General features: G+C 33.3%; 9 protein-coding genes across 16 annotated transcripts; 5 read left to right on the plus strand and 4 right to left on the minus strand.

Moving 5' to 3' along the window:
* Window positions 1-1,102: 1,102 nt before the first annotated feature.
* On the minus strand, window positions 1,103-1,775 carry LOC11429060 (uncharacterized). The gene has a single exon (XM_003601489.3). The coding sequence runs from the start codon at window positions 1,757-1,759 to the stop codon at window positions 1,211-1,213; it is 549 nt and encodes a 182-aa protein (XP_003601537.3). The 5' UTR covers window positions 1,760-1,775; the 3' UTR covers window positions 1,103-1,210.
* A 3,249-nt stretch (window positions 1,776-5,024) lies between these two features.
* On the minus strand, window positions 5,025-12,085 carry LOC11438940 (transcriptional adapter ADA2a). Of its 3 annotated transcripts, none has more exons than XM_003601490.4 (13): window positions 11,822-12,085; window positions 11,667-11,725; window positions 11,409-11,590; window positions 10,979-11,044; window positions 10,746-10,871; window positions 10,586-10,658; window positions 9,230-9,290; window positions 9,095-9,153; window positions 8,923-9,000; window positions 7,081-7,303; window positions 6,544-6,754; window positions 5,630-5,935; window positions 5,025-5,397 (listed from the first exon to the last, which is right to left on the minus strand). In XM_003601490.4, the coding sequence occupies exons 1-13, from the start codon at window positions 11,878-11,880 to the stop codon at window positions 5,203-5,205; spliced, it is 1,698 nt and encodes a 565-aa protein (XP_003601538.1). In that variant the 5' UTR covers window positions 11,881-12,085; the 3' UTR covers window positions 5,025-5,202. The 3 variants fall into 3 exon arrangements, with proteins under 3 accessions (XP_003601538.1, XP_024635700.1, XP_024635702.1); XM_024779932.2 differs by having other exon boundaries at window positions 7,081-7,306; XM_024779934.2 differs by lacking the exon at window positions 11,667-11,725 and having other exon boundaries at window positions 7,081-7,306.
* Window positions 12,086-16,349: 4,264 nt separating this feature from the next.
* LOC11438942 (uncharacterized) lies at window positions 16,350-19,603 on the plus strand. The gene is made up of 2 exons (XM_003601492.4): window positions 16,350-16,597; window positions 17,136-19,603. Exon 2 carries the CDS (start codon window positions 17,207-17,209, stop codon window positions 19,253-19,255), a length of 2,049 nt encoding a protein of 682 aa, XP_003601540.1. The 5' UTR covers window positions 16,350-16,597; window positions 17,136-17,206; the 3' UTR covers window positions 19,256-19,603.
* A 3,231-nt stretch (window positions 19,604-22,834) lies between these two features.
* On the minus strand, window positions 22,835-25,222 carry LOC11438504 (GDSL esterase/lipase At2g04570). Its single transcript, XM_003601494.3, has 3 exons — window positions 24,703-25,222; window positions 23,482-23,971; window positions 22,835-23,163 (listed from the first exon to the last, which is right to left on the minus strand). Exons 1-3 carry the CDS (start codon window positions 25,099-25,101, stop codon window positions 22,967-22,969), a joined length of 1,086 nt encoding a protein of 361 aa, XP_003601542.1. The 5' UTR covers window positions 25,102-25,222; the 3' UTR covers window positions 22,835-22,966.
* Window positions 25,223-27,886: 2,664 nt separating this feature from the next.
* On the plus strand, window positions 27,887-34,170 carry LOC11439462 (uncharacterized). 2 transcript variants are annotated; one of them, XM_024779542.2, is made up of 13 exons: window positions 27,887-28,045; window positions 28,882-29,131; window positions 30,447-30,656; window positions 30,942-31,022; window positions 31,115-31,201; window positions 31,296-31,391; window positions 31,532-31,585; window positions 31,679-32,072; window positions 32,160-32,258; window positions 32,723-32,993; window positions 33,163-33,211; window positions 33,323-33,362; window positions 33,711-34,170. In XM_024779542.2, the coding sequence occupies exons 1-13, from the start codon at window positions 27,924-27,926 to the stop codon at window positions 33,860-33,862; spliced, it is 1,905 nt and encodes a 634-aa protein (XP_024635310.1). In that variant the 5' UTR covers window positions 27,887-27,923; the 3' UTR covers window positions 33,863-34,170. The 2 variants fall into 2 exon arrangements, with proteins under 2 accessions (XP_024635310.1, XP_003601543.2); XM_003601495.4 differs by having other exon boundaries at window positions 32,765-32,993.
* Window positions 34,171-35,627: 1,457 nt separating this feature from the next.
* On the plus strand, window positions 35,628-39,927 carry LOC11429061 (uncharacterized). 2 transcript variants are annotated; one of them, XM_013605735.3, is made up of 12 exons: window positions 35,628-35,920; window positions 36,015-36,151; window positions 36,901-36,979; window positions 37,108-37,178; window positions 37,290-37,391; window positions 37,511-37,600; window positions 38,348-38,422; window positions 38,533-38,565; window positions 38,687-38,767; window positions 38,969-39,037; window positions 39,304-39,348; window positions 39,439-39,927. In XM_013605735.3, the coding sequence occupies exons 1-12, from the start codon at window positions 35,866-35,868 to the stop codon at window positions 39,607-39,609; spliced, it is 1,008 nt and encodes a 335-aa protein (XP_013461189.1). In that variant the 5' UTR covers window positions 35,628-35,865; the 3' UTR covers window positions 39,610-39,927. The 2 variants fall into 2 exon arrangements, with proteins under 2 accessions (XP_013461189.1, XP_003601544.1); XM_003601496.4 differs by having other exon boundaries at window positions 35,796-35,920; window positions 38,993-39,037; window positions 39,439-39,832.
* A 483-nt stretch (window positions 39,928-40,410) lies between these two features.
* On the plus strand, window positions 40,411-45,875 carry LOC11435664 (BTB/POZ domain-containing protein At2g04740). Of its 2 annotated transcripts, none has more exons than XM_013605736.3 (5): window positions 40,411-40,939; window positions 42,932-43,691; window positions 44,249-44,285; window positions 44,366-44,499; window positions 45,194-45,875. In XM_013605736.3, exons 1-5 carry the CDS (start codon window positions 40,507-40,509, stop codon window positions 45,600-45,602), a joined length of 1,773 nt encoding a protein of 590 aa, XP_013461190.1. In that variant the 5' UTR covers window positions 40,411-40,506; the 3' UTR covers window positions 45,603-45,875. The 2 variants fall into 2 exon arrangements, with proteins under 2 accessions (XP_013461190.1, XP_003601546.2); XM_003601498.4 differs by having other exon boundaries at window positions 40,412-40,939; window positions 42,950-43,691.
* An 11,419-nt stretch (window positions 45,876-57,294) lies between these two features.
* On the plus strand, window positions 57,295-59,110 carry LOC11442468 (F-box/FBD/LRR-repeat protein At4g00160). 2 transcript variants are annotated; one of them, XM_024778101.2, is made up of 4 exons: window positions 57,299-57,899; window positions 58,215-58,318; window positions 58,406-58,561; window positions 58,673-59,110. In XM_024778101.2, the coding sequence occupies exons 1-4, from the start codon at window positions 57,536-57,538 to the stop codon at window positions 58,946-58,948; spliced, it is 900 nt and encodes a 299-aa protein (XP_024633869.1). In that variant the 5' UTR covers window positions 57,299-57,535; the 3' UTR covers window positions 58,949-59,110. The 2 variants fall into 2 exon arrangements, with proteins under 2 accessions (XP_024633868.1, XP_024633869.1); XM_024778100.2 differs by having other exon boundaries at window positions 57,295-58,318.
* Window positions 59,111-64,427: 5,317 nt separating this feature from the next.
* Window positions 64,428-66,333, minus strand: LOC11442210 (sugar transporter ERD6-like 7). Of its 2 annotated transcripts, none has more exons than XM_039831566.1 (5): window positions 66,063-66,333; window positions 65,910-65,972; window positions 65,719-65,778; window positions 65,582-65,635; window positions 64,428-64,782 (listed from the first exon to the last, which is right to left on the minus strand). In XM_039831566.1, the coding sequence occupies exons 1-5, from the start codon at window positions 66,159-66,161 to the stop codon at window positions 64,768-64,770; spliced, it is 291 nt and encodes a 96-aa protein (XP_039687500.1). In that variant the 5' UTR covers window positions 66,162-66,333; the 3' UTR covers window positions 64,428-64,767. The 2 variants fall into 2 exon arrangements, with proteins under 2 accessions (XP_039687500.1, XP_024634115.1); XM_024778347.2 differs by having other exon boundaries at window positions 64,428-65,460.
* Window positions 66,334-69,384: the final 3,051 nt, after the last annotated feature.

Genomic DNA, 69,384 nt, shown 5'->3' on the forward strand with positions numbered 1-69,384 from the left:
TGTTTTATCATATCATTTTATTTTAATAACTTTATCAAAGTAGTTCATTTGGGATTGGCCTAATGATTAGTTTGAGATTTTGGAATGTGCTCTTCTCAAAGTGTCAGGTTCGATTTCCTCTAGTGTCAATTTCGGTGGATAAATCCATACAGAGTTTAAAAAAAAAAACTTTTTTAGGGTGTTGCAAATAATATTTAGTAGTTTTAGAAGACCAACTTAATTAGGATGTCAAGTTTCTCATGTGATGTTTTTGCATTTTAATTTATGTTTTTAAAAAAAGATTGGATTGTTGTAGTCAAGAATCATTAATTTAATTAATTTTTTGCAATTGTGAAATGGAATTTGATTAATTTATTTTTTCTCTATTTATTTATTATATAGTAACACCTACTCGTCACAGTATTGGACAATGAGGCGCAGAAAAAATACTTATATGGTCACAATAATATGTGCACAACATTTGAACACACACGCCAAAATATATGTATATTTCCTCCGTTTCATAATGAATGATCCAATTTGATTATGTACATTATTCACACAACGTATTTTAATCGTATTTTCTACTAATATATAAAAATAAATTGTAGTATATAAATTGTTGTCAGATTTGTCACGATGACTATTTTTAAAATATCAATTTTTATAATTTTTGGTGATAAATATTTAAAGATATTAAAGATCAAAATTATGCATTAACATACGTAAAACAATGAACTAACTTACTTATTGTGGGACAAAGAGAGTATCAATATAATTAATTATTTAAAAAATACATATTATTTAATTCTTTTATCTTTTATCTTTTTACAAATACGTGAATGTGCTCAAATATTATGTCAAATAATTATGATCAGCCATACTTCCTATGAGGTGCAGGACTCTAGGTCTGGGTTGCCTCATAATGGCTTCTTTATTTATTATCAGCAAAAAATGCACGATTAATAGTTTAGAGTAATTTATACTAGTATAGGTTCCAAAGTCATTTCCCCTTTAATAAGTATCCAAAGTTTGTGAGTAACATTATATATAAAAAAAGAAATATTAAAATAAATTGTGAGTGACATTAACTTCATATACTTCACAACATTAACAGCAACACCATTTTTACATTCCAAATCCACCAAATATATAAAGCAGGTGGATGAAAAAACTTGATACAACAAACATTAAACTTTTGAAAAAGGTACCAATTATACTTGTATGATGATTATGTTTCATTTTCAAACCTTGAGCACTTGATTGAACCAATGGATAAGTCAATCTCTATTAAATTCTCTTCCTCATACATTTCATTATATTCTGCCAACAATTCCATCAAATTTTTCTGCTGCTGTAAACTGCACTTATTGTACTTGAACTCTTGTTTCTGTTGATCCATAAAGTGTCCACTTGGAAGTGCAATTTCTATGAGATTTTCCTCATCAGAAATTGACCCATCTAACTCAGAATATGAGTCATAAATATCAACAACACCAATATCACTAGCTTGATGTTCTTCTTTTCTTTCCATTGCTTCAATCATAGATTCATTCATGAGCATTGTAGTTGTTGCAAAATTTTCATCAACTTGCACTAGTTTGTATTTCCATATGTAGAGAAGAGTAGACAAAAGAATTGCCATAGATGAGAAGAAGAGTGAGAAAAACCCTAATCCAACAAGTTTGTAAGTTGAAAAAAACATCAAGAGAGCAAAGGGAGAAGCAATCCATAACCATGAGGATACAATCCTCAATAAGCAAAAGTAGCAAGAGAGCATTTGGTATGTTACTTTGCTTTCCCACCCCATCAATTTCAAAAAGCATATACCAAGAAAAAAGTGTTGTCAAAAGAAAAAAAGCAAATTAAAATAATACCAAAATTATGAAGAAGACTTTTTACTTACTACTCTTTTAGTTTATTTTTCTATGTTACTTTTAAAAAAAAAATGTTCTTAACTATTGCTTTGTGAAAAATATTCTTAACTATTTATTGGAGGGAGAGAAATATATAAAATAAGATATTAAATAGTTGAATATATTACAAAAAAAAAAATGATTTTATCAAAAATAACAATATTTTTTATATGCATAAATGAATTTAAAACAAGTGTTAAAAAATCAAAAACAATATTATTTATAGGTTAGTTAGATAGGAAGAAGAAACATTTGGCAGCATGTACTTTAAAACATGAAATATTGGCATGTCAGTTTAAGGTAAATCAAGGAGACAAGTGATTTTAGAATAGAAAGAGAAATACAATGAGGTAATTGGTTATAATAGTGCTTTGATTTGGATTTTATAAAGGTTTTCAAGAACAAGAATATTCTTTGATACTTTTAAGTGTTGAAGTGAATATTCTGTTGATATCTGTGTGAAAATAACAACCTTAATGTACTACTAGTAGTAACTATTAAATTAACAACATGCTATATATAGAATCCTTCAAAAAAGAAAAACAGTTTCCAAGTCATTAAGATAATAAAAAAAGTGGATTTGTTTCTTGTAATGGCAATTTGGTAGCATATGGTGTGTAAGTAAGTGATTGACGTGAAAAACTCTTCAAAAACCCTGGCTTCCCAGCATTTTAATTTGAAATAAGAGAAGCCATGTGCCAGCATATGAGATCAACACATGGCACTTGTACTATATTAATTTAATTAATTTATACCTAGGATCATTAGCTGTTTAACTGGATCTTGAAAATTACAATGTTTGATCATGTTCTCTTTTTAGGTTATATCCCAATGTTAATGTTAATTTGTTCTTTCTATTAAAGGAACCTGTCTGTCAAAGAGGGCACCAAGAGAACAACGTTCTGCACAAAATAACCAAAATTGTTTGCATGCTTGAATCTGCCACTAAATTAAAAGACTCTTGTATTGTATTGATGTATTCACTTCTACTGTAAATATAAAATAGAAGATATTGAATTGAGGGTGATGTAAGTAATACTAATTAGATTGTACCGTTAGAAAAAAGAATAATTATATTAATGTTGTGTTGAAAATTAAAACGAGTAAGTCATTTTAAAACTATTTTTTTTGTAAATTGATCGGTTATTTTGGAATAGAGAAAGTAAAAGACTACATGAATGTAAACACGCGAAAATTTATTTGTAATGAGATAAAATATTTTCAGAGAGAACTAGCATGATAAGCTTTGTACCATTAGCTAATAGTTAACTATATTATAAGATTAAATTAATACTTTTTTTTTAAATAATCTAAAGATAAAATTCACACATATTAAGTGTTGAGAAGTGAAGAATATTGAATTCAAACTCAAGTGCATTCATATCAAATTACACATGTGTTTAGAATTAAGCTGTACAGTTTTTCAAACTCCATTTTAAGAAGAAAAAAAAAAAACATTCATAGCTTCTTGTAGGATAATTTTATACATGTTTTTTTCTTAACAAGGAACTATACATTTTTATATGACATTGTCTTGTGAGTTTAATTTATATAAATCATCAATGTAAAAAGAAAATTACACATGCATCTAATGATGGGATACCACATTATCTAATAAGTTAAAAACACATGACTTATAATGTTTCATTAATTGATGTGACAACGCATCCTTAGATGATGTGTACGATATTTAAACTTTTATTTTATTTTATCTAGATACCATGACATTATCTCATGTGTAATATATTTCTTTCATGCTTGCTCGATGCACCAATGTTTATCGGAGGCACATTTTTTATAGTGTAATTTAATCTATATAAGGTGAATGATTGATTTTATTTTTTTTTGGTGGTCGGGATTTGAACTCCAGATCTTGTATATTTTATGCATTGTCCATACCAATTAAGCTATGCTCACGAGGATAAGGGGAATGATTGATAAATTATCAGTTTCTTTTTTTGGTTACAAAATTATCAATTTCTTTTACTTTAGCATTAAGATAACCCACCCATTGAATACATAAGTAAGCTTTACATATCGCATTGAGTCAGAGTCCAAATACTACCAACCCTGACTGAACTTTATCCCAGTTCATGTCCCGCTATATTTTAGAAAGAATAATGATTACATAAAATGTCTTGTAATTTGAACACTCGTGAATATTGTGCTGCCTTTGTATTGAATAACTAATATCAATTGCCTAGAAAATTAAATAGTTTCTATGGATGATCAACACCCTCAAAGTAATGATGGGTGTGCTTAAGCCTTTCAATATGGTGCAACAACTTTGCCCAAAGTAGACAGTTTTCATGATGGCAGACATATGGAACCCATTTCATCATAGATTTGACAATATTATATTACCAATAAGGTTGTTAAATTTAAAGGTTATAAAACAAAAGGTGATTTTCAAGACACAATATCAATTATAATAGTGCTATCTGACTGATACCTAACCATAAGGAATATCGTTCTAGTGTTTGTTATGGCGGGTGTCACTATGAAGCCATGATTAAAAATAATAATGAGTTATAGAAGTCAATAAATAAATAAATAAATAAATAAATATAAGGGATGATTTGCTTAAGCAGTTGTTATTAATTTGAATAATCGCATTTGGTTTTACTTTGAAATATTTGATTTGATTTTCCTTTTGAACTTCTTCTTTTCTTCTCAGAAGCATCAGAGTATGTTCTCTCCTTCCAATTCTTTACTCTTGCAAAATACGTGAACAAGGTGAAAGAGGTGATGGAGGATTATGAGTTTGAAATAAATCATTAGATTAAGTGCTCTATTAAGCATGCTACGCCGGAGTTAATCTTGTGTGGTCACAAGAGCTTAGGCACCCCATTTGAACACCGAAAAATATTATGAAGAAATAATTAATTTATATTTTTAAAATCATTAAATGGTGTATATTTTGTGTCCGAATGTTGTCTAAACTTTTGCGACTACACAATTACTCACAACACCGTGTATGTCATGGTATGTTCTAAACACTACCGTAATTCCTATGTATGTACAAAAGTGTGGACTAAGAATAAATCACAAAAGGACCAAAAATGATCCATCGAATGAATGCAATAAAAATAAATCAATATCGCAGAAAAGAAGTGACAATAGGATGAATGATGTGTACACAACTCAGGCATATTAAAATAAGTTATTTCAGTTCTTATTTTCTGGTAGGTGTGCATTAACTATATTTGTCTTCTAATTATTTCTGTATGGGGCAAAAAGCTAAAGAGATATAAAATCATACAAAAATGACCTTATAAATTATAACCATTACAGAATATAAAGCATATCATTTTTCTTGAACAACTCCTTTTTCCACAAGCATGTCATAAATTCTATCAATCTTGCTTGGAGAGAACTTGAACAGTGGATATGCATCAGATTTCTTGGTTACTCTGCCATTTGAAATTTCTAATTGCATAATCCGCGTAATGTTGAGGTAGTGTGGCGGCAACATTCTGATATCGTTACAAAGCTTTATTTCCTGCATGTTAATCAATGTCAACCAATCAAATAGAACGCTCACCACAGCCCAAATAAACTGAAGGCAGGCCATTGCAAAAAATCCCACCATTGTCAGGTGTAGGGAAGGGAGGGTCAGAGGTACATAGCCTCGTTCCAAAATAAAATTAAAAGGCCAATCAAAGCTAATAAAGAAATAGCAACATTAAAAGACAAATGAAGTGCTAAAAAACCAAGGGAGAAAAATCTCTTACAGATTCAGAGAGCAACTCAGCCCCATCAAAATCACTGATATCCCATTCTTCTAGTGTCCTTGCGATATCTTGTATGGCAGCTGGCGCATCCTTGATACCAGGAAATGATTCTGTAGTGCCCTTATGGATACTGCGCGGGCTACTACCAAGCTCTACTTTGGAAACATTTGGTCTCTGTGAAGTCTTGCCACCTGTTCCAATCTGACCACTTTCTTTACAGTCACCTTGTTCGGCTTCTTTTGTCCTCTTTTGTTCAATAAATTGATATGCTTCAGCAGCAGTTACACAGCCAGCAATTCTGGCTTCCTGCAAGATATTGCAAATGGAAATGGAGTCATATCAGCACACTTTGACAGATGAGTCATGTGACTATAATTGATATGATGCGAAAATTCAAGTTGCAGCTCCAACTATGGGTCATGTGCAGAAAGCATCTCTTGCTTTGAAACTCACCAGCATATCCCCCTCCTAAACTAATCAAAACTTGTAGACTAGTGGCACATTAACCCCCTACCATCACCACTCGGTGGTGCGATTGATAAAACGAAAACTGGATCACACAGCAGGCATAATCCAAACCAAGCTCGAGGGTCCTCTATTTTGACGAATCAAATTATGAGTGAACTGTGTGACCAGAGGGGGGTTGTAGTAACTCAACCTTTTTCTATGGGAAGTTCTATGGGGCACAGTGAGATCGAACAAAATCGCAGTCAAACGCAACATACTACTTTTCAGTTGAGGTAGGATGCAAAATCTGTAGTAGCAGGAGTTGGTGAAAAGAAGGAACAGGAACTCTGTTTCAAGTTCAGGCAGCATTATATCCCCAGTCACCCTTTATAAACTAGAGGAAATAACTGCAATATATGCAGATAAAGCATGTTGACTGCAGCAGAATGCATAGTAGAATGTAATACCTTTAACTCTTGTATTCTTTTGGCAAGTCGGTGTTCTTTAATAATGGTTTTTAGCAACTCCTCGTGCTCTTCTTTTGAGTGAAATCGCGTGAAGACCTTGTACTGTTCGCATATTTGAAGCTCTTCAGGTGAGAGATATTTCTCAAAAGGATTGGGACAAAGTAAATTTCTTTCAAGTATAAAATCTTTTCTGCGCTTTCGTTCATCTAACCTGTCAAGAAATTTTCATACTTGCATATCAGATATGGAGGAAAACAAAAGAAAAATTGAATCCAAATATACCCTAAAAGATACAGGATTGTGGCAATACAAGGATATGTGTGTTGCTTACAATTCAAAGAAATGCTACAGTGACAGATGTCGTGTTAACTCAGAATCAGGTAATCCGAGGGAAAAGCTTAAAACTAGTTTAGATGCAAACAATCTAGAAATTTACATAATTTCTTCCAGGACCATTTTTAGATGGTTAATTTTGTTTTCATTTGTTGGGAAGAACAATAAACCTTTTCATTTGACAATAATATAAAGTATCCATACCTTTTTGAGTAAATACGGAGCACTTGCAGTTTCATTTCACGTTCAGCTTCAGTATCAGTGTCCAAAAATTCCATTTCTGCCAAAACTTGCTCAGCATCATTGTCATATTCAATATCAAAGTCACCTCTCTTAGAATTGTACCCACTCAACACTTTCATAGAAGGCCTATATTCCCCAGATAATTTAGGTTTCTTTTCACCGATGCTCCGACCTGCTTGAGATTCTACTAACAAAAAAATAAAGCAATTGAATGTATTAGTACAAGAAATGTGTGTTCTCTAATTTACCGGTTTAGTAAGCATGTGACGATATAGACTAGATATTCAAAAGTATGAAACATTAAAATATTATATGACATTAAAACCTGAACTATTTGTGTTAAGAGCCAAGTGTGTATTACTGTTAGCAGATGCCAAATTAAAAATAAATAAAAAATAAAAAAAATTCAGGAAGACTCAAGAACACAGAGGAGTGAAGGAGACTGGGACCCGATTTGGTTAATAATAATAACTACATTGAATTGGAGTTGGAGGTCCCTCCCCGGGTTTGAACCCGGGACCTCCAACTCCAAATATCTTTCATACCGACTTCTGGGAGTCTCCCAATAAATGGAATATATCTGAAGAAGTGTTCACAAGCGAGAGACATCTCTCATCTTATAACCGGATTTTATGAAATTTTTAGGCTCAATTCAAATATAAAGATGGCATCAACGATTAACCTAGACCTATTCGACTACTCATTATCGGGTCACTCGGCTTACGTGACAGACGTTCAATCATATGAGCTTGAATGGTCTGAAAAAATGTTTGCAAGTAGAAGACGTATCTCACCTTACAAGCCGAATTTGTGAGTTGAAATAGGCCCAACCCAAATTCAAATATGGATACAACGTTGAAGGGTCAGGACATTGCTGCAAACCCAATAATTCAAGGAAAAAACAATAATAATTCAAGAAGAAGAAAAAAAAAACGAAATCAACTGCTATTTTGTTTAAGAAAAGATCCAACAGGGACGTGTGTCCATGGGATGTGTTAGGAATAGAAACCGGATATAATAAATAGCTGAGATCCTCAAAATAAACATATAACAGGAGTAGGGTTGATTAGCTTTTTAACAAGTTGGGTATGATTAACATCTTGAGGACAGTGTATAAAACTGTATTATGAATATGTTTAATGTCTGAGTAATTATGTCCTTTGCACTACTTTGTATTGCATTGTACTTGTTTAAAACCATATACATTCCTTGTTGTATGTTGTGCTTAGGGTAAGAGGAAATATATTCCACAATTATTGCATCACTATAGTTAAGGAAATCTCTAAAGACTGTAGGATCGGCTTTGTAAAAGATCTCAAATCTCAATAGAAACAGTATTAAGCCTTCAAGCCCGAGGCTGTGTTTGTAATAAGGTTTTGTTATCCCATAGTTTGTCCAGGATTAAATTCCAAAAGCAATCATAGTAAACCTTTTATCACTTATAAAAAAATAGTAAACCCTTTATCAGGTATGTTAAAGACTTTCCAAAAATTAATTTGATTAATGAAAGATCAGTGGCATCAAACTGGTTCTCTGATGATGATTTTTGTGTCATTGATAGATTCCCATTTGTACTACTACGATAAAAATATTATCCCTCACAGACAAATTTAATGAAATAATATTTGAAGATCAAAATTAACGTCTGAAATTCTCGAGAGACAACAAAAATTTAGATGTTCAAAATTCCCAAACTACCCAATTTTTATATTACTGTCAAAAGCAGCAAACTCATCAATAGAAATTCCTACTTCTGCAACAAAATAAGGGTCGGTAACTTTCATTCGATACTCAGAAACATACCTTCCACCTTAACTCCATCATTATTCTGGCTCACATTGGAAGCCTTCTTGATTGAACTTGAAAGAGCTTTATCGTGTGCTGAATTCATATCACCCATATAAATTATACCCATTAACATAGAATGTCATTACGAAATGGTAAAGAAAGATTTTTCTCAAGCTATAGATTGTACCTGAGGTTAGCCTAGACATTGTTTGATTAGTGGTTTCTGCCTTCTTAGATTCTTCAGAGCTGAGATGTTGCAACAAAGGATTAGCAGTCATAAACGAACAAATTTAAATAATCAGAGTAAATTAGTAAGGTTTACTTTATTCCATCAGAAAAGAGAGGTTCTTCTTTCAGAGTCAGCTCTGCATTTGGAGGAAATTCTGCATCAAAAACGGAACATGGAACAAAAGCTTGTGTTATAAATATAACATCCATGAAACTTGACATTGCAAAATGCAAACAACAAATCGGGGAGTACAGTATCATGCACCCTAACACTTAAAAACAAGACAGGCATAGATTATAGATGATCCAAAGAGAAGTGACCAGTAAAACAAGCACAAGTTAGAAATTTTTCCTCAGATTTTACAAACGCAGTCAATCCACAAGATATTTTTTTTTAGAATTAGGCAAAGAGAATGATAACATAAATGACTGCATAGACACAACATGTTGAAGTATTAAACTTATTATGTTCTAAAAGAAATTCATTTGTAAGTAAAAATAATGTATTCTAGATAGGCTTGCTCATCAGGAATCTATAGTGGCGTGTGGAAGATGCACATTGCGTTCATTATCATCAATTAAACAATCAACTTATAAGTTTCTCCCATTAATAACCAAACTTTCCAAAAACTGGGTCCAGACAGATACTGTCAGTGAAACTGCATTGGAGAATAACCAACCTCTACTTTTTCAAAAAAAAAAAAAAAAAAAAGAACAACAACAACCAACCTTGATCTTCCAACATGCAAGACATATATCTCTTTTGTAATTATTGTGGTAAGAAAACAAATTCACCTTGTGAAAGACATCGGAATACAGTGGCTCAAGTTGTTGGATATTTATATGCTAATTGGGCAGTTTCATCTATTAATATGAGATCTACTTACGAGTATAGCATAATCATTAAAGATAGCTTCGTATCTTGGAAAACTAAGAAAAAAAAGGTACAAAAGGTTTTAGCAAGTCACATGCTAACGAAAAAAATCAAGCCTTGGCATTGGCCATTGTGAGCTCAATTGTCTCAAAAAGTTGCAAAGTTACAGAGGACTCACAGATGTAAAACCAAGCTACCTTACACATTGCCTAGAATTTAAAGTTCTGTGCGAAAACTATACTCTTGAGAATTGAGATGGATTTCCATTTCATCAAAGAGAAGGTATTATCCAGAGACATAACCACCAAAATGTCAACTCAAATGACCAGGCTAGGTAGAAGATGTATTCACTAAGTCTTGGAGGGATTGGCATATAAGCTACTCGTGTAAGAAGTTTGGTAGACATGATCTATATACTCCCCCTTGGTTACACTCACATAGCTATAGTTTCTTTTCCTTCGCTACACAACCACTCGGTTACATAGCATGTCTTTAGGTTCATCGAATAAAACAAAGTAACCAATTCAAGCATGCAAAATCTACACAAACTGTAATTTAGATCATTAAGAAGCAAACCTTTCTTGACTTGATTTCCCTTTGCCATGGCAAGGAGTTCCTCTTTGTTCTTTCCCGAAAAATGAGACAAATCCTATGTGCACATACAAACAATTACACCATGCATTCAAACACAGGTCGCATCTATGCTATCAATAACAGAGTTGTCGAATAGACTTACAGGTACAGGAAAACATGGTGAATTCACATATACAGTATTATAGTGGTCAATACACTGAGATTTGCTTTTCGTTCCAATGTTGTCTGCAACATCATTCCAATTCCCAAATCCATACATGTCGAGGGCCTAAAATGAAACAAGCTTGTTATGATAAACAATTTTGATAATAAGAAATATAGTAGATATACAAACAACATTTAACGTGTAGCAGGTAAGAAGAAAGAAGATAATACCTCAAGAAGTAACATCTCTTCCTCTGCACTCCAATCTGGACATATAAGCGGAAAAGATAGATTATCCTGTGAAAAGAAATATATTTTAAAACTTAAAGTAATACACTGATTCATTATTCATCCATGCTGGAAGCTTCAATCATAATGATATTTTATTGCCTTCAGCTTTAAAAGATACACAAATCAAGAAAGAGTTGAGAACTTTCATTCAGTGTTTATCTCATTATGGTAGCCATAAAAGGAAGAAAGTTTGCCCTATGCACAGAACAGAGTTCTGAAAAGCGCCCTTCATGAGAGAAGTGATATATAAGCATAGATGATTAAAGCAAATGGAACATGTCTGCAACAGCTTATTCCAAAAATGAGATACTGCACAATATTTATAGACTACTACTAAAGCAATTACTTTGGCTCAAAGAAGGGTTCATACCATAACCCGATACGGATGATTGCTTTTATGAGGAGTTAACTCAACACCAACAGAAAAGCACTCAATGCAGAGATCAAAATCTTGACACACGGCACATTTGATGCGAATCTTCCCAGAAATATCTTTGTTGCAGTAATTACAGTGATATAGTGATACTTTGCCATCAGTAGTTATTCCCATGCCTGCCACATAATAATAATACAGAAGAAGATGTTAACATGAAAAACAACAAGTATTATTTATGTTAATGAAAATCACCTGCTGCAGATGAAGTTTCTAAATTGTCAGCATTTAAGGCAACCTTTTTTCTCTTGGATCTAAAAAAAAAAAAACATTACAACATATGTATAAGATTGAATTGCATGGTTTACAATAATTCTTAATCCTAATTGGAAAGAAAGAAAGAAAGAAACCTGTTGTCGTCAGCAGCAATGGGAGAGGAGCGTGACGCAGCTCGGCAGCACCGACCCATTTCGTTGCTTTCCACTCTCCAAACTCACCAACAACTTTCAACTCGGTTGGAACCGTTACTTACTATATAAATATTCAACAAATTTCATACTTGTACAATACAATTTCTTTATATCTGCAAAGACTCTGTTTGGTTCGGTTCAACCCAAGGGAGGGAAGTAAGTAAATGGATTTCAATGGAGGAGGAGGAGGAGGAGGAGGAGGGGAAGGAAGGAAGTATTTTAATTACGGCTTTTTCATTTATATTAATTTAAAAATAATAAACAATTTTCAAAATTTCAAAATTAATTTTTTAAATGACCACTTTAGGAAAAACAAAAAACTTAAATGACATTTAGATGTATTTGACCAATTAAATAACATGCAAGTTTGGTTATTTTGATGGTTAACAAACTTTTATAATATTTAATCCAAAATTATATTATTGAACAACCATAGTGAATAAGTATGTTTGGTCATATTTCATTATGCCGAAATTTATTTTTGCACCATAACCATACATTCTAAATAGGTGGCATTTAGAATGGTAATGGGAAAGAGTTTTCCACCATGGGACAATGTATTTAAAACCCTTTGATCAAATGAAGAGCACATTTTTATTATAGATACTCGGTATCAGATCCAACCACTCATCTTCTCATCTCCCTCTTTCACCCATTTTCACTAAACCGCTAAACAACCCAAAAACAAAATTGACATTATCATTAATATCTCTAAATATTACCCAAAACAAGTAAATAACTCATACTAATATTAAAACTATAGATTAGAATTACAAAACAAAAACTGAAAGTGAAGATTAAAGTGGGTCAGAAAATGGTGAATTTCAAATGTGTCACCGACGAGATTCCGGGGAGAATTTTTCTGACAATCACAGCCAACGAAGGCTCCTGTGGTCACCTCCGCGGTTAGTTCTACAAGAAAATCGAATGGATCTAAGTTGCAAGGGACTGAACAAAGCCGCCAGAAAAAGGTCGCCGGAAATGGAGGTACCGGTCATGGATGGTAAACATTCTTGTGCTAATTAGTCATTGGAAAATCCACTCTTAGTTAAAATGTTTCATTTTTATACAGGATTCTATAATTCATTATTGTTGATTTATTGTCGAACAGTTCATGTTAAAATTAGAAGAATGTTAGCTTGAGTTTGATTAGTGAAGATTTTGAAGTTTGCTGGTGGTGGTAGAGAAGGAGAGAGAAAGACCAATGAGGTGGTGGAAGCAAGCAAGAAGATGGTGGATAGTTAGATATTAGGTGGCATTTAGAATGGTAATGGGAAAGAGTTTTCCACCATGGGACAATGTATTTAAAACCCTTTGATCAAATGAAGAGCACATTTTTATTATAGACACTCGGTATCAGATCCAACCACTCATCTTCTCATCTCCCTCTTTCACCCATAGATAAGGTGGCATTTTACATGGGAAAGGTTAATCTTTTCCCACCATGGGAAAGTTGGATTCAATGATTAAATTAAGTGAAGAACATATTCTTAACATGTTTTCTCAACACTAGATTTTTCTTCACACTATCTTCCAACAATTTAAAAATACTGAAAATTAATTTTCAGAAATTAAAAAAATCGAAAAAAAATTCAGATAATTTTTTTTTAAATTCTGTAATTCATTTATTGAATGTTAGAATTTTTTTTTTGAAAAAATGAAAAAAAAAAATTCCAGAATTTTATTTCAAAATATTTTCAAAAACCTTATTATCCAGAATTTTATTTTCTTAGAAAAATAAAAAACTTTAATCTCAAAATATTTTTTTTAGGATTTTTATTTTATTTTTCAGAATATCTTATTTTATTATGAAATTAAAAATTATATTTTTTTTAGAAAAATAAAAACTTATCTTAGTTTCCAAAATTTTATTTTTATTGAAATAATTTTATTTTTTCAAAAAAAAAATTATAACATTCAATAAATGAATTACAGAATTTAAAAAAAAAAAATTTATATTTTTTTAATTTTTGAAAATTAATTTTCAGAATTTTTAAATTGTTGGAAGATAGTGTGAAGAAAAATCTAGTGTTGAGAGAACATGTTAAAAATATGTTCTTCACTTAATCTAATCATTGAATCCAACTTTCCTATGATGGGAAAAGGTTAACATTTCCCATGTGAATACACACCTCTAAATAACCCTTCAAAATTTTCATGTCCACCTGTCTAATTTATTTGAAGGTGAAATATATGAAGGCCCAAACTAAAACAATAGTGTCAACTCTAACCATCTTTTCTTTCTTACCAATTCATTCATGGTGGCATTTCACATGGGAAAGGTTAATCCTTTCCCGGGAAAGTTGGATTCAATGATTAGATTAAGTGAAGAACATATTCTTAACATGCTCTCTCAACACTAGATTTTTCTTCACACTATCTTCCAATAATTTAAAAATTCTGAAATTTAATTTTCAGAAATTAAAAAAATCGAAAAAAATTCATATAATTTTTTTTTAAATTCTGTAATTCATTTATTGAATGAATGTTAGAATTTTTTTTTTTTGAAAAAAAGAAAGAAATAAAAATTCCAGAATTTTATTTCAAAAACCTTATTTTTCCGAATTTTTTTTTTTTAGAAAAATAAAAAACTTCAATTTCAAAATATTTTTTTTAGGATTTTTATTTTATTTTTTAGAATATCTTATTTTATTATGAAATTAAAAAATATATTCTTTTTAGAAAAATAAAAACTTATCTTAGTTTCCAAAATTTTATTTTTATTAAAATAATTTTATTTTTTCAAAAAAAAATTCTAACATTCAATAAATGAATTACAGAATTTTTAAAAAAAAATATCTGAATTTTTTATATTTTCGATTTTTTTAATTTCTGAAAATTAATTTTCAGAATTTTTAAATTGTTGGAAGATAGTGTGAAGAAAAATCTAGTGTTGAGAGAACATGTTAAGAAGATGTTCTTCACTTAATCTAATCATCGAATCCAACTTTCTTATGGTGGGAAAGGATTAACCTTTCCCATGTAAACACACACCTTCATTCATATATTCTTTCTTCGCGGAGGAAAACAACCCTCTTATTCCAAACACAATACATTTTCAATACAAAACAACTGAAGAGCTAAAGTGTGATTACCAAGATAGATTCAACTTCATTTACTGAATTATGAAAACCTTCGTCTTTAGAAGGAAGTAGATTATACTATGATTATTCCAAATATCCGATGCACACTTTCACGTGTTAACATGAATGGGACAATATCTCTTGAAGTGTTTGCCCAAGAATATATGTGTCCCATTGGTTTTAAGGCAACGTGAAATCGTGAAGTGTTGCTGCTATTCAGCATGGAATTCAAGCACGTGTTAGATCAGATCTGTACATTACAATTACAAACAATGGATAAGAAGTATAATTAACTTATTTGTTTATTTATTTACCAAACTGCAATTCAATATTTTTGTATACCCTTAGGAATATTGACCTTATGATAATTCATTTTATTACCTTTTCAGTTTTCAGACTAAGAACATACATATAACAATTTTGTGACTATGAGTATGTGTGATATTATTGATATATAAGTTAAATGACTCAAATCATACTCGTATGCATGTTTTTCTTCCTACTTTTATTTTTTTATAAGCCAACATGTGTTATGTTCTTTTTTTTGTTGTTGTTGTGTGACATGTGTTTATAATAAGGTGATGTAAATCAACAAAGCGAGTGTAATTTTTTCTTGAAAATGTCAACTAGTTCATCGAAATTGTTACGGGAACATTCAAACTCGAGACTTTAAAAAGAATATACTCCAAGATGTCAATCCAACACCACCAAACCAACACAGGAGAATTCAAAATGGATGTAAATTAGTAAATATTTTTTATGAAATTTACAAAACTAGCCCTCAAATTACTAGTTTTAGCGATTGAACGAATGTTCTTTGTTATTTATATAAATAGATTATTATTATTAATTATCAATAAAAGTGTTTGACAATATTAACATTGATATACAGTTGATTAAGTGTTGTAAGCTACAATGATAATTTCATTTTTTTTCTGTGATGTCTAAGGTTTGAATCCTGAACTTTGTATATATTATGCATTGTCCTTACTAACTGAGTTAAGTTTACGGAAACCTCTTCTAAGATGTTTGATATAAGGAAAATGCGTATTAGTAAACGAAATTCGACGAAACTTTAATAAAGTACAGGTGGTTGTTGAACATTTTAAAAAAATACAAGTATTTTTTTTTTAAGGGAAAATACAGGTGGTTGAACATTTAAAAAAAATATTAATATAAAATCTAAAAGTAATTAATTAATTATTTATAAAGTTACCATATTAATAAAATAAAAATTTGACCAAAAAAATAAAATAAAAAAATTCAAAAAATAAAAAGTTAGGTTGCGTTAATGTGAGAAAAGTTTATAGTATTTTATAATATTTTTTTGATAACCATGTTGATTATATTTTATGATATGATGATATAAATAAAAAAGTAGATTAATATTATTATTGATTATACTGTTACCATTCTCATCTGGCACTGTCAGAAAACTCCTATTCATCGAAGAAATCGGACCCATTTCGAAACCCTAACCCGAACCCGATTCAACATTCACCACCACACTCACTTCACGATTCTCTCTTCCTCCCATTTTTGCAGTGTTCCAAGCTTAATTTTACTTCAGCTTCTTCAAGTACACGTGACGATCTGAATCTTCTTCAATTTCCATTTCAGCTCCAAAAACCTAGTTAGTTTTTCTGTTTCCTAAATTATGCTTATATCTATTGAATCTGTTATTTTTATTGTTTTTATATTGTTATTGGTGTTGTTTTAATTTGAATTAAGCATAATTTTAATTTTGGGGGTTTTTGTTGCATATTTTCGATCCCTAATTTGATACAGTAATCTTTTTACTTTACTGAATTTCGATTTAATTGCTCGTGATTTTCAAACGAATTTATATATATATATTTTTTTAACAAAAGTGATTTTTTTTATTGATCTATAAATTGAAACTGCTTGATTTTTTTGAAAAATTTAGGAATGAAGAAGTAAAAGTCAAGTTAGAAATTTACTATTTATCTTTTGTTGTTTTCTTAGGGTAAAGATTTTTGTGTTCAAATTTGGGTTTCTTTGCAACCTTAAAAGCATGAATTTTATGTTGATGATTGAAGTTCGTTTAATTTAGGACCGCATTTGTGTATGTTGATTTTAATTATGCAATAAAATGTGAGCTTTAACTGTTTCTCTTTTGTTTTCATTCCTAATTCCCACTTTGTTTGCAGGCGATGAAATGAGGTTTGAAGGGTTATGCAGGGTTTAGCTTTTGTCTGAAGGGTTTTGTGAAGTTGTTTGGATGGAAGCAAAGAAAGAGGAAGCCCTTAAAGCAATAGAGAATGCTGAGAAAAGATTTTCTCATCGAGACTTTGTTGGAGCAAAAAGTTATGCTTTAAAAGCGAAAACATTGTGTCCTGGATTGGAGGGTATATCTCAATTGGTGACCACTTTCGAAGTTTACATTGCCTCTCAAGTTACGTGTAATGGCGAACTAGATTGGTATTCTATTATGGGTTTAAATCCTTCGACAAATATAGAAGCTGTGAAGAAACAGTACAAGAAGATGGCTGGGTTGCTCCACCCTGATAATAACAAGTGTGTCGGAGCTGATGGGGCGTTTCATCTTGTTTCTGAGGCATGGGCTAGGCTGTCTGGTAGTTATGACATGAAGAGAAATGCACAATTGGGTGCTGGGAATGGAGTTAATCACAAGGGTTTGTCTTCGGTTCATGCCTCTGGTGGTAATCAGGACACTTTCTGGACGATCTGCACTTCTTGCAAAGTTCAGTATGAGTATCTGCGCAAGTATGTAAACAAGAAACTCTCTTGTAAGAATTGCCGTGGGATATTCATTGCCCTTGAAACAGCCCCGGCAAATGGTTCATTCCCGTATAGTCCTTGGTCATATGGGTCTAGCAGTGGTTATGGAAGCCATTCATATGATGGAGTTACATATGTTCCCACTAATGGTGCCTATTTCAATGGTAATGGGGTCCCTGGATACCATTCGAAGCACGGGTATGAGTATGTTTCAAATGTTCCATATCAATTAGGCTCTGCCGGATACGTCAATCAAAATGGATCAACTACCTTATCTGCTTGTCAAACCAACGGGAAAGCAAAGAGGGGAAGACCAAAAGTTAAATCAGGAGCTGATAGGAAGCATTGCTTGACAGAGACAGTGGTCAATATAAGTTCAGATGTATCATTCTCCCGGAATGAACCACAGGAGGTTAAGCCGAGTAGACCTGAGAAGAAAAGGAAAGTTCTGGGAGCTAGTTTAAGAAATGTTCATGAAGGAAAGGGTTCAAAGTGTGCTTCAGAGTTGGCTTTGGCTAATGGTAATGGAAGCGTTGGGCATGGCCAGAGGATTTCCAGTACTAGTGAAATTCCAACAAAACAGTATTCCATGGCACCAGCTTTTGATGCAAGAAAATTATTGATTGAGAAGGCCAGGACAGAAATAAGGAAGAAACTGGAAGAGATGAAGTTGGCATCTGAAACTGCAGCCGCTGTTATTGAGGGAAAAAAATCTCAAGCCGATGTTGGTCAGGTCAAAGGAGACATATGCACTAAAACAGCTCTGAATGTTTCTGATAATCAGTTAGAACATAGGAAAACGGTTCCAGTGACAATTACTGTCCCAGATCCTGACTTTCACGATTTCGATAAAGATAGGTCAGAGCCGTGCTTCAAACCAAAACAAATATGGGCCTTGTATGATGAGGAGGATGGGATGCCCCGTTTGTATTGTCTGATCCGCGAAGTTGTCTCTGTCAATCCATTCAAGATTAACATTAGTTACTTGAGTTCGAAAACTGATAGTGAGTTTGGCCCAGTAAACTGGCTTGTTTCAGGTTTCACCAAATCTTGTGGAAATTTCAGGGCCATGACCTCTGATGTTGTTGACCAAGTTAACATTTTTTCTCATGTTCTAAGCAGGGTGAAGGCCGGTCGAGGTGGCTGTGTTCGCATATATCCCAAATGTGGGGATGTTTGGGCTGTTTACAGAAACTGGTCAACAGATTGGAACAGATCTACACCTGATGAAGTAAGGCATCAATATGATATGGTGGAGGTGCTAGATGATTATTCTGAGGAGCTTGGTCTTTGCGTTAGCCCCCTTATTAAGTTGGATGGGTTCAAAACTGTGTACAAGAGAAATGCAGACAAAAGTGCCATTAGATATATACCAAGAAGGGAAATGTTACGCTTTTCGCACCAAGTGCCTTCGTGGTTGTTGAAGGGGGAGGAAGCAAGCAATTTGCCTGACAAATGTTGGGACCTTGATCCAGCTGCAACTCCTGATGAGCTCCTTCATGCTGCCATAGAAGCAAATGCTTCGTAGGGAGGCATGGTTGAAACACATACTATTTGGAGAACATGTCGGCATTCTTCCAAAAATGTTTTAGATTTAACTGTACACTGTCACACATAGTTAGAATCCAATGTGATTTTAACCATACTGACATTTTTAGAGATTGAGATCTTATTTTGCAACATTTCAAGTAACTATTGTTAGAGGTCGAAACAGATTGGCATTGTATTTGCTACTTGTAATTGTATTTCTGGTCAGGATTTACAGGCAAAGAATTAAAATCTGAAAGAAATGTTAAAGTTGTAACGTGACAAAAGTGAAGAAACAGTGATTAGAGTTACTGCCATGAATGTGAAAATACGCTTTTTGTATTATCAACACTGCAGTATACGAATTTGTAATTTGTCACCGTAGGTTTTCTTGGCAAATTGAAGGAAGAACAACATGAAGTCCAAACCAATAGAAGAGATGCACAAGTATGGGATGAATCAAGAAGAAAACATGTAAGAAGCAAATGCTGTGAAGTTTCTTCTTATGAATATGCAGAAACAATACGAAATTTCCTTTTAATCAATTATGTTTTGTTGGTAATCAAAGGTCGCTTGCTAAGCGAAAATTAAAACCTTCATAGTGCAAAACAATTCTAATAACTTTTGAAGTGCAAACTAGGTCAGTAGGCATGTTGTAGAGGTGTTTGTTGATTTAATTATATTTGTTTTCACATGGAAAAAAGGTATCTAATTCAATGATCAAGATCAACATAGCTGTTTGTGGGTTTAATTATATTTGTTTGAAGTTTTTTTTTTTATATCTAATTCAATATTTAGTTTTCTTAGTTTGTTTTTCAGAGTATCATTTGCGCTCACTTGCACTCAACTGTCAATATTTTTTTCGAGGATTTGCAACACATTTAAGAATTGTCACTCCCAAATAACGAGTTTTCACATGTACAAGCTGAACGGACCCAAACACACCGCACGCACGCTAAAGGGTCCTGAACTCTCGAACTGCTTAACACATGGACCACACTAATTTTGGTTTCTGATTCTTTATTTGATCTTCTAGTCTCTATTCTTTTAATTTCAAATTCAATATTTTTCAGATATTTAATAAATCATAAAATATATAACAAATATTAAAACACAGCAAATTTAAGTCTAACTAGTACTCATATATCTAACAAAATATTTTTTTTGAACAAATATATCTAACAAAATATTAAAATACTCACAAAGCATTCATATTTATAAAACCTAAATCAACTGATAATCGAGATTGTTAGATTGAACATTTTTTGTGACAGTCTAGATTTGATCTCAGAATGTCGTCTTTATATGTTTGAATTTTCAAGTGATGTTTTCCACTCTATAGTTAGAAGAAAAAAAAAGAGGAAGAACCACCATTCCATCCCCAACCACCAAGAAAACGCATCCCTAACATGGACGAGTTTAATTTTGGTACTTGAAAACATCAAGGACACACAAAGGACCACCAATGACCCCCCTCCCCCTAATACACGTTAGCTCAAGTAGCAATCCAAAAATGAGATAAAAATAAGGCGATTGCTCATACAACCCCCTAAAAATGCAGGATCTTATCGGAAGCTAGTTTCCCACAATGTAAATACACTTACGAAAATTAATTTCCGTATTTTGACAATCTTATATAAAAAAAAAAAATACACTGTATTTTGACACATTTGATCATAAAAGAGAGTGTAGATGACACCAAAAAATAATAATAGGAAAGGCTAAACGGAAATATATGTTAAAATAAACTTTCTAAAGTTCTGATTACCAACGAAGAGACATGCCTTATTATTTTCGGTGGCGGAGTCAAATTTTTTATAGAGTTGGGCAAAATTTTAACCGAAAATTCACATGTGATATAATATATAAATAGTTCATAAATCGAAATAAAAGAGGTTCGTCACTTTGTCAACAAAAGTACGATTTAAAATAAGAGATATGAAATATAACCTGTCAATAGCGTGCTGAATAAAATTAGGAGGCAAATGTCATTTCCGAGACCTCTTTGCAGTGAATGTTCGAATAATATAAACATCATCAAATGACTTGAATATCTCATGCTCAGTGTAATATATCATCGAGTCATTTAACCACACATCGTTGATCTTGTTGCGAAATTTAGACTTGATAATCTTCATTGCTGAAAAAGCTCTTTCAACGGATGTTGTCGACACCGACAATACCAAAGCCAACTCAATGAGTTTGTAGACCAATGAAAATACCAAATGATTCTCAGTTTGAACCATCTTCATAGCCGAACTTTGAACATCTTCACAAATATTTTGTCAATAGCACCATAAAAAAAAATTATGAAGATTAGTGACAGTCCCCCCTTCTAGTCTTGAATGACCCCGAATCGGTATTTCTTCATCCATATTTGGCACCGAAATACCTTTAGCAACACAAAATTCTTGGACATAAAAAAATAAATTATCCCAACCACTCTCTCTCTCTCTCAATGTGGTCAATCGAGCTTTGACGACATCAATTAATTCCATGGCAAACACAATATTAAGATCTTTTCTTTGCACGATTTTTGAAAGCTCGTTTGTGATACCAAATAACTTCAACATTAACTTCCAAATGAAAACAAATCTAAAGCTATCAAACCCGCCGCAGGCAATTATTATGATGATTCCCAATTTCATATGAAATCTCATATAATATAACAAGTTCGATCAACACATGAAATTCCACTTCACGCCGACAATGTACAAAATAACAAAAAGATGTGTAAAATAGAATGATATGTAAATGATAATTCCACCTCACACATCTAATTTTTCAATTAACACAATTCTCAGTTCTAAAACCCTAAAACAAGGAAGGAAGGAGAAATTCGAGAATCAATTGACTTACCTTTAGAGTGAGTGGGAACGAGCAACCAAATAACAAGAGAGATTGAAGAAGAAAAGAGACAGAAAGTTAAGACGAGAAAGAGACAAAGAGCTGAAGAAGAAGAAGAAGAAGAAGAAGAAGAAGAAGAAGAAGAAGAATGTGTTTTTTTTGTGCGGCGTAAATTTCACAATTTGCCTATTTTTTTAAGTGGGTTAATGGGCTATTGGGTTGGACCATATATACAGAAAGTATCGATTGAGTCCAAACAAGTGTCGGAATCGCCGGGTGTTGGAACCGCTCATGATTATTCTAAATAACAATCATTTAACAACATAGAAACATTTACCAAGAATATACTACCTCTTATTTACCAACATAGAAGACATTGGAGACGTATTTCAAACATATGTTTCATACATGCCTTATTGTTATGAGAAGTAAATATATATTCCAATATAAACCCTTATGTATAACAATCATTTACCTTTTATAAAAAAAAAAAAAAAAAAAAAAATCATTTACCAAATCATGAATAAACTCTTCTACAAACAAACTATATTGGTCTTATTTTCATGAAAACTAGTTTAGAAATAAATCCACTTATCATCTCCTTCGGATAAATGTTAAAATAAACTCTTTTGTACAACAATCATTTACGGACATAGAGACGTGTCTGAATTTAAACTCCCTTACCTTACGGATCAGTTGTAAATCATTATTATTATTATTATTGCACATAAAGTAAACAAAGACCATTTTACTACATAGTCTTCAAACAATTCAAATGTAGAAATTATTAAAGAAATCCATTTAAAAAACACATACATAATTGACACTATCTTATTATCACATACATAAAACTCAAAATAATTTCCTAATGCAAAAACTGAGCTAATGCATTCTTCACCAAGTAGTTTGCAACAATGCCATTTGTTTTCTCTGTTGGGTGGAATGAGTCCCAAAATACATATCTAGAAGCATCCATACAACTGAAAAGACTAGCCCTGCTACATGCATATCCCATCTCAAACATTCCAGTAGCACAACAAGCCATTGAGGCTACTTGAAACCCTGCACCATACATAAGAATATTTTATTTATTTTATTTTAAATCAAGAAATATTTTAATTATATTAATAGAAATGATATTTTACTCTTTTTTTTTTAGACAAATAAATATAAATAAGTTAGTGATTATGTTACTTTCGGGCATTGAACCAGAAACCTTCCGTTTAAATCTTCTTCAATGTCTTGAGCTACCTTTATCTTAATATTCACCATTGCAATTTAAACTATATATATATATTGTGAATATGAAATATAATATAAAGTGCTATAGTATGCATGCCATGCTAAATTGCTAAGCAAATCAAATTATGAGCAACTTACCATATTGGCCAGGTTTTTTAACAACACCCAACAAAACATCATAGGGATTTGAAAACACCAATCTGATCCCAGGAAGGTCCTTCTTCAATTTTGTGGTTAATTTATTGAGTTTACCATTGAATTCCAATGCAATATTATTGTAATTGGACACACAATCATTCCCACCAGCAAAATTAGTAGTTCTCTCCAAAGGCAAGCATCCCATTGGAGGTAAACCTCCTAGGGATATTTTCTTAGCACCAAGATCATAAAGTTTGTGGATGAAATTTTGAGCTATTCCAGCAAGAAAATTTTGATACTCACTAGGTGTGTATTGAGATGCCCTGCCAGGAATTGTATAATAATTCTCTAGAAAGTCGTTTGTTCCTAGACTTATTATGTACAATGCTTTTGTAATTGTCTCTTTTGCCTTTTTTTCTCCAAGATAGGCACCTAGCTTTTTTTGGTATTCTTTATAGTACTCCAATTGCTTCCACAATGGTATAACTGACTGAAATCCAGATTTCAAATTCATTAATATTCTTCCTTTTACAAACACATATTTTAAAAAAAATTAATATTATGATGCAATATATAAGATATAATGACATATGATAAGTAAAACTGAAATATGGCAACAAAAAATAATAATAAATGTGCTTATAATGGCAACAAAAAATAATAGTAAATGTGCTTATAATTTTAGCACATTGTTACTAAACTAAGGATCTGTATTTACATGCATTAATTAATTTCGATAATCTTTTTTAAAAAATAAATCTCGATAATTGATTTGAGATCGATCAACTTACACGCCATCTTCACTAAACAATCTTTAATCACCATTGATTTAAAAAATGGACTGTCAGAATCAATAAATATGTCATGCATGTATTGTGTAGAAACCAAATCCTTAAATTAATCTTGTTACTTTACTATTTTTAAGGTTTTTGTAGTCAACTCCAAAATTTCTTGCTATAAGACATTACACACTGAGATTGGTTTAGTTACTGTAGATTTTTTTGATTCAAATGATCTCAACACATTTTATTCATAAATAAACATGGAGGAAATACAATTAGGAATAACAAAGAAAATTAAATACCGTGAAAAACACAAGAGATGCATTTTATAGCTAGAGAATAAACACTACCATTTAGTGAATTCATAAGTTTATAAGTAGCATTAAATAAATATAAAAATAAAAAATAAAAGTTAATTAAATGTGTATATATAATGTACCAGGACATCTGAAGTGGCATTATCATAACCAGTAGCAGCAGAAGCAAAGGAGACACCAGTTGCAAACTGTGAGATGTTAAAGCTAGGGTCCAAGTATGCTGGTATGTATGGTTTGATACCAAATGCTTCTGATATGAAATCAGTTGCTATTCTACCATTGCTGAATCTCCCAGTTGGCTTCCCACCCAGAAAATCACGTCCATACGGCTGGAAATTGCTCCGAGCAACCGTCGATATGAAGTTGTTGTTCCCGGCATCCACGGATGAGTCGCCGAACACTATGATCGCCGGAACCTTAGCACTCTTTACTAAGGAGAGATCAAGCCATTGAAGCAAAAGGATGCACAGAATATTGTTTGTGTATAGAAGGTTCTTTCTCTGTCCTCCTTTCATTGTCATGTGTAGTAACTAACTCTAATGTGACTTGAGTTGTGAACTTGTGATGGAATAAATACTGCTTTGAAAAACCGAAAATATCTGGTTGATCGATCTCAGCAGTGAGAGAGAGACTCTCGGACACTTTGAGCAAGTGGTTATAATTTAAATTGGATTGTGTTGTTATTTTTTTTTATAGAGAAATTGGATTGTGTTATTTGAACATTTAATTTTTGACATCATTTGAACATTCAAATATATTTTCTCTTTAAATTTGACTTGTGTTTTGCATATATAGTTGAGAATAAATAATTTGTCCTAACAATTATATTTGGACACACAAATCCAACACTTTATATAGTACCCTCAGATTTAGTATTAGTCGGATTTCGAGGCGGAGAAACAATTAATACAAAAACAGTAGTATATGGTGTAGATTTAGGAAAAATGTGTCAACAAAATATTTTATGATTACTTTTCATGCTCAACAACTCTTTGATAGACTAATCATTGTTAAACGGTTATAAATACTCTCTCATGTCTTTATTAAGAAGAAAAACAGAAAACATTCATATATATATTGTTGCAATTTTTTAAATATTTTTATAAATACGTCTCTATAAAAAACTGTGAAATATTAAATACATCCCTAATAACCATTAAATGAAAAGTATAAAAGTCTTCTAAACAATTAATACAACTTAGAAGTTGCGACATTATAGAATCAATTATTATATTTTAAAAAAATTCGATGTGATGAACTACTTCATATTTCCCTTCCCTTATTTATAAAGTTTAGTTTTAATAGGAATGATCCATTGATAGAGAGATACTCCTAACTAAAATCCGAGTAACAGTTGTTGCAATTAATTCGATATATCTTCCCATCACTTCCATCATTAATTTACCAGAGCTCATTGACCAATATAACTTGGTTAAATGTTTGAAATATTAATGGAATCTTGGTTTTTAGGTGAATGAGTTGTTGGGAATCATAATTATGTTTTTGAGAGCCTAGCTAGCCTATACGGTGAGAGTAATGTGCTTTTAAAGTAGAATGGGCACAGTGGCCCTTTATTTGGGTTTGCATGTTATGAGGATGAATGGGGTTGTTTCTGTGGCAAGTGTCTGCTTGGTGAATTTTAAGCTTCAGTGATGCAGGCTTTTGAAGAAAATTTAGTGCAAAGGCTAGATGAGTAGATAAATTTACTATCAGTATCACAAACAGAACGTTTAGAGGACCACTCAGACCAAGAATTTGTACTCTTTAAATTTATTGATGTATCAATAAATATTTCACGCCATTTATTGTATAACTATACCTTTCCTACAATTTTTTGAGAAGTTTTATGAATAATTAACAGAGAAAAATATATAATTATAAAATAAACAACAAAAATATGATTGGGTTGAGAATTGATATCGGGTGTTCTAGTTCAGCTATAGTACTGGAACTATGGAACCTTGTCCAGTAACAGATCCATGAATTTTGAATAGTGGAGGCACTTTATATGGACATCTTATATGTAAATTTGTAACGCCCGTGAATATATCTTAATTAGTAGGGAGATTGTTTATCCAATTTGAACTATGTCGTACGTGTGGCACATGTTAAGATACCAAAAAAATAATTTTTGTATTGGAAATTGCACCAATTTATTTTTCAAAAGATTGAAATTTAATTTTCCTCGATTAATACTTTCGTTTTTTTGGAAACTTTAACATGTGCCCTTAGGGCACAAGTTAACATGACCCTAAAAGAAATTAGATTCCAAGGTCAACAAAAAATCCTAATTTCTACCCATTTTTCAAGTCACTTAAACCGACAATGAATCCTAAAAATAACCAAGAGAAAAAGTTTTTTGATATATCTTAATGAGATCTCACCATCGAAGGTGTTTGTGAAGTGTTTCCCAACCCAAGAATTCCACCCAAAGACACTCAATCTCAAGGTTTTCTAAAGTCCCCTCCTTTGATTTTACAGGATTGCTCATAAAATGTTGAACTGAAGTTTATACGTTGTCCATATTGAGACAAAATCGCGTTACGATTTGTCTAAATCACTACTCGATTTGCAATTCGTACATTGTACTATTGGTAGCAGTAGGCAAAACCGTGCCACAGTTTTTGACGAACCAAAAACATGAAAAACAACGACATCTAATCGTGCCACAATTTTTTAGTAACTTCATCACCAAATTTTGAGATTATTTTCAACATTTTTCACTTTAATTCTAAATTAGTGGTGATTCCAATTTAACCATCAATCAACTTGTTGCAATCTCCATCAACAAATTGCTCTTCAACAAATTTGATCAAGTTCAAAGAATGTTTAAATCTTAATCTAGACGGTAACTATGTGAACACATCCTACGAATTTTCTTCTAAAATAATTTTCTCAACTACAATCTCTTTTGATACCACACATATGTTAGATATTTTTTTTATTATTTTTAATCTTAATTTTTTATTTTAATATTTTTTTTATAAAAACTATTCACCTCGAAAAAAAAAATTTAAACTTAACTCAAAATTGAAAGTTGAGTTTTTAAAAAATTTCAAACTAAAAAATAAAGAAATAAAAATAATTTGAAAGTCCTAAATTTGTAATTAAAAAATGGGTTTGTTAACGAGTGCCTCTGGAATACTCTTTAAATATGTTAAATTAAGTAATTATTCTTTAAAAATGTGAAATTTTTCAGTTTTCAATGCATTGATTACACAAATTTTTATAAAAATTATTTTTTATGGTCCTAGGGCACCGGTTAACATTCCCTTTAAAAAATAATAATGAAAATAAAACTAAAAAAATAAATAAAGGTACTAGAATTTTCAACGTGGTGTGCATGCGTCAGCGCATGCGTCCATCTCCCGGTCACATTTATTGTATTTCTCGTCTCATCTTCCTTCCAATTTTTCACCCCTTTATTGTTTTCGTCTGCTCCGTAGCTTCATTTCGGACCCTAAGGTAATTTCATTCAATTCGATGCTGTTAATTCAACTAGAGCTGATTTTTTTTTTTATTTCGAATGGTCCTTTTCTTATATCTGTTTGTGGTTCAAGGATGTTTCACAATTAAGGATTGTCACATGGCTTTTTCTCTAATTTCCAGAAATTGGTCGTGGTAGTTGAGATATATTATTTTTTTTGCTCATGATCACTTTCATTTTTTCATAAGGTTCACTTTTGACGAATTTGATCGTATATGTGATGGTATAGAGTTGTTAATCGTTCTTGATTACGGATTATGGTTGAATTTTAGATGATTTTATTGTGTTTGGATTTTTCAGTTTTAATTTCTTATTTTCCAACTCTTGGCACCCAAGACTTTGGCCCTGTTAGGATAAATAAACAACTTATTTGCAACTTATCATGATAAGCACTTATGTATAAGCTATTTATATATAACAAAAGATTAAATAAAGGAAAATAGTTCGCCTATAAGCTATCTTGGAGTACTTATGAGAATAAGCTAAAAGCAGCATTTGAACAATGTCATAAGTTGTTTTCATAAGTTCTCCCGAAGAGTCTCACAAAACTTATGTCTGTAGATAATAAGCTCAAAGAATCCAATTCAGACAGGCCCTAGGTTGTTTGAATGAATGAAAGAATATTGAAAAGGGAAGGGGGAAAATGCTAAAGCTTTTGATTGGAGTTAACTTGCATGTAAAGTTTTCCATAAGGGGTCAACCGACACACACATACACTCATACATTTGATTTCGCTTAGTATTTCTTTAAGGGAACTTTTTGTGTCAACCATAATATAATCAGTGATTAATGACTGGACGTGTTTGTTGTATAGATTACATATGCACACTCCATCAAGCATGATCAACATCTCTGTTACATGGAGGGGAAAGAAGTTTGTTGTAGACATGAATTCAGATGCCACTGTGAAGGATCTAGGGGAGGAATTGCAAAAATTAACGGATATCAAAGAAGATACCATGAAGCTTATTGTTCCACAGATTGCCGGCAAAACATCGAAACTGCTGGCTCCCTTTTCAACAGAACATGCACTTTTATGTTTGCAGGAAACTTCCATTACCGAGGTACTACCATTTATACTATATCATGTGTATTAATATTTAAGGACATGTAAATTATGGTTGAGTATGGCCGACAGAAACGTAGGTTTTATTGTTCTAGAAAACTTTGCACTATGTTAGCTAGTGCTTTTCCTTAACCTATCTGAACTAAATTATCATTGAGTTGCCCGAAGGCATCCTCTGTTCTTATGATATCATTGTTGGGCACACATTCTTCAACGTACTTGAGTACACATGGTTCTTCTTATATGCTATTATTCCAGCTGTATTATGTTTCTTTCCTTCCACCTTAGATTGCAAGTGAACTTAATTTTTTTAATACGGAAAGAAAAGACCAGAGTTTGGTATTTCATGTCAGGTTATTCGCATTATGATAAAATTAAATATTATGCACTTTTTTCTAAGTAGATCTTTTGCTGAGGGGTAAGGAGTTACCATAGTGAAATGGCAGTGGCCCTTTTGTTATTATCACAATTCATTTCTTCATATATTGATTGATAAAATGAGCTGATATGAATATGAAAATACTCTTAATAATGGGAGGAAGAAACCTCAGTTACAAGCTCAAAGCAGAAAATAGACCCCAATTCCTATTCTCAATTGCTAATTTTCATACGCCCCTTCATTAAACCCACCTCTCCACATATATAGAGTTGATTCCATACCTCTCCCCCGACTCTCTAATTTCCACATGTACATTCTGTTATTCTGTCTCTCTCGTCTTAACCCAGTTGATTCATCTTCATCACTGGGCCTATAGAACCTTCTATTGAGGATTGCTCTTTAGGCACCTAGCAATTGCTCACAGGCAACTACTGAACGGCAATTGACTAATGTTCGCTGCAAAACGGTTGTTAATTACCGTTCGGCACTTTTAAATTGGTTCAATCACTTTTTAAACCGGTTTAACCGATTTAAAAAGATTCTCGATAGGTAGTTAATTGCCGTTGGGGGTATTTTGTAATTTGAGGTGCTGTGAGCAATTGCTAGGTGCCTAAAGAGCAATTTCCTCTTCTCTTTTACCCATTAATTATGGGCCCATCATAAGGATTCATTAAATTGATTTTTCAAATAAAAATCCTTCTTGTTCGTTCAATTTAAGCTTGTAATTAAGTAATTAGCAATATAGTACAATCGGAAATGACGAATGCGTTGGTTTAATTATTAACTCATTGTTATTTTAAGTTAGATTTAAACGGTCTTTCATTAGGCCATATATCAATATAGCATCCCTTGATCCATGTAGAAGACCACACATAGTGGAGAAAGACTTCGGTTGTTTGTTATCTTACCCTAAGTTACTTTTTTGACTTTCTAGGCCAGGTCAATTATGATGATGGGTGTGTCAACAAATGAGGTTGAAGAAGTTCTGAAAAATGCAGAAGCGAATTTAAGAATAGCGGGATTTGAGGAGGAGGAAAAGAGACTGAAACAGAAAATTTCACATGGACCTCGTGTTTCATTGAAACTTCCACAAGGGCCTTATATATTTTGTGAATTTCGCACTCTAGAAATTCCTGGAGTGAAGGTATTATTTTACAATATGATTATTGATTATGAATTTTGAGCTCAACCAAGAATCATGCAACTCTTATTTTTTCTTACTTTGTTATTAGTAATAGTGTTTTGGTAAAAAAATCATACATTTTATTTTGGATTGGGAAAGTATAGCCTAGGCATATGACATTTTCCCCATTAACTTTTGTTAATGAGTAATTGATTATCCATCACTTTCCTTTCCACCCATCATACTTGTAAAATTTTAAAGATTTCTCAACGTATCATGAATGGATTTGCTTTTCCCTACTTTCAGTTGAATCCTCCTCCTTCTGAGGCCCTGAAAAGAATGCACATGCTTGCTGCAGATCCTGGAATTGTTGCTGTCATGAACAAGGTACGCACCATGAATTTTGACTTAGCTATATATTTGTGTCCTAATGATGGTAGGGTGCATATTCTGACAAATGTTTGGTTTGCATCTTATAGCATCGTTGGCGTGTGGGAATCATGACTGAGATGGCTCCCATTGGTTATGTTGGTGTGAGCCCAAAATGCATTCTGGGTTTTAACAAGGTATTGGAATCTTCATGACGAGGAAGCATGGTATCTTAAGTATCCACTTTTATTCTACAGTTAACTTCTCTCTTATTTTCTTTCTGTTTTACAGAATCATGGAGAGGAAATATCATTGCGACTTCGAACCGATGACCTCAAAGGTTTCAGAAAATACGAAAGCATTAAGAAAACTCTACTGCATGAACTTGTAAGCTATGCCATGCACCACAAGAATCAAGTGTTTTTTTTCTCTTGATTCTTAGTATTTTAAATAACACGGAAGAAGTATAAATTGCAGTTGTTATTTGAAAAATGAAAGCTATCAAACTAATTAATGTTTTATTTCAGGCTCACATGATACACTCCGAACATGATGCAAACTTTTATGCTCTGGATAAGCAGGTGTGTCCACTTTCTTGAGTGTTTGGCTGTCAATCTACTATTACATTTTGATTTATTTTTGACAAATGTTCATTTAATTTATTGCTTTGGCAGTTAAATCAAGAAGCTGCTAGTTTAGATTGGACTAGATCTGCCGGCCACACTCTGAGTGGAATGAGGAGTTCTGAAATCTATGAAGATGATTTTATAGAAGACAGTAGCAATATTCCACAGAAGCTTGGAGGTAGTAGGTCAGATCAGCTAATGAATGCTCGTGAATCTTCAGTTATTGCTGCTTACCATAGGATGGCTAATGTTTCCACCAGCAATTCGGGAGAGTCTGAAGTAAATGAAGAGTTGGGTCCCGATCATACGGAATCTTCCTCTGAAGAAAACAAATACACTGAAACACCCATCATTGTTGACAAAGGACTTAATGAGCCTGATCCTGATGATCGTATTGAAAATGGAATGAAACATGAACCTGATCCAGATGATTCTTATCATGGTAAAGCTGTTCTTTTTACTGTTTGTCCAAATACTACTGATAGCAGGACTGTATTTAAACAAAAGCCTATTGATTTTGGTGTAACAGAACCTTCACATTCTCAGACAAGTACAGTGAATATGGATGCAACATATCTTAATGCAAATGATTCAGAAACATCTTTGAAGTCTATTACTCCAGCTATTGGTAAGCGTTCTCCTAAAATGGGTAGTTTTAGATAGACAAGTCCTGATGGACATTGTTAAACCTAACAATGATGACTTGGTGGCAAAAAGCAGCAATTCATACTGGTATGTTGTTGTCAGGAAAGCCCACTATGGAGCCAAAGAAAAGAAATAAAATAATATCTATTGCTTGATTAGAAATGGTGGGCACAGGGAGAAATATCTCTCCGGCAAGGATTTCCCCTTTCACATCTAAAAACTTGTTACGTCTTCTCGAATTACAATTACCTGAATAACCAATACTTCCCATTGTTTCTTTATCTAAGCAATTTCCCCAAACCAACTATTTCTCTCTTTACTAACTATTTTCTCTTCCCTTTTTTTTTCTTTCCCGAAGCAACTACTCTTCGCTCTTAATAATTTCTTGAGTTAGTTGGTTTCTTATGGTACTTGGCCCTAAATGTCTGAATGATATGTAAATGACAGCCGTGTTTATAAAAGAACCTGCTCATGATGAATTTGATGCAGAAATGAATATGACTGAAGAACCTGATCCTGATGATTGCATGGTTCCCACACCGATATTATCTACATTGCAGACTGGTGAGCCAGATCCCGATGACCAAGAACTCCAGCGGATAAATGGTGCTATGACTGCTGTTTGTAGCCGATTGCAGAAGGCCTTGGAGATGCTGAAAAGTGAAGTTAATCCAATGCAAGGCACTTCAACTCTCCAAACTCTGTTGAAAATAATTAGGTATGCTTATGCTCCATTAGATTGGAAAAGTATTGATACTATTTGGATTGAATAAACATCCTCTTGCTTCAAGGCTTTAGCTTCAAAAAGTTTCAGAAAATACTTCTAGTAATTCTGTGTACTTCAAGGATTCCATTCTCAATGCATCATTGTTGCTATCTGATTGCAGGAATGCGATTGAACATCCTGAAATGGAAAAATACAAGAGATTGCGGAAGGTATATAATCTATTCTACCTCTTGCAATGCTCCCTGAGGCATTGCTTTATCCTAATATTGCCCGTAATTTTATTTCTATGATCTATATAATGATGAATATTGTATTTGCAGGCTAATCCTGTCATTGAGAGGAATATCCTAAATAATAAAGGTTTGCATATTCTTACCATTGAATTTTAATTTCAGTTGGTGATTGTGTAGAACTGCCATCCAGACAGCTTGTTTCTTATGTGATATTGTTTTTGTAAGATCCTAGATATTAGGTTTGTTCTTTGTTGTAATTATGGTAAAACTTGAACAGCAACTATATGACTAGAGACGACTTAGAAATAAAACTACTGCATCATGTGGCACGCTAGCATGTTCTTTCTAGAGATAGAAATGCCAAAACAACATTAATGATTGAATAAATAGACAACTTTCTGTAGCAGTTGACGCTATCATTCCGTGTACTAAAAAACTAACTATTATTTTTTTCATTTTTCTGGTTTTTCTACAGCTGCCTTGGAAATTCTTTCGGTGGTTGGCTTCAGAGAAGATGTTATAGTTGACAATCTTGGGAAGGCAGATGCATACTTGGTGCTGAAGCGGAACGATCCCGGCTTATTGTGGCTAGCTAAGTCAACCCTTGAGTCAAGCAGCGCTTGCTAGCTCTAAAAACAATTCTTAAAGACAAAACAAAGTGGCATGTAGAAGTGTACTATATGAAAGACATGATTTATGTGTAAATGAGTTAAAATTGTCATTTTATATTGTTTATGTGTCAAATATAGTGTGATATATTCAACACATAGAAATTAGGGGGAAAGAAAAAGGACTAGATATTGGATATAGAAACTTGGTAGCATATCAAATGGTAGTTGGTCTTGTTCGTTGTGCAGTGTGATATGTCATTCTGTTGAATTTTGGTGATTATTGGTGCTATTAGCGATTGACTGCAAATGGGAGTTTACCATTCATGAGCGACAATTCGCCTTTTGGATTGGAAAAATGGCATAATTTCCTGGCACATTTTCAGTTCTTCACTTGGTAAGTTATAAAAACGTTGTCAAGAACATGTTGGTGCTAGACAGGAAGTCCAGCTTTTCCAGCATCACCGTTGAACAAACTTCAAACAAATCAGGACTGCTGTTGAACACTAAGGATTAATCAATCAACTAACACGACATCTAGCATGGTATACAATTAAACATTTCACGTACGGACAATGTAAGACAAACGAAATTGGTTAACAAGAATATGGCGGAAATCGAAACCTTAAGCATAGCGACTCACATGGCAAGACAAATGAAATACCTTCAAAAAATTAGAAATTTAAATAAAAATTCGAATCGAATTTAAAACCCAATTCCTAAATAAGTTCTCACATTACACAACACACATTAGAGATCACTAATCGCAGTATCACACTATAGAGGATGATCAACTTTGTATTACAGATTTACACTCTTATAATGGAATGAGATTAGGGTCAAGAATGACAAACAAAAGAGCATAGCCAAACGGAGGACTTATTTGGCTTAAGAACTGAAGGGGAGACTAATGTGACTATTTTGCCGTCTAACAAAATCACATAAATACATGAACTATGACCCAAAAAGTTTAAATGTCATTTTGTTTTACATGCAGACAATTTTTAACTACCATGCCAGCTTCGTAACAGTACGCATAATCATAATAATAGTCAATTTTATATATTAAGTTAAACATAGGGATTAGCATAAACCTAGTTTGTGGTGGTCAATGATCATTTCAATTACTACATTTTTTGGAGAAATCCAATTTCAACAGCTATAATTTGGTCGAACATTTTTTGTTAAATGAATGAATAATTTGGATATTTGAAGAAGAACCGCATAACATTTTTTTATGAAGAACCGTGTAACTCGACTTTGTCTTGGTATTGTCCCGTCCTTGTTGTATAGCTACCTCGTCAAGTTTGATCGAGTTTAAGGTCAAGTTAACATTTAAAAATTGATTCGAGCTAATGTTAGAATCGGATTTGGGTCACATACAACCCGACATTATCCGTCGTATATACATCCTTCTACATTTTTTATACACGTATTTAAGACAAATAATTTAAATCGATAAATATTTATGAGGCTGTATGTTACCTTCTTTTTAAGAAAAAAATATCACTTTTTAAAAATAAAATAATAGTACTAACTTTTAGAAGTTTCTGCCAATTTGTCTTGTAAAAAAAAAGTTTCTACCAATTTAAAAAAAATGTGAATCCGAGATAAAAAAAGAATCTAAAGAATAATTTAAATAAGAAGTTAATTTGAATAGCTTTGAAAATGGATTTTTTTTTTCACAAATAATTTTCATTATGAAAAAAAAAAAAACAATTTCTGCTTTTTTAATAATCTCTAAAAATTAATGTTTTTATAATCCGTAATAAGCAGGCTCAATATCATAAGTGCTTATGATAAGTGATTAAGCAAAGTAAAACCTACTTCCGCCTTTACATAGGAAATATGCAAAAGTCAAAACTATCCACCTTGCGTAGTTGCTTTTAACTTTGAATCGCTTGGTCCGTGGAGGATATAGACGGTAATTACACACCCCTCGTGTTCATTCCGCTTCACATCGGAGGAGAAGAAGAAATCGACGACGGTAACGTAACAACAACCTTCAGCTGAACAACAACCATGGCCTTACAGATGGCACCTGCCTCCTCCAAGGTTCTCATCCTCGTTGGAGCCGGTATTCTTCTCTTATTTTTCGTTGTTGCTTAATAATAAAGCTTTCAAGTGTATCCTCGTTGGTTTTGAATTATTGTGTTTTGTTGCAATTTCAGGTTTGGCTAGTTCTGTTGTCATGAATGGTGGCCAATTGTCCGATGTTATTGACAAGCTTAAGGATGTGCTTAAGTTAGTTGATGATCAGGTTAAGATTTCAACCTCCGGATATGACACCGCCGTTATTGCTGCTCAGGTATTTTCAAATGTGTAGGCGGTGTTGCTATAGTCCTTGATTGTATTGAAATCACAAAAACATCTTTGGGTATATTGTTTGTTTGCAATTCGGTGCACCAAACTGATTAACTAACTTAAGATGCATTTAAGAAGCAAATTAATTATCGAAAAACACATTTAAGGATCAAGCTGACTAATGAGAGACACACTCGACGATGAATTCAGGGACTATATTGATAGTGTCTGACACATTCAAGGACGAATGAACACAGATATGCTTACAAAGGTGTATTGTATTAGGAACTAGAAGAATGTAGAGAGTTTAAGCCATGGGGAGTCTTGATGAGAATATGGGAGGGCAGGAAAATATCCAGGTAGTTAGATGATCAGGAAAATTATCTCCTTTTAGCATGGCAGGGAAGGACCCAGATGATTAGTGGATGGATAAAGAAACAAAGGAGAAGAGGGGAGGAAGAGTTTGGAATGATGCAAGTATAAATCAGGTCACTGAAATTGCTTAGGATATTTATTCTGTTTGGTAGTGAGAGTGAGCGGGGAAGAGAGTTTCTACTGTTTTTGTCCAAACCTACCACTCTTCTTATATTGATATAATACTTTTTTTTCTAGAATACTTTCAGAACTAATCCAATATTATTCAAATAATTCTTGTTCAGTTATATCATTTTATAATATTTGTTGTTGATAGTAAAGCTATTTCTTCACAATCAACTTATTGGTTTTCATATTGCAATGCCTATTTAACTTCAGGTTCGGCAACTAGCACAAGAAATCGCGGAGTTGTCCTTATCTAGGTCTAAGACCATCTATAATGACAATTCATCTAGAGGTATGTAGATCCATCACAACTTCTTCTTCTACAAACTTGGGCTGTGCATACTTTTTTTCTTCTTCTGATGGTATATTAAACATTGAGTTGAGCTGTAATAATTGGCCTATGTTAACATTTGGGCGCAGGGGGTCTTGCTCCTTACATATTACCTACTGCTGCAATAGGAGCTGTGGGATATTGTTACATGCGGTGGAGGGTGAGACTATAACCCAGCTTCTTTTCTTCACAAATGCAATTATGTATGAACCAGAATATGATGTGAGATGTAACAATGTTTAACACATACAATCTTACCACTATTGTGCAGAATTGGTCATTTTCTGATGTAATGTTTGCGACAAAGAAGAATATGACTAATGCTGTTGCAACTGTGTCAAAGCAACTAGAGAATGTACATGAAACATTAGCAGTAAGTAGCTTTTATTGGTTGTTGACATCGTTTTTTTATTTTTATCTTTTATTTTTAATAACTATTTGAGCATCTTTTCTCTGAGTGTTGCGGCTCATTTTTGTTTATTTACTTTGCAGTCAACGAAAAGGCATATAATAAAGAGGTTGGATGGTCTTGGCTTGGAGGTGGAAAAGCAAAATGAGATAAGCAAACAAATTGCAGAAGATGTAAGCGAAGTTAATTTTCCATTAGTCTAGTTAAAGACATCAAAGTAATTCACATCAACGATGTGGTCTAGAGTTTAAATCTTGTTGCCCCGTTATTCTAAATAAAAGACAATTTAGCAATTCGCATAAGGTAGAGAGGGTCTGTGCAATATCCATGCTTCAAGCCCAAGGGCTTGTTTTAGAGGGCGTGCTAAATATAAAATCAGTCGTGTTCTTTCACTTACTGAGGATTTTGGGGTTAGTTTTTTCACAATACAATGAAGGCTTAAACTATTGTAATCAATCATTCGGAAGCTGTCTAAATGCTTAAACTGAAGGCATTTTTTTATAGATCTAATATAAAGCTAACCACCTAATAGGTCCTATTTTAAGCTTGAAAACCCTAAAAACTAAATAACTAAAATAAAACAAAATAAAAAACCCTTATTATGCATCAAAATTCTATGTAATAAAGTAAACCACCTAATCTACTTAAATGGTATTATTAAACGTCATACAGAGCTTTGCAGCTCTGACTTCGATTGGGCCCCCCGTTAGTGGACGGTGGGATTGGTCCTCCAAATCAGTCGGTCCTTGGGCCGGATACTGTGTTTCCAAAAGAAATGGTATTACTAAGCTTGAACTTTATTTGGTCCTTAATAATGGAGTATGTTTTGTGAACTAAATTTGCAGTTTGCTTAAAGCTTGGTGTCTTGGCAAAATGAAATTTTACACTGTTCATCACGCCCGTTTAAAATTTTCATACAGGTGAAGGAATTGAAGGCATTTCTTTCTCAGATTGGGTGTGATGTTGAACTTATAAATCAAATGATGTCTGAGCTGGTAAATTGCAGAACTTGCTTGTTGCTCTTTTCTGCTGTCTTTAACCTCTAGCCAAATTGAATAATCACCTTTTTTATGTTCTAACTTGAATCAATCACTTCACTTGACAGGAAGATAAGCTCAAGCTTGTTGAAGGCAATCAGGTTAGAACTTATAAGTTTAACTTTGCAGACATGGGTTATATGTTCTAGCATTTGTTTTTCAAATTTATTATATATTTATTAATTATTTCCCTAATTTTTTTTTGTTGTAAATATCATGCAGGACATTACAAATTCAGGTATATGGTATCTATGCAAATTTATTGAAGACATAAACAATGGGCCAAATGGTGGAGTTTACAAGGTTAGATATTTAATCTTTGTGTGTATTGTCCTCCACTTATCATCTAGTTGTGTATAAGTAAGTAGTCACTAAAAAGGATTTTGTTTATTTTTTAGAAAGGTTTCTATTCTAAATGCAACTACTAATTACTAGTTTATAACATTCATGTTCAAATTCAATATTCTGTGAATATTGCTCTACATTATCATTGAAACTTCTTAGTTTTCTTATGCAAATTTTGAACAGGGACTTGCAGAACTTACAAAGGCACTTGAGGAGAAAGCCCCCAAGGTTTTTTTCCACTATGTCTAGTGTCTTTCAATTAAGTCGTTCTCGTACTCCTAGCCCCTATGATTTCTTTTTAGAAATATTTTCTTATTTAAGACTTTTTTTTTGAACTAGCATTTAAGACTATTCTTAATGCAACTACTAATAACTAGTTTATCATATTCATGTTGAAATTCATTTACTGTGAATAATATTGCTCTAGATTATCATGGAAACTTAGAATTGTTCTTATACAAATACCGAACTTGTTTTTATGGGTATTTCGACAGGGACTTGAAGAACTTACAATGGCACCTGTGGAGAAAGCCCCTAAGGTTTTGTATACTCTGTGTCTAATGTCACTATCATTTAAGTTGTTCTCGAACTTGTAGCCAGTGGTGACTTATTTCAAGTATGTGTTTCAGGGGCTGCAATTCATTGCTGAAGCACCAGACACCATTGAGAGCTCACCCATAATAACAAAGAAATTTGGTCTCAACTTTTCAGACGAGAAACAATCTGTTTCTAAATCAAGAGTACACAGGGCATATCCTGTTGGCATTTCTGTGAGCAGGGGCATTACTGATTTGGTTTGATTAGCCTTCTTTAAATTAAAGCTGATCATCCTGCATGATCAATGGATTCAGTGACAGTACTTTTTTTGTGGACAACCAAAAAATCGCAGGCACAAAAGGGAGAACCATCATCTCCATGTTAATGAATTTGTGTCTCTTGTATATGCATTTTTGAGACTGAATTATACTTAATTCTTTGTAAACTTTATTGTCAAGTATTTTTCACATGGATTTGTATTTTTCCTTCGGATCCTTGTCGGATGTTCTCTGTATGCTAAATTTAATTGAAGTATGGTTCAAACATTTGGTGCGTGATACAAACAAACATTTGGTTCAAAATTTGGTGCGTGATACAAACAAACATTTGGTGTAATATTAATATTAATCATTCTTTAAAAGACAATAGAAAATGCAAACTTTGTATACGAAGTATTCTCTTAAAATTTGTGTATTCAATGTTTTAAAAAGTTTAAATATTTATCTTTTCAATACACAATTTATTTTCTTAATCCCATTTTTTGTTCATCAACTTTTGCTAATTTATTAATGTTAATCATGTCAATTTATTAATGCCAATCACGCCAACATAAAAAAACAGAGAATATAGTTGAGATTGAAAGAGATATAATTCAAAACTATCATATGTTAATAAGACTTTTTTTTTTCTTGGATGTTATGATAATTTTATTGTACCTATACATATTATAATTTTTATAAGACAATATATTTAACCAATAAAATTACACTATTTTTCTATGACAAAAAGTATTAAAAGCGATTTTTAAAAAAATAAAGGAATAAATTTTTGTTTGGGTTTTAAGCACAGTGTAATTAGAGTGGTGTCTCCTACCTACAAAGAGAGCTTAACCCAGTAAAATAGAACACAAAACAGTCGTGCGCATAATCTTAACAACAAGAATGAGTTTCATCGACGACGGCGGCATCGACTTAGACCCTTCTGATTTCGGCACATCAGTCCCATTAAAAAAAGTCCCAAACGGCGACGTTTTCCAAGCCTCCCGCGCCGGCGACCTCGACCGTCTCCGTTACCTTCTTGAATGCGGCGTTAACGTCAACGCACGTGACCAATGGGACTCCACCGCTCTCTACTACGCTTGTCTCGCCGGTCACCTCGATGCCGCTCGTATGCTTCTTGAAAACGGCGCTATCTGCTCCGAACACACGTTTGACGGTGACCGGTGTCATTACTCTGCTCTTAATTTGAAGGTTAGGAAGCTTCTTAAAGCTTTTGAAGCTCGTCCTCCTCCGTTGAATCCGTTGCAGAGTTCTCTTCGTGATACTTTCTTTGCTTGTCCCGCCAATTCGCATTCCGGTGGCTTTAACTTGTCTGGTAAGAATTTGATTCTACCTTTTGGATTAATTGGTTTATTAGAATGTTGAGGTGTGGAAATTTTTTTTTATTTTTTTTATTTAGTAGATATTTTTTTATTAATTTAGGAGTTTTTGTTGCAATTTTTAATAAGAGCTTCAGTTTTTGTGAGATAAATATTTGATTTCTAAGTTATGAAAATGTGCTTTCTTATATGTTTATTTATTTGTAGATGATTATGGAGAAGATATATGAGAAAGTTGAGCTTTAGAAGCTCATCTTAATTTAGGACATTCAAAGTTTTTTTCTTTCTTTTCCTATTTTTCATATCCAATAGGAACTCAAACATCGCGTATTAAGAAAAGTTGTTGGAGTTATTAATTTGTTTGAATTATTAATATTAAGAGAGAAAAAAATGTTAAGTTTCTCAATGATAAATTAAACAGCGACGCTTTTATAAGGAAATCATTAATGCATGGGGCATTTTGTAAAGGGTCTTATACTTACGGACAAATAATTATTTGTAAAGGGTCTTATGATTAGGAAATTCTGGAGGGTGTAGAAAGTTGAAGGAGGATACAATGAAGGGCTTAGTTGTTGTCAGTTGTCACATAATATACTTGAGAATTGAAATGACTGATTGGCCGTTTTAGCGGCCTAAATGTTACGTAGACTGTTACTGAGGATTATTCTGAGTAGAACAGAATTAAAACCATAGGACACGACACATTAACACAACACAAGTGCATAATAGTTGAGAATCTCTTTCACTTTTTCTCTCCATTTCAAAAACTACAGCAGCGTCGGCATAAGTTTAGCTTCATAGTTGGCGTGCTTAATTTTCCCCTGCTTGGAGGACAATGTCTTTTGCCTGCAAAACAAGACATGAGGGGTGGGGTTTTGTTTGTGCAACGGTAAGGTGAGATTTTAACTGTTTGATAAATCCGCTGCAGCTTGAAATATGATTAGATTATTAAAAGATATTTGATAGGATAAAGCCTACTAGCTTGTGGTTTTTCCTAGTTTAACAAAAATTCAGCTTGCATCAATGTTTTCAACGGCAGAATGCGGTTCATGACAGCAAGCCAAACCCACCAAAACATTATGGTAGACGGCATTGCAGCCTATGATGAAAGCATTGGCTGCTATAAATTATACCAAAAACCTGAATACTATAATAAAATAAAAAACTAATAACGTATGTCAAGAACATATAACAAATTGAAGTTGCACCAGGCACATATCGTCTCACTAGGTTTTGGGTGGGTTTTGTTTTATTTCTCCTAAAAGGGATTGCTTCATTGCTTAAGTGGAGGCTCTCCTAGATCACTAATGTTAGTCAATTTTATTGATTAGACAAGCGTGCCTGACGAGTCTTACCACGGTCGTGCCAAATATGGCTGGTGCGTAATTAGGAATGAAACTCCCAGAAAAGGAAAAGATATGGGTACGAGGAGGAACATCATGAGGGATAAAACGGGTTACTTGGGAAGAGTGCTCCACCTCAAATAGGAATCTGATATCAGATATCTAATGCTAATTTGAAGAGAAACACCCGACAATATATCTGAATTCTCTGAATACTGTTTTACTGAATTCTCAACTCTGTTGTAAATTACATACACAATTACTTATTTTAGACACAAATGTATCTAATGAATGACTCTAGACTGACTTTTTAACTAATTTTGATTATTTAAATCCCTTATTATAGTATTGAACTTTTCGAGACACGACTGACTAGTAAAATACATAAAACAATGACTCTTAGGTAAAATATATAATATTCTTACACAACAAGGAATTAAGATTCAACTACTAAAACCATCAAATGATAAAACAAGGCTCGCTTTTTCTTCATTAAGTCTCTCTCTCTCTCTCTCTCTCTCTCCCCTCTCTCTCTCTCTCTCATGTGAGATGGGGATGTCATTGTTTGTGTGACAATTCTTTTTCCAAATAATAATGTTGTATTTATACATGGTCTGGGACTCGATATTTATCATATTTGAATAGGTATTTCATCCACTCCAGGGTTCAGTTCCAACTACTTTCCCCCAGATGTGGTTTTTACTGTACAAGGAAGACCTATTGAAGCTCACAGGGTCATATTAAGTGCAAGGTCGCCATTTTTCAAGAAAAAGTTTGAGACTGATTGGAAAGAGCGCGGTGAAGTGAGATTTGCACGGGAAAAGTTGTCATATCCTGCACTTTGTAGCCTTATACATTTCTTTTATTCAGACAGATTAGAGATTGCTGTGGATGATATGGAGAATCTTGTGAGAATTTGCAAAGTATGCAAATGTGAATCTCTGCAGAAAATTCTTGAGAAAGAAGTAATTCATCAAAAATATGCAGACTATAAAGCTTTGACAGATATAGACAATTCTCAGAAGCGGTTTATTTTACAGGGCATATCCCTTCCTGAAGAAGACAGGCTTCCTGCAGCCTTGCGTAGAATCCTTCTGACTGCCCTTTCAAATTCCACTTATGAGAATGGTCAAGATAATGGAATCGATGAATTGGTATCTAGGATGGATGCCATGCATATGGCTAAACCTCTAAATGATCTTGCTGATGTTTGCGTTAGAGTTGATAAAAAGAATTTCCGCTGCCATAAAGTTATTCTAGCATCGAGGTCAGAATATTTCAAAGCAAGACTCTCACGTATGAAGGATTTCCATGAAGGGAAAGATGAATTATATATTGACTTCCTTCCTTGTCTTGAAGAACACGACATGAGTGTGGAAGCATTTGAGAAAATGATTGAATATATGTAAGTCTCTTCCCTTGACTGTGGAATTTTGAAATTGAAAATATCGGAGAGATTTAGTATGCCAATAATTACCACGGTAACTTCAGATCATCTTGTGAATCAGTACCCGTGACTGTATTATTATTCTATAAATTTGGAGTTACCTGATTTATAGTTAAATGATTTGCAATGTAGATATTCTTTCTTACGTTCCAGATTATATCTATTTATATCCGGGAGAAAATCTTCACCTATTTTTTGTTTTTCAATCTGGAATATGTAACAAGCTGACCAAACGCAACCAATTTGCTAAAGATTTTAAGTACTTATTCTTGTGTTCCAATTTGCTAAAGATTGAATAAAATACTAAAACTATTCAATTGCCTTAGTTTTATGCATGTTTGTTTTTGTACCAGGTCATATTTGTGTTGTTATATGTTAGTTTCTGTAGCATGTTCTTGTGATTGTGCCTTCTGCTTGAAGTTTATGAGAAAATACAAGTTTATTTGTACATTAATTTTCTGCTGCAAGTATGTTTTTTATTGTGACTTTTATCCTGTATTTCTTTGTTGGTTCAGGTACACCGATCGTTTGCAGGAAATAAATCCAGATCAGGTTTTTATACATCCATTAAGATTTCTTTTAAAAGTGGTTTGTCCTTTTGTTGTCTAATTTTCAAAATATTTTTTAAACAGGCTGAGGAAATGTTTGATATTGCTTCTAGATACTTGATGTTTCCTCTTAAGCGTGCGGTGGCTGATGTCTTGTTGCCACATCTGGAAACGGCGTCACCTGAGGAGCTTTGCCATTGGTTAATGCTAGCAGACATGTACGTTTCTTTTCCGCCAATCTCTCTTTCTTCATCTTACATTGATGGCCTCAATTATTGTTTCTTTATTATGATTATATAATACAATTTGATACTAGTGCTTTACCTTTTCATTTCCACTTATTTTAGACCTCCCTATGTTACTACTTAGTACTTACTAGAGCTTGTTTAATAAGCACTGCCATAGTAGTTACTTATTAAAGGTTTTATTTGGATGGTTGCTGAAATGTATTCTGGCGTAATGATAATTGACCTAAACCAAACTTGAAATATTTACTAATGATCTACGATTAAGATGTCCAATCAGTTGAATGAAAATAAAAAAGGAGGATTATAGCTAATATAAGAAAGATCGTCAATGTCATTTATAGATTATTTATGACTGCTCATGTTTTAGGAAGAATATAACTACTGTAATGAATTTCCCCTTAATTCATCTACCACGGCTCAAAATGACCTTAGATTATGTTGGAAGAGGAAACCGTGTTTTTACTGACTCCTAACTGCTGAGTATCGTAGCCTGTCGTGGTGAATTACAGATTTTTTTTTTTCTTTTCATTCATAATAATTGATCTTTGTTCTCATTATTTTATGAAATACCATTGTTGGAAGTATATGAAGGTTGAAATATGAAGCTGCACCAGATCATATTTTGTTTAATCTGTATTTCTATTGAATATTTGTTCATTTCCAGGTATGGTGTTTTGAAGATTCGGGAATTCTGTCTAGATACCATTGCCTGTAATTTTGAATTATTTGCCGATACAAAAGAATTCCGGGCAATGCTGTTGACTTTACCTCCACCATCTGGAGACTCATCTCTTCGTACAACTGTCCCGAGCATGCCTGGGTCTTCCCTAAATAATGATCAAGGAAATCTTCTTGATGATTTACGTGATAAATGGCTTGAAATTGAAGCCGCCGAGCTTGATGAGAGAGATGAGAGTGCTTTACAATTTGACAAGCGCCTAGAGATGCTTATGGTTGTTGCAGAGCATGAAAAGTCATCAGGTGATGCTGAATCAGAAGTTGTTAATGATGTCACACCTTTGACTTTCTCTCCAATCACCGCTGTAATTTCAGGCGAACAAAAAGAACCCTAGATTTCTGAACACTGTTTTTTGGAATGTATAGATTTTTTAGATCATTGCAGCCGTAGTTTATAGAGAGCAGATGCTAAGTTAGGTTGCTTGGAGTGCTTAAGTTGGGTTTTAGTAACTGAAGTTGCTCGAGCATTCATTGATTTTTCGAGTTCTATCTATATTATTATTACACGGAAGTTTGACATTTTGATTGCGTACTCGATTGTGTTTGTTCTAACTAGCTTGTTACAATTTAAGCCCGTGAAAAATGCTCTTTAAAATAGCTAGAGAATACTACCTCCGTCCTTAGTTGTTTTATCAATATACGCTCCTTATATATTCTATCAAACTAAAAGACCAAACGTGGTATTTGGCCTATTTTTTATTTACAAAAGTAAATTAAGACAAATTGATATGATTAATGAACCAGGTCTCCTTCCTCATTTGATAATTTAGTAGATGGGGAATTCCGCTTTCTCTATGTTTATATGCTTTTCCAGCTTTTGTATAAATTAAGAAACTAGTTTTCTAGCTTCAATCTCCACGCAATTTCAATTAAGGATTGAGTAACTTTTGTGTATTACTATATTTTTTTCATAATTGTTATGTATATTTTTGCTTTATCAATAGTGTTTGCTATATTTGTTCACACTTCACATCTATTTTGCTTTATCAGAAATACGTTATATATACTAAAGAGTAATTTAATTAGAGATTTCTGATATTGGTTACTACTTTCCTTTGCTCCACACATCATATTTTGTAGTGGTGTGACTTTGAGGCCGAATTCACAACAATTGGCGCCCACCGTGGGGCATAGGAGTGAACTGGTTTGGTGAGTACCATGGGTTCAAAGTGGGATATTGAGAAGTTTACCGGAATTAACGATTTTAGGTTATGGAAGGTGAAGATGCAAGCGGTGTTGATACAACAAAAGTGTGAGAAAGCTTTCAAGGGTGAAGGTGCGTTACCGGTCACCATGTCACAAGCGGAGAAGACCGAGATGGTGGACAAGGCTAGGAGTGCCATTGTCTTGTGCCTCGGGGACAAAGTTTTGAGGGATGTCGCGAAGGAACCAACCGCGGCATCAATGTGGTCAAAGTTGGAGTCGTTGTATATGACCAAGTCTTTGGCTCATAGGCAATTCCTTAAGCAACAACTCTACTCATTCAAGATGGTGGAGTTAAAGACCGTGATGGAGCAATTGGCGGAGTTCAACAAAATCCTTGATGATTTGGAAAACATTGAGGTGCAACTTGAGGACGAAGACAAGGCTATACTCTTGTTGTGTGCTCTACCGAGATCATTTGAATCCTTCAAGGATATCATGCTCTATGGCAAAGAAGGCACTGTCACCTTGGAAGAAGTTCAACCGGCTTTAAGAACCAAGGAGTTGACCAAGTCCAAGGACTTGAGAGCGGATGAAAACAGTGAAGGCTTTAGTGTTTCAAAAGGAAATGGTGGAGGTAGAGGTAACCGAGGAAGCTCAAAGAGCGGTAACAAGGATAAGTATAAGTGCTTTAAGTGTCGCAAGTTGGGTATTCTGGAGTTTGAAGAATGTATGGTGTGACTTGTGTGATTACCTAAAAGACCAAGGGTGATCGGATGCAAGGTGATCTTCAAGGAAGCGGGAGACGTTCCGTGGTTGAAGATGGTTTGGTGTAGACTTGTGGAACAATTTGGTGTAGTTGGATGCAAGGGAAAAAGAAAAGAGGAGATTGATGGCTGATGGTTAAAGTGGCATCATCATCAATTTGAAGTCAAGGTGGAGAAATGTTGAGATTTGGCTTCAAATTTGTGGTTTGGAAGAACAAAGAAATCGTGACACGATTGTGGCATCGTGACACGATTTTGTAGTGCCGTGAGCTGGTTTGCAGGGTGTCAAATCGTGGCACGATTGTGTAAATCGTGACACGATTTTCAAACTTGTTGGTTAAGTTTTCAGGATAAGGTTGGTCGTACCTTGGGTCGTACGTATCAATCGTGGCACGATTTGGAAATCGTAACAAGATTTTATCTGCTGAAGACTGGTATATAAGTGTTCTTGTGAAGATTTTGAAGGTGAGCTTGAAGAGAGAGAAACTTGGGAAATCAAAGGAGGCAACTTTAGGGTTTATGGTCTTTGATTAGAGTTCTCTTGGGTTGGGAAACATTGTAAACACCTTAGTGAGTGAAAATTATTGAGTGTCTTGTTCATTGGTGAGATTGGGAAAAAGGGTAGAAATTAGGGTTGTTCTTTGTGAACTTGTCAAAGCTAATTTCTTGTAACCCTTTTGTATCTCTTTGTAAGAACTCATTGATAGTGGATTGAAGAGATCAATCTCTCCTCCAGAGTAGGTCAAGTTTGGATCGAACTGGGTGAACAATCTTTGGTGTGTTTGTTTCTCTCTTCTCTCCTTTTATCTTTTGCTTGTGATTTAGTGCTTTTCACTTTGATTCCTAGATTAGATCTAGGTGCTGTTATTGTTGATTATTGTTTGTGCTCACTTTAATATTGGTTACTACTTTCCTTTGCTCCACACATCATATTTTGTATTGATGTGACTTTGAGGCCGAATTCACAACAGTTAACTATCGTGGAACTAGTGAATCATTCATAAGAATAGGTGCAGTATACCAATTAGGGGAACATAGATGATTCGAAAGACCTAAACTCATCTCTCTCTTATTCTTAAAATCAATCTTTATTTTCTGTCATTACTTTTATGCAAACAAACCAATCAACTGTTTAGTGGCAAATCAAAAGAACTTTTATACATCCTAGCTTACAACGTAATTGAATTATTGAGATTAAAACCAATCATTATGAGAACAATATTTTTACTACATCCATAGTATTTGATACACTTGCCAAACTTCTATCAATATCCTCCTGAGACATCACTTATAGTGTTGGATCTATATGTTACGGATTTGATTTCGAAGATCATTGCCGAATTTATGTTATATACATTTTTAATAAGTTAGATGGGATTTCGTAATGCTCTGATTTGCAATGCTTCATGTCATTCTTTTTTGCGTTGAATCCTTATGGTTTTTCATAGGTTATTGTCTTATATTGATGTTTATGAGTATTTACCATTGTCTAATGAGAAAAATATTGTTTTTTTCATTCTATCCGCGGCAGGTTGGGGATTTGCTTAAGGAGGCTTTATTCAACGTTTGGGATTCTTCATGGACATTTTTGTGGTAATTTGTAATGGTCTTTGTCTATTTCATATCTTTATTATTTTATTTTCCAAGATAAACTTTTCTGCTTATGAATATTAATATTCTCAAGAGATTCGTGAAATGCCACTAATCGATCCAAATCACATTTTTAATGCGCGGACTGCTGTGTGTAAATGTGGCCTGCTGGTGTCTTGATACTGAAGGGACTGGTTTTTTGGGTCCTGTCATGGCTGCAATTTTGCTGTTGCTGTGCTGGTGGTGGCCTGTCCTGTGGTGCGGTTTGTGGCTGCAGCAGTGGCAGTTAGCAGGTGCGGTTCTGTGTTAAGTGTTAGACCATGTCCAATGGTGTGTTTAATGTGCCATTCAACACCATTTTTTTCTCCAATGGCATGTTTAATGAGTGTTGAATTGGAAGAAAGAGGAGAGAGAGGATGAATGAATTCAACTGTGTTGAAAGCAGTCCGGAATGCCACGCGGCGCGCTGCAATTGGCTGAAAGATGGCGCGTGCAGCACACGCGCCGACAGGGCGCGTGAGTGTTCAGAGACGCGGAGAGAGAAACGAGTTTTGGATAGATAGGGACACGTGGCGCGTTTTAATTGGTTGTCCGGATTCTTATAATTTTAATAATTGGACCTCAATTATTTCGTTGTAAATTAATTTTAAAAAAATAAAAAAAAATACAAAAATTCATGATTTTTTTTTTCTCTATAAATAGAGACTTGGTTCATTTAATTTGGACACAGAAAAAAAAACCAAGTTTTTCACTATCTTCTTATTATTATCTTTCTATTAGCAAACTAAGTGAAGTTTTAATCTTATTTTTAGTGAAATGGATCCCAATAATACTAAAAAATAAATAGTTAATTGTATTATTTTAATTTAATTATAATCGATAATTTTATGTAATTATAAAAACAAAAATTAAATAAGAATAAGAAATAAAAAGTGGTGGGGTAGAGTGTTGAATGAAAAACCATTGGAGAGGGTAAAAGTTGAATGAATGTTGAATAAGAGAGAGAAAATGATGTGGAGTATTGGGAATTGAAAAAGATGGTGTTGAATATGTTGAACCATTAGGGATGGTCTTATAGCTTATGTTGTTATTCAGCTTGCTTGACAGATTAGTCATTATGAAGTACATCTATTCCTGACAGGTTTTATTGTCCCTTTTTCTTCCGAGTGGATGACAAAATCATGTATGTAATAGTGATTTTATGTCATAATAGGTCCTTATTATCACAAGAGATTATTATAGTTAAACAGAATAAGAAGTACATGTAACTTCAATGTAAAGGACTGACTTCCATGATTCGAAATATTGTCGGTTTGGTTTATGTTGTCGGCATCATTGTAGCAGAAGTTTGAATGCTGCCATAAGTTTTGCTATTCGAAGTTGTTGAAAATGTGTTGTAAAAAATAATTTGGCGAGATTAATGTCATTTACAATTAGAGAAATGATATTTGAACATTTATTTTTTGACAATTTTTGTGACAACTATATTCACATTATTTTTTATTTTATCTCTTTATTGCTTTGATTTTCGCGCAAATACCTACTTTTACTTTGTAAATTATGGTTGTTTCATAGGTTGTCAACTAAATGGTTGTTCAAATAACACTCCTCTTACAATTAACATGTTGGTTTCGACCTCTTTTGCAATGGTCTTCTGATAATTAACTTTGCATTGTATTGATAGACCTTACCTATGTACCGTTTGACCCGGGTTTTTTTTCTTCAGTTTCTCTACATTTTTAAGGAGAAGTTAGGTCAAACACAATATTAATAAAGTACCTTCGAAAAGAAGTACTTATTTTAGAATGCAAAAAATTGAATGGAGTGAGCTTTAACCAAAAGTTGTTGAATGTTACTTCAAAAAACTACTTCTCCATAATTTATTTCACAAACACCTTTTCAACTCACTTTGACAACCTTTTCTTTTGTTTTTTAATATTATATTTCAATTTTTTTTTCCATTAATTTTTTTTTTTAACTGGTCCATATAATTTTTTGAAAGGAGGATAATTTAATTTTATTATCTATTTTTGAAAGAATTTTATTATCTATTTATCACTTATATATTTAATTTTAATATCGTTTAATTATCACAACCTCACAAACATTTTTATTCCTTTTCTTCAACCTCACAAATATATATACACACACATTAGCGTTTAGAGTAATATTTTATGTCCGTATGTTTGTTTTTTTGTTACAATAATGCGTATAATTTTTTTGTGTTGCGTAATGTGTATAATTATTTTTATAAAATTTTGATTTTAATTAAAAGTACAAGTATAAATGCATAAAAAAAATTATACTTATATATATTTTACACATTTATATTGTAACAAATTATGCATATCTTTTTCTTATTAAAAGAACTAAACATTGAAGGTGAGAAAAACACAAGAAGGGGGGGTTGAATTGTGTTTTTTTTCTTACGATGAAATCTTCTTCTGAAGTCACTTCAGAAGCTATTGAAATGCTTCTGATGTGCAGTTCAGATTCAGATTCAATTTGCACAACGGAATAAAAACAGAGTAAGAGAGAAGAAAGAAAGACACAAGCAATTATACAGGTTCCTTCCACAAACCGGAAGTCAGTCTTGTCCCCCTTGCACTTCCAAGGAGAGTTTCACTAAGTTTAATCACAACTGATTACAACTGCTCAATACTACACCTAGTATGAGACTTCAAATTGCTCAAGCACACAAGCAAGAGACTTCCTTTGCTCAAGCACTAAAGCAAGAGACTTCTAAACAAACAGAATTACACAGAAAATTGTTTGAGTTTGAACACTTGATATACAATCAGCGGTGTTCACAATACAATGCAGTGAAGGACTCTCTAGACTTAAGAATTTCTAAGATATATCAAATGAACACAGAAATTCTAAGAGCTTTGATGTGAAACAATTTCAACAGAGTTTTGGCGCTTTTAAATTGTTGTAAGTCACTTAATGATCTTCAGGTCTTCACTCCTTTATATAGTGGTGTGAAAAAGACGTTGAGATCTTTAAGCACATCAGAGAGTCGATTGAAGCTTTTATGATTCACCATTGATCATTTTCCTGATATAGTTATTGTCCTATGAAGGATCAATTTCAAATGAGTTCCCCATGTGCATAAACATTGTTTGCAGGCATAGCTGTTTTACTTGTCTTGTAGTGAAGACAGAAACAGAGTAGTGGAGATAGTGGTTGTACATTTCGTACAAACGCACAATGTCAACTCTCCTATAGGATTAAGCATCCAATGCTTTTCAAAATAGCCGTTGCAAACTTTCCAAGATTTCTGCAACTTCAGGCGAGCTTGAATCCTTGAAACAGCTTTTGAAACTTTAGATTGATCTTCTGATAATCTGCAGCTTTTGGTGAACTAGCTTCTGATAAACTTGCTTCTGATGAACTTGCTTCTGACGAGCTTTGCTTCTGATGACGTCATCACTTCAGAGGCACTTTGTCTTCAGGAGCACTTCAAACTTCAGATGCAGTTTTCTTCAGAAGCTTTAAGCTTCCCTTTTTGTTGAAACACTTGCTCTTTATTTGTTCTTCGAGGACCAAAATAGTTGTCAAATTTTTGTCTATAGTCCTGTACACTTAAACAAATATTAGCTTGTCCAATTGACTACTTTTAATATTTTGTTATCATCAAAACTCTTAAGGTTTATTTATTGCTAAACACATTTTGTTCCATATCTTTTTCAATGACACCAACAATGTAACAAATATAATACCATATAATATAAATTCTTATCTTTTTAAATGACACCAAAAATATGGTATTCTTATAACAAAATTTGTTATACAATATAATTGGAAAAGAAAAAACAAACTACTCTCTTTATATACACACACGATATACATATTATAGATATATTTTAAACAACATGATTTATGTTTTTAATTATCCAAACTACTTTGATATTATTTATGTTATTATTTGAGGTTACACAAAATAAACGTCATTTAGTAAATAGAATATCTGTAAAAAAATATCTTTTATATTTTAAACATTTTTTATTTATTATGTTAATTTATAATAAATTCAAAGTTTTGTCCTCGTGAGCTTAGCTCAGTTGATATAGACAATTCATAAATATATGCTAGGTCGCGGGTTCGAATCCCAGACACCACCAAGAAAATAATAAATTCAAAATTTTGTACAATATTTTGCCAAACAACTTGTAACTTAAAAATAACTTTATAACTAAAAGAAAATATAGAAACCAAACAGCTTTAGCTTTTTTCTTAAAGGACTTTATTTTAACTTTGTTTTAAAGTAGCTTTTAAACCAAAAAAAGTCTGGCCAAACAGTACCCTAATTGCTCTATATAATATAAGATATTGTCCAAATAGGTCCTTCAACATTTTTTCAACTAACACACTACCAAGCTGTCCTATATAGTGACTATAACACAAGAATTTATGGTAAATATATAACTACATAGATGAATGTGTGTTTCTTTTATGATTATCGTGATCTTTTTATACATTATTGTCAATATTTCATCTGTCCATTAGACTTCACCTTACAAGTTATGCATAATTACATGCACTGATATGCATTAAACGTGTCTAAGCCTTTAAAGTATAACTCACATCTTACTTAACCCTCTTCCACAAGCTATCTTTTACTGTGCCACATTCAGGTCTGCTCAATTTATTTTATTTACCCTCTCAGTCTACTTACTAGATACTTTTTACACCAATTGAACCAATCAATATAAGGGTATAATCATTATTTTTTTAATACGGTACAGATTTGGAGTCTGGTAGAAGATATCTTTGATATTGAATTGGTAGAAAAGCTAAGTAAGGTGCAGCAGCACTACCATAAGCGTTTATGTACTACCCTATAAATGCAAGCTTCCCCATTTTTACTAAGACCTCAGAAGTTATCTTTTATACTTTGTCTAATACTAAGCTTTGATCAATATGTCTAAAAGAGGTAAGAATATATTGCAATATATGATTTTATACTTTGTTGCATACTAATCATTTTATCAACTTCCATGTTATTTGCTTATAAGTTTGGCTGATTGAATAAATTCAATTTAAGAAGTTTTTAATAGAAATGCTAATCATATAAAAAAATTAAAAAAAAATTTGTCGATATTTTTGGAATATATATATATGATAAAGCTGGAATTTCGTTCTTCTCATATTTTTTTTTTTATAATCAATGCATTTTTTTGGGGGATAAATTTTAATTCTCCATGCATGCACTATTTTTACTTCAGCAAATTCAGGAAACAAAGGAAAATTAGATTGTGTAAACTTTTTAGTTAAACTAACTACGTGTATTGGATGTCTTTTTTTTGTTGGACAAGCGTGTAATGTAGTATATGTCTTAATAGGAAGCATTTTTTTTAGGTGAATGCATGCTTACGAGAAAAATATAATTTTTTATCATAATTTTTTTTTGAGCAAACCATAAAAAAAAAAGTTGATATAAAGTCTTCAAATACTTACACGTGCACGCACATATGTAAATTCATAGAGATGATAGAATCATATATCGAACTGTACTGTTGTAAAACTACACGAAAACAATAACATTTAATTAGACTTTTGGTCCCTTAAGTAATTTGTTATTTTCATTTTGGTCTCATAACTCGTAAAATCAACATTTTGGTTCCTCTTGTTTTGCTCCGTTAGTCAAAAAGGTCCTTAGCTGTTAACTTTAACTTTAAATGTCTCTAGTAGAACACAAACGATGTTGGTCCACCATAGATCTTATTAATTCTTTTAATTTTAACCGTTAAATTGTTTTTTTTTAAAAGAGGACCATTGAATTACACATGTTTATTTTATCTAATGGTGCACCGTCAATACCTAATATTTTTTACTTTTTCTTCATCTTTTTTATTCCTCTTCATCATCATCACCAACAAATTCATCAACATTCATAAAAAACCAAGAAAAAACTCATCTTCTCATTCATTCACTGTACCAAAAAAATCCATCTTCTCATCACCAACACTAATTTATTCACTCCATCTTCTCATTTTCGCTTTCCACCTAAAAACCCAAGAAAAAAACCATTGATTTTTCACTACAACAACTCATATGATTCCAGATCTGAAGCAAACAACATTTCTATTTAACCAACCCTTATTTATTGATAAAAAGAAAAACGAGGTCATGAATCCAAAGCCCTGCAACTCACTCTCGTGAACTCTTTGCAGAGGATTTGATTTTTCATTTTGCTTTAGTTTTATCTTGTAATTGCAAAGAGGATAAATACATGATGATTGTTGTTGCAATTCGTTGGCACGTCTGTGATAAATAAACGGGATAAAGAGGATTTTGACTTAAACGAAAACTGCCCAGTTTTCCGACGCGGCTGACAACTTTTCCGGAACGGTGGTCCGCCGGTGAAGTTACTATAATTATGAAATAAATATAGGGCTTTTGTAGAGGTTATCATGGGGAACAAGATTGTCATTTTCGTTTCTCAAAAAGAGTTTCATAGTGGCCGAAATTTAGAGAGAAAGTGGTGATTGGGGTATTTCAAATTCTCACCAATCTAAAAATAAGTTAATGGTTATTGAAGAGGAAGAAGAGAGAAATTTAATGGTGGTGGTGGGGTTGCCAAAGGAGTTCGGACGGAGAAGTAATGGTGGCTGGAAGTGGGTGGTGGTGGTGGTGTGTGCAGAGAAAAGAAGAGTGTTGTTGTTGTATACGTGAGTGTGAGAGAGAAGAAGAGTTTTCTCTATTTTGTTTTTGTTTTTTTGAAAATCAGAAAAATGGACACAAAAGGAAAATAACAGTAATAAAATTTATGTTTTTATTTTTTGTTTTTTTGGATTTTTTATGAAGAAATTGGCATAAAAAAATTAAGTATTGATGGTATACCATAAGATATAATGGTCTTTATGATCATCCAATCATTTTTTGATTAAAAAGATCGAATGGTTAAAATTAAAAGACTTAATAAGGTCTATAGTGGATCAACATTGTTTGTGTTCCACTTTAGACATTTAAAGTTAAAGTTAACAGTTAAGAATCTTTTTGACTAACGGAGCAAAACAAGAGGGACCAAAATGTTGATTTTATGAGTTATGGAACCAAAATGAAAACAACAAATTACTTAGGGGACCAAAAGGCCAATTAAGCCAAACAATAATTATTTGATGATAAGTTAAATCAGTTACTTCTATATGGTACGTATTTTTTTTGGCATGATAAATAAATTCAATTTTTATACATACTAGATTATTTATTTTTAGTGATTAATTTTGTCAAAAAAATAATATTTTTAAAATGATAGATATAACTTAATTACTTGTATATGAATATGATATAATGCAACCATGGAAAGTTTTAAGATTGTTTTATACTCACTTTCGAACAGTGTTAGCTCATTGTGCATGTAGATTGTGTCTGGTAATTAACCACAAAAAATTCTGAATTTTATATTTTATTAATTGTATGTTAATTAAGCTTACAAAATGATTATAGCAAAACAAAAAATAAAAAAACCTTACAAATGATTGAAAACAACGTGTTGTAACTGCCTAAGGCAGGGACAAAGAGAGAAAAGAAAACACTTTAAGCTTAATGTATTTCTTATTAATCATAGTATAAAATATTAGATTAGTTTTGGGGCTACTTTCATTAAAATACAAGCGATCTCATTAATTTGTCTCAAGTTAAACTTGATATAAGAGATCTGAAAATAACATGAAACAATGTGTTTACATACATTTATAATACCATCAATTCAGCGATGTCGTTGCTGGTTGTCCGAAAGTAATCGATAATTTTTTTAGAGTTTAAGACAAAGTCTATGTGTCAAGACGAAAACCTCCGTCCAATAGATTATTGTAAAAAAAATAAAAAGTGGACCATTAGATATGTAAGTTTAGTATTATTCCAATTTATTTTTTTGCTCTCGTTTCTTTCTCATGTAAGGAGTGACAAATATATATATATTCCTATTATCTAATTAATTTCTTCCTTACAAGAAATTTCCCGATATATCTCTAACTCTAAGGCCTAATGTTAGCAGGGAGCAACTTTCACTAACTTTCTTGACCTGAAATTTGCGGTTCAAATAGTTTCCAGCAACTTTATAATCCAATTTTGTTGTTTGTGTTTTCGTTTGATCCTTCGTGATTAAGCTAAAACTAATCTTCCCAAAGTAAATCAATTCCCTTACCAAAACAAAAAGCTTATACCCCTATCCTTAAATCCCCACCACAATCCCAAACCCGACATATAAAGTTTGCATGCATGGAAGTGGAATAATCTTGATTAGTGGTGGTGTGGTGTGCATTCATATTGTTTTAAGTTAAATTGAAAAGATACCTGCAAAGACATATTGTTTTAAGTTAAATTGAAAATAACTATTAAAAATAAGTAATGGTTAAACTTAAAAGTTTTTAATTTTATAAGAACCAAAAACGTATTTAGTTTGTTATCAATTTTTAAGGATTATATATTGGAAAATGACGATGTAGCCCATTAAATGAGGATCATCTCTAGACTAGAGTAGACTAGGAGAGACTAGATAATTTGGGTAATTTGTTTTACTATTATTTTATTTTTGGCGAATCTTTGGTTTGTCTATACAGTATTAAATCATAAACCTACCATTGAATCCTTTCATCTGGGTTTATTCAAAATCAAAAGGGGATTAGGGTTTGCAGAGAAAGGGATTAGTCTTGTTCAACCAACCACCGATCCAAAATTCAACAAAGGTCCAAACTCTGTCTGTCTCCCAGAGAGTTCAAAGGCAATCATATCATCAGATCCTGGTTTTACAATCAACTGCGATGTCCAAGTCGAAGAAGCAACGATCATGGATTCCAACAGAAAAGTGCGACAGGGTTAGCTCCCTTCCAGACTCAATTATCTGTCATATTCTCTCCTTTCTCCCAACCAAAGACACTGTCGCCACAAGCATCCTCTCAAAGAGGTGGAACCCATTGTGGCTCTCAGTCTTCACCCTCGATTTCACCGAGCACACCTTAGCCCCTATTTGTCGTCGTGTACGCTCAGTCATGCTATCACGTGACAACACCCTGCCAATCAGATCATTCCGCCTCAAATGTTGTGTGGTATCATACAACGAACCCAACAATGTCGCTCGACTTATTATTGCAGCAATACAAAGACAAACTGAAACCCTTGAACTAAGTATGTATTTTTATCCTTTAGACATGAAATTAGCTTCCAAAATATTCACCTGTAGGACGCTTACTGTTCTCAAATTAAACAACCTTACAATCGTTGACAAAATTCCTCAGATAACTAATAATACTATTTCACGGCTCAAAACTCTCCACTTAGATTGTGTTCATTTCATGACTCGTACGCTTATCATTGACTTTCTCTTTTCCTTTCCCATTCTAGAGGAATTGCGGGTAAATAATGATCTATTTATTATAGAGGAAACGTTAGTAAATCATCCATTTAACCTTACTTATAATAATGCTGTTCCAATAAAAGCAGACAAGATCAAATGCTTGCCCAATTTGGTGACAGCCAAGCTTTATGATAGCGAACCTATTCCTCTCTTCTTGCTTTCCAGTGCAGTCAGTCTCAGTATAAAGATGGTCAGTACTAGTTTGTTTCATTTTACAAAACAAATCACAATATGATCATAGATTTCTAATGTTTACTTGTCTTTGTAATTCATGCAGACATGGACCCACTATGTCCAGGTCCCCATTTTTTACAATCTAACTCAAATGGAGCTATTCTCTAACTTAGCTGGTAAAAGTTGGCCTAAGAAGTGGACGTGGATGCTAGAAATGCTTCAAAACAGTCCAAAGCTTCAACATCTTATCATTTACGAGGTTTCGCATATAATTTCATCCATTTCCTCATATTTATTTTGTTTAACTCTTCCTCTGCATATCTTAACTCTTGTTTCTTGTTTTGGGTGGAAATTTACTTATTGTTTACAGGAGATTGAAAATAGGATAGACGATGATGATGACGACATTTGGGAGGACCCAAAAATTGTTCCGGAATGCCTTTCATCTAAGCTCAAAACTTGCCTGTTTAAAAATTACAGAGGCAAAAAGTGCGAGCTTCAATTTGCAGATTATGTTATGCGCAGTTCAAAAGTATTAACCAAGATGACAATTCACTGTGTCTGTTCCACAGATATAAATGCAAAGTACCAGATGTTACAGAAATTGTCTTTGTGTCTAAGGGGATGTAAACTTATCTTTGAATGATAAGGGTAGGCTAGGATCTATATAATTATATATCGTGAGTCGATGGTGTTTGTAAGACAATAACTCTGCCTTATTTTGCCCTCTATGTCGTATACGTTTTCAATTATGTATTGGTTTTCATGCAACTAAAATCCATTCTTGCTCCTCTCGACTTTTACTTTTCCTTTCTTTTTCTTACCGATTGTTTTTTTATTTTAGTCATCTAAACATCTATCATTTTCTAGCAGTTGTTTATTATAATATATATCAATATGATGCATAGCTACATGGATTGAAAGATGTAAATTCTGAATTCTGAATTCTCTCTTTTTTTTTTTTTTTGGTATTTCGGTTAGGGTGAGAAAATGCCCTAGTCACGGCTGAGAACCGTAGAATTAAGAAGTCTCGCTAGATTCTAAGATGCAACATGTCCACACTTCGCACTAGATTTTACTCGCTCATATACTTCTCGTTTTCGAGTGAATATGCAAATCAGTTCGTGAATTTGTAAGCATCGGTCAAAATGCCCATGTAAGATTGGGCATTTAAGATTGATCCTTCATGCTGCATATCAATGCATGGAATAACAGAACACTATCTTTCTGGTCAAAAAGCTGATGCAGCAAGATTTGTCCTCCTTTTGCTTGGTGAACTCGAGTCTCAGATATCTATCCTATTCATCCGTGTATGTGACTAGCTTTATAAAGAATTTCCAATTACATTTAGAATATTAAAATGCTAACACAATTCATCTAATTGGAAATCTTTTAGTTTGTTGATGAGGCTTGCCATAATATTGAAAGAAGTGAACGCAATGTTCGCCAATGTGTCTTACCCTACATTCCCAGGTAAAATGGATTTTTGGAATCTACATTACCCCTCTTTCTCTAAAGAAATTGATATGTGTTAGAATGATAGCTCATTTGTAAAACATTTAGTTTTTCAGCCTGTTATACAAAATTTAGAATGTAGAAAAACCTAGAATATTCTATCTATCTACTACATGCAGTGAAAAACTCTAACTATTGAAGATTGTTAAACAGCGAATCATTATCATCTATTGTGAACCTCATTAAGGTCAGGTTAGATTATTTTGGGTTGGTCTGAATTAACATGACATTCGTACATCATTTTGAGTTTTAGAGATAATTGTTTTTTTTCGTCCAACAATTCCAATTCATTCTGATTTATCAATTTCAGTGAAAGGATGATTTCATTCATAAAAATTTCATTTAGAGTTTGATTGGTAGCTAATAATATGAAATTAAGTATCTGTGTTGTGGAAGATAATGAGTAATGGCATCACACAGAGGCGTTTTGTTTTTACCACCATGTGTTGTGTTGTGGGCTAATATGGAAAATGACTGTATTTTGTTTGACTGTAAGACTGTGTCATTTTTATGACTGCAGTCAATCACAATCCCACAAAATCACCACCAAAAAAACTCATTTACACCACAAAAAAAAAAAAAAAAAACATAATCACAACATGCATCTTCACAATAGCTAATAATCACGGAGTTAAACCAATTTAAAAATCAAGTAATCATTTAAAGTTTTAAAATCCATCACAGTGGGAAACAAGTAAAACATAACATCACAGGCCAGGAGAAAACAGTAAATTTAAGCAAAAGCTCTCTGATCCCATGAGTCTAACAGCTTCAATGGCAAACCCAAACCCCTCTTCACCGAGTTAAACCAATTTAAAAATCAATTAATGAATGACTCAAAAACCACTTTAAAACCATCGTAAGTATTAAGTAATGATAAATCATAATCACAAAATTACCTCATTCTAACTAACAAAAATAGATCACAGATTCTAACAAAAAACAAACAGATCACAAATATACCTGCATTTTTTTATGGTCCAGCCATTCTGGAAATTGGAGGGATGGGTCCGTCTTCATAACCTTCCAGTTCTTTCCCACCCTTGTGACTCGCATTTTGATCAAATTTTTGTTTGTAAGATTGACATGGATCAAATTTTGATCTCGCATTCATTGGTCAATCTTGTCTTCAATTTTTGCAGCATCCATTAGGACGTCTCTGACCTCATTCTAAAGTTCTTTTGATCAATCTGAAGTCCTTCTAAACATTTGATGATGTTAAGGTTTATGTTTCCTGCATATTTGTGCATTTGTAATATATTGTTATAAAGAACACTAAGAAATTTGTTAGAATTTAACATGGATCAGAATCATATTGATCTCTTCAATTAAAAAAAATTGTTGTCATTAAAACATCAATTTAAGAAGGACTTTGGAATTTATCTCAACACCACTATCAACGATACCATTCAATTTTCCGTTATTTTTAGTGTATAAATTTTGGTATAACTCTCCCAAAAACGTTAGACATTGCTTTGTCCATAACCTTTTTAATTTATTTATTAACTTCTTATATTTTTCTAATTTATTTATTAACTTTTTATATTTTTCTGATACGACTGTTCGATGTATAAAAATGGACATTAACTATATTTTATTAATATATACACATGTTATTTATAAAATATTTAGAGTGATACTATGCTTTCTATAAAAATATTTATAAAAAAAAAAAAAAAAAAAAAAAAACATAGGTAAGACATTTTTTTTGTACTCAAAAGTGTATTACTAAAATAAAAAAAATATTCCCGTTTTTTTCTTCTAGATTCCCTTCTACCAAACAAAGGGTTATTTATTTTCAGCATTAGACTCTGCGAATGTTTTTTTAAAGCATCAAAACAAACGCCCTCTTACGTATTGATTTCCCACACCTTGAATTTGTAAAGCAACCTTGTAAACTATACCCGACGGTACCTCTTTTTCTTTCATAATTTTTGTTTTTCGCAAGTCTTCTGCCATGAATGTTAAATTCATATCAGACATATATCACCTTTGTGTTGGACGGTCGTTTTTTGCTCCTTTGTTCAGAATGAATTTTCTGATTTCAACAGTTGCTGTTCTATTGTTTGTTTGCAAGGTGAATGATACGGGCCTATTTATTGTACAAATATCATTTCTCTAAAATAAGAATGGAAGTTGCCATCAACAAAGCCTCGTTTAAATTCTAGTTATCCTTTCATCGAACGCTTAGAATGCATTCCACAATACACCAAACTTAGATTATTATTCGAAATTTTTTATTCATAGCCATTATTTATTGAGAAATAGCAATTTAGTTATTCGATTTAATTAATATGAGATAGACAAAATCATAATTATAATTAGTTGCATTCAGTGCATATAGTACATCAACATATTTAATAATCTGTCATTTGATATGTAAATGCTAGCAAAACTGAAAATATAATGCCATTGTTTAAGGCGTAATAGATATCTAGAGCAGAACAGAAGCATTTGGTATGATGTGCTTGCCTATCTAGTTTGCAATATTGTTTCGGACAATCTCAACAAATAATGACTCCGGAGGGTCTTGCAGTTCGAAGAACAACCTATCCCTTTGACGCAATTTGTTATCTTCAGAAATTTGTTCCAATCCTCTCCTAGATATTTTTCATTTGGACCCCTGTTTGAAGTGGTAAGTTTGCACTCGTATTGTTTTTGGGTATTCCAATTCACTAATGTAATGGTGTACTGTGTGTCCGGAAGTACGTTGATGGAGATCATATTGGGGAAGTGCTAGAAAGGGAATAGTAACATGATTTAGTTAATGACTACGATTAGAAAGATTAAAATATTAAAGCGGTAGTGTAGTTGTTACTTACCATCACTTGAGATTTTTGTTTATTTTTCCAAGGCTTAGTTACTTTTTTTTTGCAAAGTGATACAGATCTGGGTCGTAATAGTCTTCATTGTCTTCTGAATCTGAGTCAATTTCAATGACCTCTTGCTTAACAGTTATGTCTTCAGAAGGAGCATTGTTGTCATTGACCACATCTATCTTGAACCTATTGAATTTACCGGTATATTCGAGCTTAACTCTGTTTCGTTTGTTCCATTGGAATGCTGCTGCAACATCTCTACCAGACGTGATAAAATTTTGTTTTTTTTATTGTCCAAACCTTACTCTTACACTTTTTTCATTTTGGTCTATGAGCCATGCATAAGGATGTTTCTTTAGCTTGTCGAAGTAACGTTCGAAGAATTCATGGCAGACACGAATCTTCGTCTGAAATTGTTCACAGATATATAGATATTTTAGAATATAATCATTAGAAGGAAGTAGAATGTATAAAGGAGTTTATTTCTAAAGATCAAGTTTATTTCCAGCAATATTAACCAATAAATTGTTGTTCATTTTAATTTCTATTATGTATAGTAGAACTATAAATAGCAGAACCAGAAATCATCAAATTTGATCTACCAAATCATAATATGTATATGTATTTTGCATAGCAAGATATTAAAGGAATAATGTAGTTAGTCATTTGTGTAAAAAAGTAGTTAGTTATAATCATATACTACACAAAATCAAATGGCAAGATCAATTGTAAATAGAATAGCAGGACAAGTAAGCATAACTAACCCCATTGGCTTGTTGCTCCTGTGGTTGGACTTCGCGAGGGTGAAGGTGAGACCTAATTCTTCGGATGACAGCAGGGTCAAGTGAAAAACCTAGAACAGAGGATTGATGATAGTAAGGCTGATATTTAACACGCAGTGCAAGCTCAAGGCCAAGCATTTTGTCTAGATGTCCTGGATATATCTTTGGATCATCTTCACCAAAAAAGAAGAGCACAAAGGCTATAACTCCCATAAACAATATTTAAAATAAAATGAAAACTAAACACTTGAACTAAAGATACCTCTTGCATGATCTTCCTAAGAGCTTGGGTTGTGATACCAATAATTTGAAGACATTTCTTATCCCCAAACACAAATTCAGACTTGTCACCATCGCAAACTACTTGCACAACCACTTTATATCTGATAAAATAGACACATTAAATTAAAAAATATAACAGAAATGTGTCAAACCAGAAACGATCGATTAAACACATGAAAGTTTAGCTAAGCAACCTTGTCAATGGAACTTAAACATCCTCTCCACACAGTAGTACACCTCAGATTTGAGAGAAAACTAAAAAATTGCAGATGCAGAATAAGCTATACTTTGGCATATTTCTTAGCAATTACCATAAGGATGTGTGAACATTCATATCTTAATAAACTTAATGACATCAGAAAACATACCTACCACATTAAGCTATAATTTTCCTTTCCAACTTTTCAATAATAGTATTATAGTGAAGTATAGTGTAGTGTAATATTCAATACACACAAACATCAAATATGCAATAATATTAAGACATTTTGGTAGAAGAATTCGTAACCCTGTGTCAAGTGTAGATCAATACATATTGAAAAGATAATGGAAAAGCCAAGCACGAGAAACTACTAATGAAGAGTTAAACATCATATATTTATATAGCTAGAATTAAGATATTAGATTAATTAGCAAAGAATTGTGTTTAATATCAATGAATTAAATGCACAAGAATGTTTGGATTGTAGAGTATGGACTTACCCACTCTAGCATAGCACCCTTTTGATTCAAGGTTTTTCCAAACTCAAGGGTTGTCATTCCAGTTATAAGCTCTAATAAGAGAATGCCGAATCCAAACACATCAGTTTTCTCAGATGATTGGCCAGTCGAGAGGTACTTTGGTGCAATGTGTCCAACAGTGCCACGTACAGCAGTGGTGACATGGGAATCAGCATGATCAAGGAGCTTTGCAAGGCCAAAATCACCAACTATAGCCTCATAATCATTATCCAGAAGCACATTAGCAGCTTTTACATCTCTGTGTATGTTTTTTGGATCACATTACTCATGAAGATACAGAAGGCCCCGAGCAGCTCCAATTGCTATCCTCTTTCTTGTGTTCCAATCTAAAGCGGGGTTTCCTATTACATCACAAACATGATATGAAAAATCAGGAAAGTGAAGGTAAAAAATCAACTGGCTTTATCACTTCTCTTTACAGTAGCCACAGAGACAAGTAGTAAATAATAACAAATCAACAACCATTATCGGAATACTCGGACCAATTCTAGCCCATCACTTGAATTCTTAGCGATTAGTCAAATTATTTCCAGAAGGTAATGCTTCAAACTTCCAGTAAGACCATTTAAGGGTTTGTTGTTGGGTACAATAGTTAACTTTGTAGAGCACATGATGGTAAATGCCTTAGAGAATCATAATACTAACTGTCTTTAAACCATTAGTAATTTGTGGAATCTTTCACAATGACACTTTGACAGCATTCACACATTGATGAATCAAGGAATACAACAACCTAAAGTCAATTCCTTTAAGCTAAATTAATCTAATTGATTGAAAGAATTCACATTTCAATAATTATAAGCAAATTTTATAACAGATTTGAATGGTCTAAATACTCGAAAGTTCCTGAAAACCTGCACATAATAAATCAGTAAGTAATTCAGCCTGAATCTTAAATTTCTAACAGTTTTCTCAATCTTTCTATTTAAATTTCAAGTATAGGAACATAACCATGCACCAAACCAGTTCACTAATGTTGCTATGCTTCATGCCTGCCCTTTAATATTGACAGGAAATATCTGCAACATAAGGTAATTTTTTAGCAAACTTTATGCCGTCTTTTTACTAAGAGGACACATTTTGCAACTGGCGAATTCGAAGTGCAACTCTTGTTTTCGGAAAAGAAACTATTTAATTTACCAATATGCCGGTTACGGCAAGTGCTGGGACTGCTCCCACAGCCACATCATGAACCTGTTACTCACACAAGGATATCAATTTTACATATATATTAGGAATAATAACTTGAAGTTGTAATGTTCTTAGTTGGGATGTAACTTGAGATAGAATGCAACTGCAGTAAATATACATCCTGCAACCAATCTTGATCCAGATACCTAATTGAAACCAAGAAATAACAATAAGAGTATCATACATGTTTTCATAAAAAGAATAAGAGTATCATACATGAAACGGAGATAAAAAAAAATGAAAATTTGAAGATAAGTTGTTTGTGCTTTGAATTTACCAAAAGTAGGGGCTTCCGGCCTGCTCTATTTATGAGGGCTGCTCCAACACCTGTGATCACAATCTGTAAAAATAAAATCATGATTGAGTTGGATTCGGGGGGAAACACAAATCAGATCTTCCAAGAATTATTGGTTAATTTAAAAATAAGAACCTGAAGGATAGCGTATATTATACTCCCCGTCGCAGAAGGAAATCCTACGACAAAAATACACCAATAAACCAAAACAAAATAAAAATCTGAGTGCTTCATGAAGGTTATCCAAGTTTCAAAACATGCTTTAATTTTGAGCTATAGTTTACATGCAAAAAGTGATATGCAAGAAAGTATGATGGTGCTAAACATGGAATGAAGAGATACAATTACAGAATTAAGTACATGCTAGATCAAAAATACTGCTAGTATAAAAGCAAACACCATTGGTTCCCCCCTAATTGCTGGCAGACCATAATACTTCGCAGCGGAAATTATTCATCGTTTAACAATCTTTGGCACGAAGGCCTCGTTATAAAAATCTCATAAAATCCAATCCAAAACAAGTTCATGAAACTTCATAAAGTAATACGTAAGGAACAGAAAATAACAACAAAGTTCACATCCCGTTACGGATCAGAGCACCTAAGACACACGTGAGAGAATCCACTCACGACCGCGACTATTCTTGGTTACCTGGAAGTTACCCACGTATAGAAGCAACATTTCCAAGCAGAAGGGGTGAGATTTCATAAACAATAATAATAAGCATATAATTCATCAATTATATTCAACAACATAAACATCATCAATACATCATAATAATAATTCTTCTTAAAGCACTTCATTAACAACTTATCAATTTAACAACTCATGGATAACAACTTATCAACTTAACAACTTGACTCGACAATGCAACTTCAACTTGACTATGCAACATCATCTTCTTAATCATGCATGTGGTACCAGCCAGGGCATCAAGCCCTCAACATAAGAGCATAAATACACTCACAGGGCATCAAACCCTAAACTTAAAGAGCAAAAGCTCACAGGGCATCAAGCCCTCAACTTAAATGAGTATGCATGGACTCAACAACTTACAGCTTAGACAACATCGACATCTTATATGACTCCAATATTTTGGAACAACATCTTAACACTTCACAACTTAGACCGACATTTTCAACTTAATAGATATACAACAGCAGCACAGGCAGCACATAAACATCTCAAGATATAACAGTATCAAATGATAATCATCAACAACTTAAACATCATATATAATCCACATAATGCATATACAACTATATCACATTACTAACAACATCAATCATCTTATTTTCAGACTCTCTGAACAACAACAGTATTATAACCAACCTTCATTCCTACCCCAAGGATCAACTCATAACATCTCGTGCGACAAGAATCGCAAGAACCCTAACAAGGTAGTCTGTCACTGTGCAGCTCGCGAGGCGAGCCACTCTACTCGCGATGGCGAGTTCATGAAAAAGGTTGCTCGCCTTGGCGAGCTAGAAACTGGGTACTCTCGGGAACTTGACATTTTTCACCCAAAAATCCCATTTTTAGCTTCCCTATGTTCAATTTCAATCTAAAAACTTGCCTAATCATTCTTATACATATTAAGGCACTCAAAACCATCTAAAACTTGACTGAAGGAGTTAATTCTCAAAATCATGTTTTCCTCACTGGTCAACTCGCTATGGCGAGCTACAAAGTGTAACTCGCGAGGCGGGAAAAGTTGCTCGCGAAGCGAGCGATGAAGTTCATCACCTGCGAGGCGAGGTTTGCTGCTCGCGAGGGCGAGCGATGAATTTCAGCTCGGGCAGAATGCAGATTTTCACGAAAATGCACATAATCACATGGTTCTAACCTTAAAACTGATTCTAAAAATCACCCTATGGATTGTCTAAGGTCTGTACACACTTTCTACATCAATCTAACAGTTTTCCATCATCTAATCGTCAATTATCACTCTTAACCCTAATTCTCAAATTCTCAAAAACTAAACCTACAACATGTTGAATACAATATTCAGAATCAATGACTTAGGATTATTGAATATTAGTCCCACCCTTACCTTAGTTAATCGATTGGGCAGTCTCTCCTCTTGGTTCTTCTCTCCTCTAGTTCTCCCTTTTCCAAAACAATTTTCACATGAAAACTTTCTAACCCTTCTCCTATTTATCTCTTCCCATCTATTTTATCTTATTTCCTCTTTTTCCACTAAACTCTCTAAATTCTCAAAACAACCCATCATCTCAATATTTATTTTATTTTCAAATCTTATTCTATTAAATAATAAAATAAGGGCACTACACATCACATAATTATTTAAATCACATAAATCATATAATAGACTCTAAACTCTATAAAAATAATCAAATAAACAAAGATGGCGTTACAGCATACATCTATCTCCTCCTCCAAGAGGTTGGTAATGGACCGGCCAAAGTCCTTTGGCTCGTAGCGAAAGTGGTCTTGAGACCAGTATAAAGAAAAGAAGGGACGACGTTCCTGAACAACATCCCCCACTCCCTCCAACAGAGAGTCCAAGGCAGCTGCACTCCTCAGACGAACCAGGAAGAAACGTTCTTTGAAGCTTCACACCTTCCCAGCAAATACCTCGAACATCTTCTGGGTTTGGCGGAAGGAAACCCAATTCGTACCTCTTTGTACGGTGAAGAAGGAGAAGAAGACGTTTTTGGCTACAGGGATACAAAGGTAGGCACACAGAAACTCAAAAGCCCTCATGAAGGCGTAGGAGTTTGGGTGGATCTGCGAAGGGGACAGCTTGGTCCAGCGGAGCACCTCTCGTTGAAACTCGGAGAAACGGAGCCGAAAACCTATGTCTTTAAAAACCACTTCATACATGGGAAATACATGGTTCCCATACTCCGAACACACCCGATCAGAGGTGCTCGGAAGCAGCAGCTCCCAATCGTCCACCCCTTTGATGGACCCAAAGGGGATTTCTCCCACACCGTCGCCTGCGAAAACAGACTCCGTTTTCTGAGGCTCCTCCCCAAATTTAAAGGATTATGGCGCAACAACTTCCTCGTTTGCCATAGAAGACCTGAAAAAGTAAAGGAAAAAGTGAATCTAACAGTCAGATCCACCCCTCCTTCACCCATCAAGTCAGCCACGGCGAGGAAGGGGTCAAACGCCACCGCTAAAAAGATGAAAAATAGAACATCTGGAAAACCTTTCAGAGGCGAGCAGAACTAAAAGCTTATGGAAAAAACTAAAGCATGTCGCCAATGTTCTTCTAAACATATACAGAAAACAGACAGCATATCCTAAAACTCATGACGCACGGTGGAAACCACCGTAACAAACGGCTGAAACCACCGAGTCATAGTAACTACTACCCTAAAAAGCATGCATTTCTACAGTTTCTAAAACAGAAAACTAACGGAAATAAAGCGTGAAGAAGAGGATCATTAGAATCTTACTTGTTGTAGTGAATGGTTTTGATCGGAAA

The sequence above is a fragment of the Medicago truncatula genome, chromosome 3 (assembly GCF_003473485.1).
Source record: "Medicago truncatula cultivar Jemalong A17 chromosome 3, MtrunA17r5.0-ANR, whole genome shotgun sequence".
Classification (NCBI taxonomy): Eukaryota; Viridiplantae; Streptophyta; class Magnoliopsida; order Fabales; family Fabaceae; genus Medicago; species Medicago truncatula.

What these genes read in the sequence shown, in the direction of transcription:
- LOC11429060 (XM_003601489.3), bottom strand. Translation starts at nt 1,759, where the DNA reads ATGCTCTCTTGCTACTTTTGCTTATTGAGGATTGTATCCTCATGGTTA.
- LOC11438940 (XM_024779932.2), bottom strand. Translation starts at nt 11,880, where the DNA reads ATGGGTCGGTGCTGCCGAGCTGCGTCACGCTCCTCTCCCATTGCTGCT. An exon ending in ATCATCCGTATCGGGTTATG is followed by an intron (nt 11,045 to 11,408) that starts GTATGAACCCTT and finishes TTCTTTTCACAG; the next exon opens with GATAATCTATCTTTTCCGCT. An exon ending in CTCTTTTCTGATGGAATAAA is followed by an intron (nt 9,154 to 9,229) that starts GTAAACCTTACT and finishes GCAACATCTCAG; the next exon opens with CTCTGAAGAATCTAAGAAGG.
- LOC11438942 (XM_003601492.4), top strand. Translation starts at nt 17,207, where the DNA reads ATGGAAGCAAAGAAAGAGGAAGCCCTTAAAGCAATAGAGAATGCTGAG.
- LOC11438504 (XM_003601494.3), bottom strand. Translation starts at nt 25,101, where the DNA reads ATGACAATGAAAGGAGGACAGAGAAAGAACCTTCTATACACAAACAAT. An exon ending in ATGCCACTTCAGATGTCCTG is followed by an intron (nt 23,972 to 24,702) that starts GTACATTATATA and finishes TCTGGATTTCAG; the next exon opens with TCAGTTATACCATTGTGGAA. An exon ending in TAAAAAACCTGGCCAATATG is followed by an intron (nt 23,164 to 23,481) that starts GTAAGTTGCTCA and finishes TGTATGGTGCAG; the next exon opens with GGTTTCAAGTAGCCTCAATG.
- LOC11439462 (XM_024779542.2), top strand. Translation starts at nt 27,924, where the DNA reads ATGCGTCAGCGCATGCGTCCATCTCCCGGTCACATTTATTGTATTTCT. An exon ending in AGGAAACTTCCATTACCGAG is followed by an intron (nt 29,132 to 30,446) that starts GTACTACCATTT and finishes TTGACTTTCTAG; the next exon opens with GCCAGGTCAATTATGATGAT. An exon ending in TTGTTGCTGTCATGAACAAG is followed by an intron (nt 31,023 to 31,114) that starts GTACGCACCATG and finishes TGCATCTTATAG; the next exon opens with CATCGTTGGCGTGTGGGAAT.
- LOC11429061 (XM_013605735.3), top strand. Translation starts at nt 35,866, where the DNA reads ATGGCCTTACAGATGGCACCTGCCTCCTCCAAGGTTCTCATCCTCGTT. An exon ending in GCAAACAAATTGCAGAAGAT is followed by an intron (nt 37,601 to 38,347) that starts GTAAGCGAAGTT and finishes ATTTTCATACAG; the next exon opens with GTGAAGGAATTGAAGGCATT. An exon ending in AGCTTGTTGAAGGCAATCAG is followed by an intron (nt 38,566 to 38,686) that starts GTTAGAACTTAT and finishes AATATCATGCAG; the next exon opens with GACATTACAAATTCAGGTAT.
- LOC11435664 (XM_013605736.3), top strand. Translation starts at nt 40,507, where the DNA reads ATGAGTTTCATCGACGACGGCGGCATCGACTTAGACCCTTCTGATTTC. An exon ending in CGGTGGCTTTAACTTGTCTG is followed by an intron (nt 40,940 to 42,931) that starts GTAAGAATTTGA and finishes ATATTTGAATAG; the next exon opens with GTATTTCATCCACTCCAGGG. An exon ending in TGGTTAATGCTAGCAGACAT is followed by an intron (nt 44,500 to 45,193) that starts GTACGTTTCTTT and finishes GTTCATTTCCAG; the next exon opens with GTATGGTGTTTTGAAGATTC.
- LOC11442468 (XM_024778100.2), top strand. Translation starts at nt 57,536, where the DNA reads ATGTCCAAGTCGAAGAAGCAACGATCATGGATTCCAACAGAAAAGTGC. An exon ending in TCAGTCTCAGTATAAAGATG is followed by an intron (nt 58,319 to 58,405) that starts GTCAGTACTAGT and finishes TAATTCATGCAG; the next exon opens with ACATGGACCCACTATGTCCA. An exon ending in AACATCTTATCATTTACGAG is followed by an intron (nt 58,562 to 58,672) that starts GTTTCGCATATA and finishes TATTGTTTACAG; the next exon opens with GAGATTGAAAATAGGATAGA.
- LOC11442210 (XM_024778347.2), bottom strand. Translation starts at nt 66,161, where the DNA reads ATGAAGCACTCAGATTTTTATTTTGTTTTGGTTTATTGGTGTATTTTT. An exon ending in GCCGGAAGCCCCTACTTTTG is followed by an intron (nt 65,779 to 65,909) that starts GTAAATTCAAAG and finishes GGTTTCAATTAG; the next exon opens with GTATCTGGATCAAGATTGGT. An exon ending in CAGTTGCATTCTATCTCAAG is followed by an intron (nt 65,636 to 65,718) that starts TTACATCCCAAC and finishes TGTGAGTAACAG; the next exon opens with GTTCATGATGTGGCTGTGGG.